Below are 72,089 nucleotides of genomic sequence, written 5' to 3'. Positions count from 1 at the left end.
TAATTCATGAAGCCACTATGAGTCTTTTCATTTTTAATGGACTCAATATACTTCCTTTGGCATAGTAAAACTGTACTAATGGGAACAGCCTGCTGGCCTTTGTAGGCCTGATCATAATGACTGAACTCTGTTTGATGACTTCAGCTTCAAAAGTACCTTAGAGATTGTGACAAGAACTGATTGCTACCTCACATTAATAGGAGTATAATAGATAAGCTAAAACTTTAATAGTTCTATTTTGTGATTCGAGTTTTATTAACTGAGATTTCTGCATGTTCTGGTTTTGCTTTTCTGATTATACTGGTTTTAACATGGAATCATAGAAACATAGAATTTTTAGGGGTTGGAAAGGACCATAAGATCATATAGTTCCACCCTCACTGCCATGGGAAGGGACACCTTCCACTAGACCAACTTGATCAAGGTCCTGTCCAAACTGGTCTTGAATACTTCCAGGGATGGAGCATTCACAACTTCCTTGGGCAACCTGTTCAAGTGCCTCACCACTCTCACAATAAAGGATTTCTTCCTTATATCCAACTTATGTTTCCCCTGTTTAGGTTTGAACCCGTCACCCATTGTCCTATCAATACGTCATTTACTGAAATCCTAACTTTACATTTCTGTGTTTTGTAAATCTTGGCTTCTCTCCCTCATGTTATCCTAAGTACATTTGTGTCTGTTAGACCAAGTATAAAATGCTTTAAGGGAAACTCTGTGGAGAAAATGGGCATGAAGTGATGTGTTTTCCCTGAGCCTAGTCTATGCCCAAAGGCATATAAACACTGTTAATAGTGAGGCAGAAGGTGCATATAAATACAAAATACTTGGGCTTTGGACTGTCCTGTATAGTTTCTTCTAGAAGGAGCACTATTGACTTCTCAGATTTCAGTAAATATAAATAGTAAAGTTCGTGTTTAATCTTATGTATGTGTTGAATTCCTAAAGGCTACATGGAGCCTGGTGAAGCAATGAAATTACTTATCAATCTGCTTCGATTCAGAATGCTTGTTAGTAGCACTTGCTTTCATGTTTATGTGATTATTGATCTCTTGATAAAACAGCAGACTCAGAAAAAAGGTGCTATTTATATAAACTTCATACAGAAAATAGCTGTGTGTAGTTTAATATATCCTTTTTAAAACACCTATTTTAGAAAAAAAGTAACATTTTGAATATGGAGAGGCAGAACTGAACAGAAACTTTCAGTAAACTTGGACATCAGGGTAGCTCAGGGGACTGTTAAGGAATTCAAGATGAATAAACTCACAAAAAGTGATGAAAAATGAAAAAAAAAACCCTGATTAAAATCTTTTATTTGGATTTCAATTTATTGTTATTAAAAAGTTACATGACTGTTTTTGAAAGTATCATCTTAACATTCAAACAACGATTAAAACGGAGGAAAGGTTTGTACAATAAGCTAAACAAAAATGTTAATCCTTTTTAAAGAATAAATATTTTTCAACAGGGAAGGTCATGTTGAACTTTGTTCTTGTTACATAAAAGCACATTGAAAACTCCCCTGTTTGTGGAGTTCTGGCAAGCAGCACAACAGAGAAAGAAAAGGGGGTGGAACACAGACAAAAATTGTTGGGATTTAAGCACTTAAGAATTTTATTTTCTGGCCATCAGGCAGAAGGTGGATGCCTGATGTTGAGTTCTTTGGCTTTAAGTCAAAAGAATCAAATTATTTACTCTAAAAGAGCTGCTCCTCCGTTCTTACTATTCTTTTTCTGGCATTATTTTCCATGAACTTCTTTTGGCCAAAACTACACTGAAAGGCAAGGTTCAGATATCATAGGTAAGGCTAGAAGAGTTATTCATGCCATTTAGCTAATCTGATTGATGATGAAATCTGTGAAATTCAGAGCTGAAATCCGTGTGCAGAAGACCTCACAGAAGCTTTATGTGTTACTTCCATCTCAGTTAAAACACCTTTTGAGGACTCCTGTGGGACTAGCATGATGAATAAACCACGTTCTGGCCTGCTGCGCAGGGGTGAGTTTTATCCTTTCTGACCAGCTAAAATGATATGAACCTTAAATAAAGCACATATTGACATTGTAAGACACTGTTAAGGTCCACGGTGTACCATGGTGATGAACCATGACCAAAGTACTCCCAGGGTTGTAATAATCCATTACTGAAATAGCTTCCTTCAAATGACTAAGGCTGACTGTCAAAGAGCTTGGACTCCTAACCCCAAGGCTTGTTATATAGCATTAAATAAATCTTACTTCCTGTTAATTTACCTGCTGTATCTAAGGTCATGAATCATAGGTGACATCAACATGGGATATGTATCTTAAGGTTCTCCATCTAATTATTGGATGAAGTTACTGTTAGGCAAGCCTGGGCTTGCGCTCCCAAAGGGTTATAGGTATATGTGGGTAGCACTGAGAAAAACCTTCTCATCTGCATGAGCTATTGAGCCAGTTGTCCTAATACTGTTCTTTTTAAATTTATGATTATTCTTTTTATTTTTATTTTGGAATTAGATGAACTTTGTTATTTTTTTCAGGAGAACATCCCAGCTATCAGGTAATGCAGTCACATTTCTTCAATGTATTTCAGGTCCACTGGTCTTGCACTTTTTCAAGCTCTGCTAAGAAGCAACATGATAGGAAATTGAGGGTTTATCCTCCCTCAGGCACCACCACTGGATATTCCTTGGAGCTACGGTGGGAGTTAGTCCCATTTAACAAAGTAGGAAGTGGAAGGTGGATATCTCCTAGTCTGAGTCAATGCTCTAACCACTGCATTACAAGAGAAGAGCAATTCATAGAGCACTCAAACTGTTATTCTAAATGGAAAGCGACAGCTAGTATCTTATGAATATCTCAGGTTTTTCAGTGTATGTTTGATACACTGAAATACTTTATTTTGGAAGCACTCTGAGGTTTCCCTGGACAGCTGTCTTGAAAGAATCAGAACCACCCTCATCAGCTTCAGTCCTGGTCCCATAACATCTATTTCTTGTCTTCAAGTAACCCTTCTGACCGCATTACAGTCATTGGCAGTAGTGAACTGCATGTAAAGCACTGTGCATATAGCAAGTGTAAACCTCTCTGACTAAAGTACCTCCATTTACCTTTGAAACAAACAAGGAAATAACTATCAAAGTTCTTAAAAGTTTACTTGCATTTCTCAGAGTAGAATAATCTTCATTCAGAGAATCAAATGGCCTATGGAAACCAATGCACAAAAATAAATCTCCAACGGTATATAGCAATCATAAGGCCCAGTGACCACTGACTCTTGCCAATTTTCTTGAAATAGATCTTAGACTTGATTGGCCAAAGGTTTTCAGTCTTTAATGAACTTCATTTCATGTGTCATAAAATTGTTTTTAGTTAATTAGCAAGTAAAGAGAAATAATAAATTCAAATTTACAGAATTTGCAGTTGTGGTCAATGGCTCAATGTCCGGCTGGAGACCAGTAATGAGTGGTGTCCCTCAGGGATCAGTGTTGGGACTGGTCTTGTTCAACATCTTTGTCGCTGACATGGACAGTGGGATTGAGTGCACCCTCAGCAAGTTTGCCGATGACACCAAGCTGTGTGGTTTGGTTGATACCCTGGAGGGAAGGAATGGCATCCAGAGGGACCTTGACACGCTTGTGAGGTGAGCTGATGCCAACCTCATGAAGCTTAACCATGCCAAGTGCAAGGTCCTACACCTGGGTGGGAGCAATCCCAGGTACAACTACAGGTTGGGCAGAGAAGAGTAGCCCTGCGGAGAAGGACTTGGGGGTGTTGGTTGATGAGAAACTTAACATAAGCTGGCTTCAGTGTGCGCTTACAGATCAGAAAGCCAATGGTATCCTGGGCTGCAGCAAAAGGAGCATGACCAGCAGGTCAAAGGAGGTGATCCTGCCCCTCTACTCTGCTCTCCTGATACCTCACTTGGAGTATTGTGTGCATTTCTGTTGTCCTCAACATAAAAGGGACATGGAACTGTTGGAACAAGTCCAGAGAAGGACCACAAGGATGATCAGAGGACTGGAGCACCTCCCGTATGAAGACAGGCTGAGGAAGCTGGGGCTGTTCAGCCTGGGAAAGAGAAGGCTGCGTGGAGACCTCATAGCAGCCTTCCAGCATCTGAAGGGGGCGTACAGGGATGCTGGGGAGGGACTCTTCACAAGGGACGCTAGTTATAGTACAAGGGGTAATGGGTTCAGACTGAAACAGGGGAAGTTTAGATTGGATATAAGGAAGAAGTTCTTTAACTTTAAGGGTGGTGAGGCACTGGAATGGGTTGCCCAGGGAAGTTGTGAATGCTCCATCCCTGGCGGTGTTCAAGGCCAGGTTGGACAGAGCCTTGGGTGGCATGGTTTAGTGTGAGGTGTCCCTGCCCGTGGCAAGGGGGGGCTGGAACTAGATGATGTTAAGGTCCTTTCCAACCCTAACTATTCTATTATTCTATGACTACTTTTGACAAAGTTGGTTACATTGCATTTTAAAAGATATAAGAACATGCAACACCAGGGTACAGCAAAGAACTGGATAAAAGAGTGGGGAAAACAGGATTGAACAGTCTTTTTTTCAATACAGTAAGCAGTTAACAATGAACTTCTCTGGGTTTGCAGAGCTTAATCTGTTATCTATACATATATTATCATTTCAGGTGATGAGTGATCAGCCAGGAAAAGGTGAAGGTGGTAGGAAGGTAGAAGAAGAAAAAGGGTACAGGGGAATATCTGACAAGAACACTCATTTTGCCAAAACTATTTCTGATTTTTATTTCACAATTGCAGTGTCAAATGTAGACTAGATAGCTGTGGAAAAAAATGACTGAATAACTAGACTGTCAAACAGTTGGCAACTTTTCTTTCCAATATACTGGTAGTTAGAAGATGCCATAAGGAGATGAAATAGTTCTATTTCCCTTACACAGAGTGCAATAATGTGAATATTCTAGCTATCAGGCTTAAAGTATATCTCAGCAAAAGATGGACTGTTGGATGCTGAAGGGTTACACTCCACTGACACCATCCTACCTTGTGTCAGGAAGCAAGCCATCATGACTGCATTTCAGATACTGGAGTACAATCCAGTGTTTCAGATACTGGATACTATTGCAGTAGTTGTACTAGTGCAACGTATTTGAATTCTCATCCTAGGGGTTTGGAGAGAAAAGCAGAACAACTGCCACAGGAAAATCCAAACCTTTGCACAAGATTTTCTTAGTCTGCCTTACAACCAGCTGTTTAGAGCCATCTCAATCTGTAGGCACAATGGCCCCTTCTTTGCATTTTAGACGGGTACTCGATCTACCTGGCTATTGAAGAAGGATGAGAATGTCACCTCTCCCAGCAGTTTTGAGTAATTTCATTAATTAGACTCCTCAAACTATGTGAGCACCACAGTGTTTAATTTAAAGTTTAGTGAGAGTATTGTCAAGTACAGTACCCTGCTCATTCTAGGTTTTCATTTTGGGTAAAACCAATGAAACATTTATATACTTTTTTAAATGCTAATCAGCTTTTGTTTGGCAGCCAGACCAAAATATTAATTATTCTTACAGCCTTAGTCAAGGACAAAGAGCCTGTTGATGAGCTTCAGAGGGACTTCATCTTACATAAACGGGTTATTTAATGGCAAATGTATTCTGTGCTGGAAAAAGGCACGAGGAGCTCTTAAATCACTTGTCAAACCTTGCGGCATTCAAAACTAACAGCATTAGATGAAGAAAGGGACAAAGACATCTCTGAAGATATGTACTTAATGTTCAGCTGTAGTAAAAATACAAGCATAACACTAGAATGCTCAAAGAACAAGTTTGAGATATTGCAGATCATGTTGTAATGCCTGTCTGTATTTTGCATAGTACCTAATTCTGTAAGTTCTCATCTAATGTACTGTGTGGCATTGGTGGAATATTTCTCCAGAAGGGAATTTTAAAACAAGAAGGGATTAAAAAATCAACAGAATGGGTTCAAACCAAAACAGGGGAAGTTCAGGAACTGAAACAGAAAGAAGTTCTTTACTGTGAGGGTGATGAGGCACTGGAACAGGTTGCTCCATCCCTGGCAGTGTTCGAGGACAACAGAGTCTTGGCCAACATGCTCTAGTGTGAGGCATAACATTACTGTAAGGGTGGTGAGGCACTGGAATGAGTTGTCCAAGGAAGTTGTGAATGCCCCATCCCTCATCCCTGGCCTTAGTTTGGACAGAGCCCTGAGAGACATGGTTTAGTGTGAGGTGTCCCTGCCCATGGCAGGGGGGTTGGAACTGGATGATGTTAAGGTCCTTTCCAACCCTAACTATTCCATGATTCTATGACAAAGAATCTCCCCCCACAGTGACAAACAATAAAAACCTTGTCAGAGTGTCAAGAAAACAAGAGTCAAACCCTTAAAATTAAAAAGTAGAAAGAATTTGGGTTAGGAGCATCTGTTTTCCCTGACCCATGTTACAAAGAATGAAGGACATTACATGAGCCTGCAGTGCACCTTTATGCATTTTGTCATAGCTAGTAAAATGAAATTATTTTTTTCACTAAATGGTCAATTAAATGTGGGATTTTATTTTCTTTTTCCCACAGAAAATTTCTTTAAGATACAAAATTTAACAATAATCTCAAAGAAATGCGGACATTTAAATAGCTGCTCAGACTACAAAGAGAATGACATCTATAACAAATGAATGATAAAGAGTATTTGAAAGGACATATTTGTTCATAATTGCCTACTGCAATTTTTCAGAATTTTCTTATATTTAAGTCCCAATGCTGGATGTCAGGCTGAAATAAAATAATCCTCTATCTCATTTTCCTGGTCTTGTTCAGACACTCTTCTCTTGTATTTGTTTCTGAACTGTGGTGACTTTCACTTCTTTGAGAGTATAATTTAATTATACCTCTCGCAGAATATCTCAGTGATGTTTTGTGAATGTCAGAACCTAAAGTCTCAACTTTTCCATATTCAGTTTATAAGAAAACCAGCTATGGCTCATTATGTGCCTTTTCCTCCCTTTTATCTGGAAATCTGAGGGAACTATTCTTTTCACTGATACACATCTAATTGTTGGTCACATTGCAAATGAGCAGAAGATAGCCGCCGTCTATTAAGTGAATAGCTATTTTTCATAAAGACCTTGGTATACATAATATTCAGTGGAGCATGCATAAATTGCACATTTAACCATCCAGAAGAGAAGAACTTTAATAACAAAACAGTTAACAGATCTGAAATATAAATAATGAAATGGAATGTGAACATCTGGAAACATTTAATAGCCAGTGAGCTATCTTTTCCTCCTTTCATCAGAGGTATAAGAATATTATAGCATCACCTTGCTCAACCTCCACCATAAAATTAATTACGTTTGGACAGACCCCATTTAATTGCTCATAAAATTGATCTGACTTTCCAGCATTTATAGCAACCTGTGTGTCATCAACAAAAGTGCTTAGAATAAATAAGACTTTTTCCCACCTCTCTAATATAAGCACAAAATTAAAACTAAATGGATATTCTGATGCATTTTGGCACAAGGAGCAGATATCTCAAGAACAGTGTGCATACATAGGCTTTTGAAGATTTTTCTCATAGAGAGGACATTTGACACAGTAGATATTTAATATTCTGGCACATTATGGTATCACACCACAAAAGGTAGTGTGCTGAAATAAAGGGTGTGGAAGGACTTGGTAGAATTTTGTGGATTAAATGGTATAGAAAAATGGACATTCTTAGCAATTTCAAAAAATCATTCATAATGGAGAATGGGAGAATAAAACAGAATAGAACAGAATAGTCTTTTCAGGTGGAAGGGACCTACAATGCTCATCTCGCCCAACTGCCCAACTGGACCAAAAGTTACAGCATATTGTTAAGGGCATTGTCCAAATGCCTCTTAAACACTGACAAGCCTGGGGCATCAACCACATGTCTAGAAAGCCTGTTCCAGTGTTTGGTCTCTTCTCTGTAAATAAATGTTTCCTAAGGCCAAGTCTGAACCTTGCCTTATGCAGCTTTGTACCATTCCCACACATCCTACCACTGGACACCAAGGAGAAGAGATCAGCACCTCCCTCTCCATTTCACCTCCTCAGTAGCTGTAGACAGCAATGAGGTTGCCCCTCAGCCTCCTTTTTCTCCAAACCAGACAAGGCCGAATCCTCAGCCACTCCTCACAGGACATTCCTTCCAGCCCTTTCACCAGCCATATAGAAGAATATATTCACTGTTCACCAGAATATATTGTTATACAAATAAATATTCACTTTGAGCAGACTCCCAATAACATCTGTATAGAATTGTTCTGGATAAATTTTGTTACTCAGAATTTTGAAAAATCAAAACATTTAAGAAATTTCATCTGGGATGAGCGAAATTGCTTTGCTTAATCCCAGTGTAAAACATTAGATCTTATTTTAGCTTTCTAAAAGTTTTACGTATTTTAAAATGTCAAAATTGCTTGAAACTGTTTTATTTAAAAGCAGGTAAAATTGCCAAATAACTTTTTTAGAAATTTTTGGAGATTGATTTGTCTAAACAAACTAATGGAAAATAGTTTGACTCTTAAACCTGTACTCTGACTTCCTAATTATCTCATTATTTTCTTTCTCAAGATGATATAAGTAGGATTAGCCTTTCACCTATATATTTACATAGCCCATATCTCTGATTTTAAACCCTGTGTTTTATGCATTTGAGCCCAAAACATAGGAGCCTATTTTAATCCAAACTACCTCCTTGTTAGGAAATGTAGTACAGGCATTTTGGCTAAAATCACCTATGTTTAAATGCACGTTGATGCTTTTGATTCAGTTGCCTTTGTGTTCTAAATTGTCATATCAGTGCGGGGTTGTATGACTGCATGCTGCCAAGTGTATTTTTTCAGGTAGTACCTGTGATGGCTTTACTGCAGGATCATCTAGTTCCAACCCCCCTGCCATGACTCACTCTAGACCATGTTGCCCAAGACTCTGTTAGAATACAACCAAATTCTTCAGTTTCATCCTGCTGTCTTGGTTTCTGAAAACTCAGGCACAAGCAGAACATCCATCTGTTCATTTACAGGGATAGTCCTGTTACCACAAATTTAGAGCAATCCTCTGCACAACTTTACTTTTTGTAAGGCATGCAGTCTCAGCCAACCCTGCTCCCATCCACAGACACAATGGAACACCTCTGACACCCTCATTGCTTTGACTTGCTGGAGCAGATGCTGGTATTAACTACAATCCACAGATGAAAGAAAAATAGAAGCATTCTTTTTATTTCCATTTAGGGTGTAAGAACCCCACTAATGTATCCTGTCCATCTCACTCCTGGACTGCTTATTCCAATTTGCCATCCTGGTTGTATCTGCTGGCATTTTGCAGGCATAGGACCGGAAGGTAACCCACAAAGGATTTAGCACAAGTCAAAGACCCAGTCTGAGAAGTGTGGGTTAACTGGGATGGCTCAGTCTGACCCATAAGGGACAAAAACAACAGAGTTTCTTACTCCCTCTCATCTACCTGATCAGGCAAACTTGTTCCTGTCATGCCCTATCCACTGCTAAGTGGTAGGATATTACTTGCCCAGGCCTTGTCATATTTCCTTAAAAACCAGACTGACTTTTGTCTGACTCAGTTTATTTAAAGTCTTCCCAAGGAACAAAATTGGCATTTGGTAAAGTGCTTGGGACATCTTGGAGAAAACATATCATTGCGCTAACAGAAGTGTCAGGATGAATCATCTCCTACAGAAGGCTTTGTTCAACCCACACCACTGCTCGGGTGATGAGCCACGATCCTTCCTCACTCAGAGTTAGCACCTCAGCACATGCAGTAATTGCAGGGGTGGGAAGCAGAGAAAACAGAGCTCTGGGAATATTGATTAGCTGTGATGCAGCTTTGTCTGGTCCAGACAACCACCCCACTGAGGTCCCACTTCATCTTTGCTTTTCATCTTAGGGAGGCAGCTAAGTCATCCCTGGGATCAGTGCTTCAACTTGTCCTTGGACTCGTCATTCTTTGCACTGCTGTGCCTTTGCCTCAGTGATTTTGACTTCAGATAAAAAGCTTCAACAGGAGAGTCAGCTTTGAGAAACTGAAGTTAGGTCCCTTCTTTGCAGCATCACAGCTTCTAAAGAGACCATTTTATTCAGCAGAGGTGTTGGTGACTTTTACTGAGTGTTCATCACAAGGCGGAGATGGAATATTCAGTATTAAGGAACCCACGTGAGTTTCATCATGCCTGTCAAGATTTTGCTGTGATTTAGTTTCACTAAGTAAAAAATATATAAGTTCTGGAAGACGAGAAGCTCAACATGACTCAGCAGTGTGCACTCGCAGCCCAGAAAGACGACTGTATCCTGGGATGCATCAAAAGAAGTGTGACCAGCGAGTTGAGGGAAATGATTCTGCCCCTCTACTCTGCTCTGGTGGGACCTCTCCTGCAGTATTGCGTTCATCTCTGGGCCACGTTCAGGACATGGAGCTGCTGGAGTGAGTCCAGAGGAGGCCACAAAGATGATCAGAGGGCTGGAGCACCTCTCCTATGAAGACAGTCTGAGAGATGAGAGAGCTTGGCTTGTTCAGCCTAGAGAAGAGAAGGTTTTGAGAGACCTTATAAGTCTTCCAATACCTAAAGGGGGCTACAAGAAATCTGGAGAGTGCCTTTTTACAGGAGCCTGCAGGGACAGAACATAGAGGGGATGGCTTTAAGATGAAAGAGGGTGGATTTAGCTTAGATATTAGAAAGAAATTCTCTACTGTGAGAGTGGTAAAACACTGGCAGAGGTTGCCCAGAGAAGCTGTGGCTGCCCCATAGAATCATAGAATAGTTAGGGTTGGAAAGGACCTTAAGATCATTCAATTCCAACCCCTCTGCCATGGGCAGGGACACCTCACACTAAACCATGTCACCCAAGGCTCTGTGCAACCTGGCCTTGAACACTGCCAGGGATGGAGCATTCACAACTTCCTTGGGCAACCCATTCCAGTGCCTCACCACCCTCACAGTAAAGAACTTTTTCCTTATACCCAATCTAAACTTCCCCTGTTTAAGTTTTAACCCATTACTGCTTGTCCTATCACTACAGTCCTTAATGAAGAGTCCCTCCCCAGCATCGCTATAGGTTGGACAAGGCTTGGAGCAACCTAGTCTAGTGAAAGGTGCTCCTCCCCATGCAAGAGGGTTGGAACTGAATGATCATTAAGGTCCCTTCCAACCCAAACCATTCCATGTTTCTTCACACTCAAATTACTTCCTTCTCTTTAATCATATGGGGAAAAAACATGTTCCAAGTAATTTATTTTATTCAATTTATATCGATAATATTTTTTGCAGTTTCTTTACACATAGTGAAGGGAAAAAACCGGAAGTGTTGCTTTGCTGCACCTTTATGTATCAGCTTTGTGTTCTCTTTGCTATTTTTAATTTCTCCTAGGGTTTTTTTTTAGTACCTTTTGGTACACCTCTCTTCCCATCTTTTGTTTGGAAGGTAAGACGGCTACACAGCATTCAAGGTGAGGCTGTCTCGTTGACTTCTGTTGTGACCAGACAATGTTTATATCTATCCATTACTGTAATCTAACTCTAGGACGGAGGAGGGGAAAGGAAAAAAATAAAAGGGAAGAAAAATAGAAAAAGGAGGCTTGCTTTATTTTCAGAAGGTTAAATATTAGCTGTTGCCAATGGACAAGCCAGGAGCCATGGCGCAGACTTTGAGAAATAGCCATTTACACTGCTGAGAATCTGGCTTCCTCTTTGTGACCTTTAATTATTTCAGAGCACCTCTGAAACTTCACAATATGATTTGGAATTGGAGTTATACTTGGCATACTAGCACTATCACTGCATTTTGCTTCCTTTTTCCCCCAGTGGATTTTCATCTCACAGACAGACAGGAAAGCAGGGGAAGGGAGGGGAGGAAAAGGAAAAAAAAGATGTTTTTAATTCTACTTCTGTATGTGGCCACAGAAATCTCTCAAGCTAAACACAGCACAGACTGAAAAAGAGGTGGGAAGAGATTATCAGGAGCTTGGCAAGAGGGGAGTGCAGTTGGTGGTCAGGTGAAGGCTGCTTTGGAGGATAAACAATTTATGTGTTATCAGCACAGGAGACAGAACAGTAGCTCCCTACACTGTGAGGAGATTAAAAAGCAACAATAGCCTTTTCTGTACACCACAGGCCAATCTGCTACCAGTATGGAAAGCTGAGAAGCTGCTTAGAGCTGATGTTTGCTTAATTCTTACCTGCACTCACTTGGACCGTGTAAATAACATGGTGCTTTTCAGAACACATGCGTATGCTTTCCATGTGGCATCGTTTTGTGAAAGACCTTGTACCTAGTTAATCTAGCAGTGCTATATGATTTGCTGTGAGTATAAAAGACATCCCCCACCCCCCCGAGAATATTGTGGCTCAGAAAAGAATGAGGGAAAATGGTTGTATTTTGTTTGTTTGTGTGTTTGTTTTTGTTGTTGTTGTTTTATTTGGGTTGGGGGGGGGTGTTTTGTTAGGGGTGTTTTGTGGGTTTTTTTTTTCCTTTTAGAATTATTTGTAATGGGGTACTGATCATAATCATGACTGTATAACACAAAATAAAGGCCAAAGCAAAACTGGCCTCTTTTGCCAGCACTGTATTTCAGTTAGGAAGCATTGGCTCAGTTTAGACCCAAGATAATTAACACTTTTGATGAATCAGTGCAGCACACCTCCTATTTTGGAAGAAAGAGAGGGATGAAGGAGCAGTCCAGGCAGGTTGTCAAGACACTCAAACAAGAGTTAGGAGACAGGGTGTTGATTTTTTTTTTTGCTGCTACTGATTTTTAATGTGTCCTTGAGCCAACCATTTATCCTTTTCTCTTTCCCTTTTGCCTCTAGGCAACATTTTATCTGCTACCAATTCTTTGCAGGTAGAGACTGGTTTCCAGCAATGCCCCTGACTGCTCCAAAAGAAACATGAAAAGACATTTTCTTGAAGTCCTTAGCACACTGAGAATTGGAAACCCGGGCTCTGTAAGCAAGACTAGAATATACTCTGATACAAGGACAGCATCTTTCTGTGTGCTCCTTTACAGCATCTTAGCAAGACTGTGACTCAATTGCCTCTGTATACATACGGTCAATACCATAATAATAATGAGATGGGTTATTTTGCAAACTCTGCTTACCTGACACAATATATCCTGATGTTACTCAGACTGTTGTAAGCCATCCATAGTAAATTCACTCTTTTTTTTTGATATTATTAGTTGGTAGGTAATCTGGATCAGTATCTGGTTTACAGTCCCAAACTGAGTCACTTACTACAATTGCAATACTACACTAATAAGATTATTTAGGGATGCAGGGACATTGATACAATGACTCTATTATGGTGTCAGATACCACACTCCTCCTGAAGTTTCTGATCTTCAATGCAAAATATATTTCAATTTCATATATTGGAAGGCTGATCCAGACCTTCACTACACTGCTGGTTAGAAAGAAACACAAAGTATATTCTTACTCACAGTAGAATCATAGAATCATAGACTAGTTAGGGTTGGAAAGGACCTTGAGATCATCTAGTTCCATCCCCCCTGCCACGGGCAGGGGTACATCTCTATGTATTTGCTTTTGTTACAGGTTTACCCTTTTGCTGAAACAGCATTTCCCTTTCCTCATGTATATATTCCCCTGATGCACATGCAGAGGACGATCATAATTGTCTTTCTTTTTTTTTTGTATAATGTTTTACTACCAGAGTAAAGGCTTCATAGCATATCTGGGTTCAGAAAATCCATACTAACATCTGCCCCATCGGTATAATATCAAATTGAGATGGAGTTGTAGCTCAAGACAGATACAGATGGAAGCAAACCAGTTTTATTAACTTTCTTTTTAACATGGTTGGAGATATGGGGATTTACACCTCGTGTCTCCTGCTGAATCCAGTCATGGTAAACCCATTGGGCAGAAGGCAAGGACAGGACTCGTTATCATGGTCTCAATTCTTCTCTGAAATTTTTTGACACATTTTTGACCCTTCTTGGGTCTGTTATCTTCTTTTAGGTAGAGTTAGGAATAATTTAGAGCCTCAGAGCATACATTTATAAAAATCAGGAGTTACATCATAACCTTTTCATATATAAGTTTTAATTTGCTGGCTTCATTTAAAGTCTGGGATGTTAGAAAAAAATACTATCTTTGAATCAGTGTCTCCTCTCTTACTGGAAGAGTTTTCAATTTATACTGTACAGAAGAAAAAATACTAATTCTTGCATTTGATCAAGATCTGTCAATATGGAAACAGAAGGGCTTATCCAGATTTTAACATGTTACTCCTGCTTTAGACTGGTGTAAGGTCAGACTCATTCCTGCCATGATTTTATATAAAGCATGTTAATTCCTCTGGATTGAAACATACTAAATACATATTCGTTGTATTATTGCGTTGAGATGATGGAATTTTGCTGTTCCATTTGCAAGTCAGCTTTAAAAGTGTGGCTGGATAGGCTCCTTAGCTGTGCAGGCAGAAAGCTCTGAGCTCTCAGAGGGTCTTTTGTTTGATAAACAATGGTACAGGGAAGACCAGGAAATCTTGCTGCTGCTTTCTTTTCAGTCACAGCATTTCTCAGACTGCAGGCTTGTAAAATGCAAGATATTATATATTAATTATTGCACATTGTTTTTTCTAGCTGAATAATTGATTTCTCTTTCCAGGTGTTCTGCTGCCTGTAGTTTATAGTTACAGTACAATTCACAGGCTGTTCACTGTTGCTTTCCAATGCGCATTGCACAACAGCTTGAATTCTGTTCATTTCTTTCTGGTTTATTGTGGTTTTGTTTCCACAAGCACTTATGAATCAAAAGAATTTTTAAGGATTGCATAGTGAAATAATTGCATGAATCAGGGTTTGGCCTCTGATAACCTTATCATACATGGGATTCAGTCACTGCTGACATTCATAATGTCCCCCTTCTGTCACTGAAACCTGGTGCAGAAGAGGAAATGTTCCCTGTCACACACATACATGCAAACGTGTTCTCCCTGGTTTTCAAAAGTCATTTAATTTTTCTTTACAATCAGCTTAATACACAAGTTCTTTCTAACTGAAGTAACTGAACATGTAATGTTACAAGTATTTTCAAGTGTTTTGGTAAGAAAAATCTGTGGTTTGTTGGTTAGTTGTTTTCTTTCTTATTACATTTAATAACGCTTCCTCTGTGCTTTATGGAAACTAAAGCATCTGATACCTTATATATCCTCTTCCTTTCAGTGGGCCAAACTCCATGAGAAATGCCCATAATATTCTGATGCTTTGTTTCATCTAAGCTGTCATCACCTATTACGTTATCATCTCTGTTTTATGGGTACTTTACTGAAACAAGTAATCCCTTCCATTAGCGTAAAGAGCTGAAGTCTAATGACCCGATTGTCTCAAGAGTTGACTTGGAGCATTTCTACATGGAAAACTACTGATTTTCTGGCAAAATATTTCCTTTTTCTATTTTTATTTGTTTTGTTTCTTCTGGAAAAAAATAAGAAATTTTACTCATAAGCATATACTTTTACACACTCTAAAAATGTTATTTATGTTAAATAAGATGGGAAAATGTTAATTTAAAATGCATTATTAAAATTATTGCTTACTTAATTCAGTGGCAAATATGCAGATACTTGAGGTGCTAAGGAACTGCTCACTCAATCATATAGTTGCTATACTTTCTTATTAAGGAATAACCTAGAATGTGAACTTCATCGTATTGACTTATCACTACATCCATTCTCAGAAGTACTCACATACAAGCATCTCTGCAGGAATTGCTCAGTTCTTGTCTCTAAAAAGTAAGCAGTGCATCTTAAAGAACTCATCAGAGAAGTCTGAATTAAAACAGAAACACTATGATGCCCTCCCACCTTCTCTCAGGTGCTCTGAATGCTATGGGTGATTTTATAGCAGTCTACTACAACAAGCTACTGAAGTGGATCTCTTTTTAAAACTAAGAAATCTTAGAGGAAGCTTGTGCTATGGGGCACTGCTGCTGAAACAGAGCAAAACAGGGTTAATAAAATTAAGGCACCAAACACAAAATGAGGCTGCAAAGCAAATACACTTGTCATGGTTTACTTGCAGTCTCTCTGAGGTGCTGAAGCTGAGTTAGGAGTTGCCACATTACCCATTCCACCAAGGTCAAGAATCCTGAATGAGTTGCTATGGGAAACAAATTACTGAGGTGTCAGCTAGAGCTGAAGGTTCAGATATGAAGGAACTTCATCCATTATATGCTTGAAAGATTTCCGGAACAACATAGGCTGGAAAAGAGCACACTGGTAATAACAAGACCAGGAAAGCAGATGTTTCATTGACCTTTGCTCTATGCATTTGGACTACCCATTTGCCAGCATGCCTGAATGGACCAGAAAGGAATTGCAAATAAGGTTTGCCCTCCTGATGCAATAGTAAATAAACAAATACTTAAAATTTCAGATATTATGTGATTTTTACAGGAAAATATGCAAAAGAAACTCAAAAGCTTATGAAAGTACCTGGGATGCCCTGTTATTAGAGATGAGGGTAGACAGTTGTCAACAGCATTGGTTTCAGTTGGAGGAATTGTATGCCAGTGAAGGGACAAACTAACCTTTTAGGTAGCCCTCCCCCCCCAAAAAAAAACAAAAGCAAAACAACAAACAACCCAGTTTCATTCACTCTGTTCACTTAGTAAATGGTCACTGTGAATGTTAACTTAGCTCAAATTATCTGTGGGAAGAGAATTAGGAGGGCTAAACCTTCTTTCCAACACTGACATTCCTCTTTCCAAGGCAATCTGATACTATTGACCCCATGAAGCTTACCTTCAGATTTGTAGAAGCTGGAACAGTTTCAATTTCCACCAAGAAATAACTTTGACAAATGACAGAATTTATGCTTAATTACGCACAGGCTTGTTCAGAAAAGTTTAGGGTAAATCCCTCTGTCCTAGTTTGATACTGCTGATATAGCTGCTCACTCAGCTTGCAGAAAGCATTGCTATCACTGAAAGAAGAATGAAACAGCTTGTCTTTATAACATCATTTGTCTAAATTTTCTTATCCATTACAGTGTTTTCCATTGCAGAACATTACACTGTTTATCCAGGAACAGAAAAGGGACTTGACTTTCTCAACTGAGGTAGAAGAGAAAACACCTGCTCTTGAGACATTTTATGTTGAATACTGGGTAAAAGAAATAAGTATAATTAATTTTCATTAATGAAGAGATTTTGCTGCACAGCAGATAAAATTCTGGCCATTTCCTTAACTTCAGGCTGTTTTTCCCAGGGGCAATCTTTTCTTCTCCCAGTTGTTCCTACTATTGTTTTTGTTTTGGGGTTCCTGGTTAAATCAGAGAATCACAGAGTTGTTTGGATTGGAAGGGACCTTAGGGAATAAATAGTTCCACCCCCCTGCCATGGGCAGGGACACCTTCCACTAGACCAGGTTGCTCTGAACTCCATCCAACCTGGCCTTAAACACTGCAAGGGATGGGGCAGCCACAACTGCCTTGGGTAACCCATGCCAGCCTCACCACCCTCGCAGTCTGCTTTACAGCTGGGACTGGGAGAAAGAATAAGGCATGAACATCTATTGGTAAGCACTTTGCATCATTTCCACACCCTGTGTAATATTAAAAATCTTGAAAAGGGATGTTATTGGGTAATTTTCATAGAAATAAGGTAAACAAAAACAAACAACCAAAGAGGAGGTCTAAGAATAACAGTAGTTTTTGTGCTACTACAGTACTTCATGGGACTTTATGGGATATAAGGAAGAAATTCTTTAATGTAAAGGTAGTGAGGCACTGGAATGGGTTGCCCAGGGAAGTTGTGAATGCTCCATCCCTGGCGGTATTCAAGGCCAGGTTGGACAGAGCCTTGGGGGACATGGTTTAGTATGAAGTGTCTCTGCCCACTGCAGTGGGTTGGAACTAGATGATGTTAAGGTCCTTTCCAACCCTAACTATTCTATGATTCTATGACTTCGCTGGGAATGCTTCAAGTGTTCCCATACTTGTGTCTGTATCTGTATGTAATAGCCAGGACCTCAGTGTTCAGATGGCTCTCTCAATATAAACATATAATGTCAGGATCAGGAGATATATTTCTAGAAGGGACAAAGGGACAGGCATTATTCTGTAATAAGGCATTAATCCTCTCCAAATATGTCTCTCTTGCTTTTCCCTTGTGCTACTTGCTGGACTGTAATGATCTAGAGTGAGTAAAAGCTGGACGTTACATTTATCATGGCAGTGAAAAAGCTTTGAAGCTTTGGAAGTTCTTTTTTTCCTTTAGATTAGGTTTTAATGCAATTAAGTATTATGCAGGAATAACTGAAGCTAACGTCACGGACAGAACTGTGCCAGAAGATCTGTAAATCAAATCAGGATTTACACACCATTTGACAGCTCTATTGAAAACATCTGCTGTGACCCCTAATTTCAACCACTCTTTCAATAGTAGGGAATATTTTGTGCAGTTGAGCTCAAATGTGAGTTGCCTCCACATTCTCAAGCAGCCTGAGTTGAAGCTATGCTAATGAGAAGAAGAAGATTTTTAAATGGAGAGATGCAGCCTCTGCCTGCTGTAGTTGTTGCTGGCATGATTTCTTTTAAGCCTTTGCTAGTTAGCATCATGGAGCAAGTACAGGCATTTCTGGGAAAGCTCTATAGGAGAACTTGAAAATAATCTCTATTTCAACTTCTGCCTTAAAGAGCAAATGCTTCTGCATTAAGGATCTCTGTGCAGCTGGAGATTGCTTTGACAGTCGCTGAAATAGAAACAGGGGAAGTGGGACAGATGTTCAGCTCTGCACGGCAGCCAGAGCAAAAGTAGGAAAACACCTGAATTGGAGGACTCAAAGAAATAACAGGAAAGGAGAGAAGCTAAATAGAGCAAACTTTCATTGTTGCTTAGGTGAAGGTGGATTAGAAATCACTGGTCAACTAAGAGAAGATGCTTTTGACAGCTGTGATGCTAAGTGAAAATACCCTAAATGTAGGCAACCTGACTAGCTTTAATATGAACTTATAAACTGTGCTGATAACAGTTTCAAGTCTTCTTGCAATGACATCAAAGTTACTTTTTCTATATGATCGAATCTGCTGTAAGAAAAGCTATTGCTACTTCACAGCTTTTCTCCTATGAAAAGTCCTATGGAAAGTCCTTGATTTATTAAGATATGTTCAGTATTGATTTAGCACTGGACTTACCAAAATACATGCTCATCCCATAGACTATACCTATGTTAGAGGGCACAAACTGAGGCAATGTGGGTTTTATACTGATGACTTTCAGCTACAAGTAACTAGGGAAAGTCTGCTCTTGTCTGTGCTGCCTTAAGAAGAGACTATAGTGGTGGTTTGCAGTCTAGGAGGCTAGGATCAATAACCTGGGTGCCCTGCCTAGGTTTTTCTTATTATCTTTTCCACATTTTTCTTGGAAAAAAAGGAAAAAAGGGAAAACATTTATTTAGCAGGCCTGAAGTTAGGCAGCAGGTGTCAAATGAGAAGAAACAGTAATGGACAGAACAAAGGCCAAAGAATCAACACTGATGAACTTGTGTAGTGGGTGGGCAAGAAAAAGAGGAAAGGTAGGGAGGCAAAGCAGATCCAGTCACACCATATGGCTGGATTGGGGCTAGAAGAAGAATATTTGTGCTCTGGACAGTCTGTAGTTAGAATAAAGGCAGTAAGTTGCCTGTCCAAAGTCAGATCAGCATCATCTTTCAGGAAAATGGTCTTAATCTCAGCAGTTTGGGGATTATTCAAGTTAACGATAAATCTTGATTGCTTTCAGTGTTCATGTTGCCTTTGAATCTATTCTATAATATGTATGTTACATTCTGCTTCCCTATTTACCCATCAAAAGAACACTCTTTAGTCAGGACAGTACTGAATCCTACATGGGTCATTCACTAGTCTTGTTACTTTATATATAAAGAACACAAATGATCATGTAAACGTGATATTTTCTGCTCTACAGCAGCCTGAAAAGGGTCCATTAAGATCATATCTAACCTCTGTCACTGTTGAATACCAATATCCGTGTACACAAAGCACAAGAAACATCAAGAAAGATGAGGTAACTCAACCATAGAAGAACCTTTGCCTTAACTCCATTAGTCTGTGATTGCCTTTGCAGGATGTAAGAGTAATGGTTATACATAGCAAAAGGTGGGCTTGGGTTTTTTATCTGGTTGTTTTTCGGGTTTGACTTTTTTGGACCCATGGAAATTTAATATGTGATGATCACTGTGAATATGAAAACTATGAAGTGTGTTTTACTCTGAGGAATACTATCTTAGACCTCCTGTGGCAAACATTCTCCAAGATGCATATTTTTAATAGGGAGAGCTTCTGTCTATAGCAATCTTTACATATACAAGATTTTACATTCTGTTTCTCATTTTTGTTTGTTGATCATGAGAGATTAAATAATAAATCACTTTATTGGCAGCCAGAATTTTCTTTCTGCCATCATATCTTATCATCTTCATGCTTCCTTAAGCACTGTATACCTCTTCCATGTTACTAGCTTTTCTCTTTATTTCTAGCTGGCTGATTCTTTCAAAATCTGTTTTACAGCAACACACTTATATGGGTTAAGGGTATATTTTTCAAAGCTGTTTATGCTCCTGATTATGTAGATAGATACCTGCCAGGCTTTTCAGAGACACCTTGAACACAGGAGATTTGCAATTGATCTTAATAAACCTTCAGTACCCACCTAATTTGTAAATTTAATTGAGTGCCAAATGTCTTTGACAGGCTGGCCCAAAGCAATCAGTCATACACACAAGACCAGATGTGACATAACTTTTAGACTAGAATATTATATCTCTCACTATGTCAATGCTTCTTTTTATGCAGCCCAGGGTATGATTGGCTTTCTGGCCTGCAAGTGTACGCTGGTGTCTTCTGTCCAAATTTTATTTACCAGCATCTGAAGTCCTTCTTTGATACATTCATCACCCAGCCTGAATTGATGCTGATGATTGCTGCAGGACAGGTATAAGACCTTGCCTTTGAGTCATTTGGACTTCATGAAATTTACATGGGGTCAGTCCTTAAGCCTATTAAAGTGCTTTCAAATGATATCCCTTCTCTCAAGCAGATCATCTGCACTACTCATCTTGGTGTTAGCAAAATTGCTGAGGGTGCACTCAATCCTACTGTCTGCATTATTGATGAAGATATTAGGTAGTACTGGTCTGAATACAGGCCCTTCAGTGGTAACATCACTCATTACTGGTTTCCACTTGGGCATTGAGTCACATCTTTGGATGCAGCCACCTAGCCAATTCCTTATCCATCTAACAGTCCATTCATAAAATCCACATCTCTCCATTTTAGCAGCACAAATATTTGGGGGGACCATACCAAAGGCCTTACCCAAGTCCAGGCAGATGACATACATAAAAACTCTTTCCTTGTCCACTGATGCAGTCATTCACTGTAGAATGCCACTAGATCAGTGATACACAATTTGCCCTTGGTGAAGCCATGCTGGCTGTCTCTAATCCACCTCCCTGTCTTCCATATGTTTTGACATACCTTCCAGTAGGATCTGTTTCATGAACTGCTTTCTCCAGGGCTGACTCCCAGTACCTCCACCTGAGTTTGTTTTCTTTGAATTTCCTCAGTAGACAAAAAATAAATAAGACATTTTAATCCAGACATGAAAAAATGCAATGAAGCCCTTCAGAGTTCTTTCAGGCAGTGCAGTTACATCTGCTCTGTTGCTTTGTATCTTTGCCGAGACAAATATCCAGTACTGAATTTAATTAGCTTGTGGTTTTTATATTGCTTGCCAGAAATACGGGCAGAATTTAGTATCATACATCACTGTAAAACAGGCTGGTTTTCTTCCTCCAAATACTTTAGGTACAGGGAATTAAGTAAAATGACATCTTGCAAGATGACAGAAGGATTTGCACCAGGGCCATATTTACTTATTGGAAGTTTATGAGGAGATTTGGAAAGCACCAGCAGGTTAACTTCATCCTAATAAGAAGTACAAGAAATTGAAAGTAAAAGGGTTTTGGTTTGGTTTTGTCCCTATTCCCCCACCCTTTAAGGAGTCCTTGGATCATTGTGGAAGAGCTGTTTATATAGGTATACTTATGGTGCCTGTTTGTTTGTCTTTGTTTTGTACACATATCATTTATTTGTTGGAAGAGTAGCAGGGAGCATTGCTCCTGATGCAACAAAACAACCTCAAGTTATAAATGACATAGCCTTGCCACATACTTGGCACAGAAAACCATCATGACCATTTCCAAGCCTGTTACTATCAAAAAATACTGTGCTGAGCCCCTGTTCAGAATTGTGGCTAAAGGAGGAACCTTCACTAGAATGACTTGTAGCAAGTTGTACATTCTTTATTTGAGTTCAGATTCAATGCTGGGGGAAGAGGAATTAGAGGACTGGCATGCAGAAAGGAAAATTGATGAGGTCAATTATCCACATTTTCAGTTGTTGTTAGTGGGAGACATTTAAGATGTGGGATAATTTAAGAAGTTATACAAATTAGTTGTGGAATTTATACTTCCCTGTTCTGGAAGATTCAAATAATGTTGCTGATTCAGTTTAAAATGACATGTAAGGTACTTTAATGCATTGTTGGCCAAACATTTTATTGTTCAGCAAGGTCAAAGAAGATTTTGTTATGTATAACGTACAGAAATATATTATACAAAGGAAAAGTCTATCATGAATCCAATCTCAATATCTCAATATACCTCCAATCTCAATAAATGACAATGGATAAGAGACATGAGGAATATAGGTATATATGCAATAAGCCATGCTATTTCTCTCTTCCTGAATGTGGGAACTACCTTCACAATGAATTAAGATTTTTCAAGTCTGGGAGAAACTTCTTTCTTTTTCTCTGTGTTTTTGCAATGCCGTATTAGTTTTATTAAAAAAGTTCATAAAATATTTGGAGGGAAAAACTTTTAAAATAGGTATTTTTCCAACTGAAAGCAGTAAATGTTTTCTGGTGATCAGTGCTAATGATGCAACTGGTTTCACTCAAAGGACCAGGAAGGGCTGATGTCATCAGTCTTAAATTAGAGAAAAAAATAAATAAAAAAGAAAATGAGATCCTAAATAAAAGGGCATTCCTATTGTCTTAATAAAGCAAAGCAAGTGCATTAGGCAGGTGTAAGTGGGAAGATTAAATGTAACATTATTTAGCTGTTAAGGCAAAAGACCCTGGAAATTCAGAATGACTAAAGAGGCAGGGAAAAGTTTGAGGAGGAAATTGTGGCAACTTTGGCTCTTCCAAATGTACCTCACAGTTATGAGAGTATTTATGGAAAGTTGTCTCCCCTACTAGGAAGAGTGACTGTAAAGTACTTCAGTAAGGGCAAGTGGTTTCATCCCTCTGTTCTGTGTCTAACATCAGGAATATCTGATGAGTTCATTGAATTGCATAATAATGTCATTAGATTTAAACACTTTAAACTTTTAAATATAAGACTGTCATATTGCCACCAATATTTTAGGTTTTTTTAGTTGAGTATAACAACTGGAAAAAGTGTTTCCATATCTATACAGGTTGCAGTTTGGTCTTTGAATCAGTGGCAGGAGTTGTTTGCTTTGAAGTGTTTGATTTTTGTACTCTGCAAAATTAAACTGGAATTGATGAAGGCCAACAAAGTATTTAAATATCTTGTAATATTAACAGCTCCATTGGAAGCAGCCATTGAGGATGATTTGGAAAGTATGATTATTATTTCATATGGGATCATCTGTCCTTTGATTGCAGAAAATTTGGTGAGATCCGTGTAAAAACATGTGACGGCTGAAAAAAAACCTGTATTTGGTCATGCATGAAGTCTCCCATTTTCTGGGAGGGCTGAAGTTAAACTTTTATTTCTTTTATGCCACCAGATACTCTGGGTAAGTAAAACTTCAGGATATTTAGCTGGAAGGAAAAAGAAAAAAATACTTCAATCTGATTATCCATTTACAGCTTAACCAATAAAGGATTTTTCAAAAAAAACACAGGCAATACCATTTTCCCCCTTATTTATAAGTATAGCAAAAAAACTACTTACAAGAGACTCAGAACAAAGATGATATGTGTAATTTTTTTCAAGCTTAATTAGTACTGCTATGTAGAGAATAAACCTGCCTTCTTTCAAGAGCTGGCATAAATAACCTTCTCCTCTAAACCCTGCCTTCTTCTCACAACATGCTAAACAATTATTTTTTCTTTTTACCTGATAAAAGGACAATAGATCTAACTAAGTAAACAGATTCATTTTAGGGGAAAATAAAAGGTAATTTCGTCCTTGCATTCTGGCTAGTCAGTATTGAAATCATACTCCTTAACATTGCTTTTAATGCTCTGACTAAAGTCCTTGATTACAGTACCCCCTTCTATCAGGAAATTATTTTGTTTTTCACATCTCCATTTCCTTGCAGTCAAGCAGGATTCTTCATATCTACCTCTGTGAATTAAGTATCTTGAAGGTCCCAGGTTAAGGTCTTATTATATGAACATCATTAGAGTTTCTGCGTTGTAATGAGCTGATTCAGATCACTCCGGTATTTTCCTTCTTGCATTCTGCCTTTTCTGAGGTGTGCCTAAAAATACAAGTTCGCAAGAGAAGTTATGTAATTTGGTTGTCTGGAAAACAATGGTGGCCATAACTCCTGTGGAAAGTCAAGGGATTTCTTTCCCAGCTATAAATTCCTGCAGAAAATTATATTTTTCTTTTTTTGCTAATAAACACAGCTGTTTCAAGTGTAGGCAAATTCAATCTTAAAATCATGGGCTTCAGTTCAGTGTATGGAGAAGAGGTAAAATGGGATATGGTAAGATGACTTAAAAGCAATTCCAGTTTTAATTACTTCCATTTAATACTCCTTGAAGTTCAAATACATTTAAAAAGCAAAAAGAAGACACATTAATCAGAAAAGTGGTCACCTTCTTTTAAAAGAAAGGGCATGTACTCACCACTTATGGTTTGTAAATTCAATTACCATGAAACAGTTGAATACTATGCCCTACTAATAGAATCATAGAATAGTTAGGGTTGGAAAGGACCTTAACATCATCTAGTTCCAACCCCCTTGCCGTGGGCAGGGACACCTTACGCTAAATCATAACACCCAAGACCTTGTCCAATCGGGCTTTGAACACTGCCAGGGATGGAGCATTCACAACCTACCTGGGCAACCTATTCCAGTGCCTCACCACCCTCACAGGAAAGAATTTCCTCCTTAGATCCAATCTAAACTTCCCCTGTTTAAGTTTTAACCTGTTACCCCTTGTCCTATAACTACAGTCTCTAATGAAGAGTCCCTCCCCAGCATCCCTATAGGCCCCCTTCAGATACTGGAAGGCTGCTAGGAGGTCTCCACGCAGCCTTCTCTTCTCCAGGCTGAACAGCACCAACTTCCTCAGCCTGTCTTCATACGGGAGGTGCTCCAGTCCCCTGATCATCCTCGTGGCCCTCCTCTGGACTTGTTCCAACAGTTCCATGTCCTTTTTATGTTGAGGACACCAGAACTGCACACAATACTCCAAGGGAGGTCTTCACAGGAGCAGAGTAGAGGGGCAGGATCACCTTCTTTGACCTGCCGGTCACGCTCCTTTTGATGCAGCCCAGGATACCGTTGGCTTTCTGGGCTGCAAGCACACACTGAAGTCAGCTCGTGTACATTTTCTCATCAACCAACACCCCCAAGTCCTTCTCTGCAGGGCTGCTCTGAATCTCTTCTCTGCCCAACCTGTAGCTGTGCCTGGGATTGCCCCGACCCAGGTGTAGGACCTTGCACTTGTCATGGTTAAACCTCATGAGCTTAGCATCAGCCCACTTCACAAGTGTGTCAAGGTCCCTCTGGAGGGCATTCCTTCCCTCCAGCATATCAACCGAATTGAAGATCTTTTCTTAATCTTAAATGTGTTTCTCACTAATTGAAGTAAAAAATTAGCCTGACCAGAAATGTAATGCAATAAACATATTGTTGGAATGAAAGGACTGCTTTTGGTTTTCATTAAAGGATTCTTGTTTTATTGTATTATTGAAACAACGCAGTCGATTTGTGGAACAGTCATTGCAGATACAGTAAGTGTTGGGCTTCCTTGCACTGAATCGTCAGAGTAAAGAGAAGACAAATGCACTTTCTTCCCTCCAGGCAACAGTTTTTAAGTAGCAGATTAGCGAGGACCAGCAGCCTCACTGCTTTATATGCACACACGAATGGCTCTTAAGTATGAATATGATTCTAAGTATGGCTCTTAAATTTACTTTGAAATCAGATTATAATTCATATTTCTCTTCTGTAGTTGATGTCTTGAGCTGACATTATTTCTGACCTATAGATATGGAAAAAAATACTACTACTTTCTTTTTTTTTTAATCTTTTTTATTATTATTGCTTTCATGGACTCTGTGCTCTTATTTCTGAATACAAAAACCTGGGGAGAAGATAGGAGAATGCAATGAGATGGTGCCAAAAATGGATGTTTTAGCAGTTTGGATGACCCTTGATACTGACATGGGGAAAAGCCTGTCCTTTGGCTTTGTGTGCGCTTTGCACCATTCAGAGCTGAAGAGATGCATAGAAATTACCAAAATGGATTATATCACTATCTGGATTCTTACAGTGGTTAGTAAGACTAACAAGGATACATCTACAGATAACTGGAGCAGTCATTTTCTATATGCTTTGATTTTCAGCACTATATATTTAGTGACTATAATTAACAGAAAAATTGTTTTTTCACATGAGCCTTTGATGGTTTCTTTAAAGGCCCTGAGGAGTTTGTACATCCTTACTGAGCTGGAAAATAACCAGCCCACAGGGGGAACAGTTCCATCATGGAAGTTACAGAAATGAAGAATTCCTTCTTGATTTTTATTTCTTTTTTCTCTCTTATCCTTTCTCCAGCGTACATTGGCAACTCCAAGCACTCCCTCTCCCAAAGTTTAATGCCAGTTGTCTTCTCTCCTCTTCATCTTGTGTGGTATTATTCCATCAATCTGGGATTGCCTCAGCTTTGGTTTAGAGCTTTCTAGTTATTAAAAAAATGTAATGTTACAGCTTTTGCGTATGCCCATAGAGGAAGAGCAGTCTTTTAAGGGAAATTTGCTTCCACGTCTTAACTTTTTTCCTTTAAAATGTCTTTCCCTTTCTCTTCCTTAGTTATTTTCAAATATGAATGAAACAGATGAAAAAATCCCTCCTCTATAACATATAGCAGAGGTTTTGTCAATGTTTCATTAGATCTTCAAACAAGCAATTCATGTGTCTGCCCTCTGGATGGCCATGTTTGTAGCTGTCAGTATTTCGAGTTACCCATTTCTCAATGATACAAAATCTTCATTTATTTATTTATTTAAGCAATTTATATGTTATCTCCTATGATGTTCCATCCTTGTGTGTGAACTTATTCCCTCTTCTGTGGGAAAAATCCACCTCTGGGTTGCTAGGCCCTTTGATCTTACATTGATTGTTTGTCAACAAATGGAGCACTGAGGCAGCACTGCTGTAGTAGGACAGCTCTCCAGAGCTCCTATATACCTTTAAGTGCTACCATTAAATGTAACCCAACCTCCCTCTAACCCACAGGTCAACTTTGCCTCTCTGACTGGGAGCAGCAGGAACAGGCTGCTCTGCAGGGAAGGTGATTTGGGAGCTGACCATGGCATGGCAGGTACTGCTATGGTAGCAGTAATTACTTATCCTTATCAAGTTAGATTTCTTATGGCCACATGGAATTCTCATGCAAGAGAACAAAAGAAAAGCTGTATTTTTACACTGACAACCAGACCCTTCTTAGCTCCTGTGCAGCTTTTTGGGTGACCTCTGTTAATGCAGGAGCAGATTCTGATAGCATGAGGTTTGTTTGAAACACAGCATATCTAATATGCCCCTGTTTCCTTAAAAGCTTAGATAAAACCCAATGTTTTTCCATTTACTTCTATCTATCTAAAGTACTTAAGAAGATGGATGTTACTGAAAGTTTCCAGCTGCAAGATTTATACTGGACATTTTGGGTTAAAACTGATTTCCTGCATGCATACTGCTGCAAGCTTCAGGGGCATACCTGTCCAATTCTGCTTACCCCTTTTTTCTCCAATGGATCATTGTCCTGTACTAGATTGTATGACTCATGATGTACTGCTGTTAAGCCCTGATGTAGTACTGGAAGCTTCTAATGTAAACTCAGGATTTTATTTTGTTAGTTTTATTTAACTACTTTAAAGATTATTTATCTGCTGCAGAAGTGAAAGTGCTTTGTTCAAATTTGAGGTCAACAAGAGTGTTTTAAAATAATGAGAATTAGAGAAAGCAAATGTTACTGAGCTTTGAAGGAAGCTTATCATGGCTTAGTTTTTTCTACTTGCAGCCTTCATATAAACCTTTTTCTTTAAGCTTCATATAGAAAAAATGTCTTCTCTTAGGACATATTTTAAGTTATATTAAGAGTAAACAGAAACCTCTGGTGAAATCTACTACACTTTTTATTGAAGTAAAGAGAAGTATTTCATTAAATGGGGCTATCTATCTGCAACGTTGATAGCAAGTGATATGTTACTGGTTTGGGATGGCAAGTTGGCTGTCTCATTTCCTCCCCACCTAGGTAGGTGGAGATGTCACAGGCTGTGAAGCAAAGTAGACAATTACTACTCTGAGTAAGTGTTCATTCTGTCCCTGTGCTTCTCCTATTCCCCCACTACAAGAGACACGGAGATGCTGCATCATGTCTAGAGAAGGGCAGTCTTATGAGGAGCAGCTGAGGGACCTGGGGGTTTTCAGTATGGAGAAGAGAAGGCTCAGGGGGGACCATATCGCTCTCTATAACTACCTGAAAGGAGGATGGAGAAAGGTGGGTTTGGTCTCTTCTCCCAGGAAACAAGTGATAGGATGAGAAGAAACAGCCTCAAACTGCACCAGGGGAGGCTTAGATTGGATATTAGGAAACATTACTTCACCGAAAGGGTTGCAAAGCACTGGAACAGGCTACCCAGGGAAGTGGTGGAATCACCATCCCTAGAGGTATTTAAAAGATGTGTAGATACAGCACTAAGACACGGCTTAGTGATGGACTTTGCAGTGCTGGGTTAATGACTGGACTTGGTGATCTTAAATCTGTTTTCCAACCTAACCAATTAGAATCATAGAGCCATAGAAGAGTTAGGGTTGGAAAGAACCTTAAGATAATCTAGTTCCAACCCCCCTGCCATGGGCAGGCACACCTCACACTAAACCATACCACCCAAGGCCTCGTCAAACCTGGTCTTGAACACTGCCAGGGATGGAGCATTCACAACCTCCCTGGGCAACCTATTCCACTGCCTCACCACCCTCACAGGAAAGAATTTCCTCCTTAGATCCAATCTAAACTTCCCCTGTTTAAGTTTTAACCCATTACCCCTTGTTCTATCGCTAAAGTCCCTAATGAAGAGTCCCTCCCCAGCATCCCTACAGGCGCCCTTCAGGTACAGGAAGGCTGCTATGAGGTCTCCACGCAGCCTTCTCTTCTCCAGGCTGAACAGCACCAACTTTCTCAGCCTATCTTCATACGGGAGGTGCTCCAGGCCTCTGATCATCCTTGTGGCAATTCTTTGTTCCAACAGTTCCATGTCCTTTTTATGTTGAGGACACCAGAACTGCACACAATACTCCAAGGGAGGTCTCACGAGAGCAGAGTAGAGGGGCACGATCACCTCCTTCAACCTGCTGGTCACGCTCCTTTTGATGCAGCCCAGGATACGGGTGGCTTTCTGGGCTGCAAGCGCACACTGAAGCCTGCTCATGTTCATTTTCTCATCAACCAGCACCCCCAAGTCATTCTCTGCAGGTTTGCTCTGAATCTCTTCTTTGCCTAACCTGTAGCTGTGCCTGGGATTGCTCCGACCCAGGCGTAGGACCTTGCACATGGCACGGTTAAACTTCATAAGGTTGGCATCAGCCCACCTCACAAGCGTGTCAAGGTCCCTCTGGATGCCATTCCTTCCCTCCAGGGTATCAACCAAACCACACAGCTTGGTGTCATCAGCAAACTTGCTGAGGGTGCACTCAATCCCACTGTGCATGTCAGCAACAAAGATGTTGAACAAGACCGGTCCCAACACCAATCCCTGAGGGACACCACTCGTTACTGGTCTCCAGCTGGACATTGAGCCATTGACCACAACTCTTTGTGTGCGGCCATCCATCCAGTTCTTTATCCACCGAGTGGTCCTTCCATCAAATTGATGTCGCTCTAATTTAGAGACAAGGATGTCGTGTGGGACAGTTTGAACGCTTTGCACAAGTCCAGGTAGCTGACATCAACTGCTCTACCCCTGTCCATCAGTTCTGTAGCCCCGTCATAGAAGGCCACCAAATTGGTCAGGCAGGATTTCCCCTTAGTGAAGCCATTCTGGCTGTCCCCAAGCACCTTGTTGATTTTCATGTGCCTTAGCATGCCTTCCAGGAGAATCTGCTCCAAAGTTTTGCAAGGCACAAATCAGTTCTGCATGGGGACAACAGATTTTAGAGGAAGCCCCTTGATTTTAATTGTCCTTTTCCTTCTCTTTTTGTTGTTTTTTTTTTTTTTTTTTTTTTTGGCACTAATTCCCAGCTTCCTGGGTTAACAGCTTCCTTCTTTCCTTCATGAGCTGGAGGGGAAGCTTGAGGCCCCTGCACAGTTTGGGCCGGGAGCAAGCATTCCTGCTTCCTCTCAGCTTCCCTGACATCTCGCAGTCTATTGACAGCATCCCGCAGTTCAGCCACCTGCTGCAGGAGCACCTCCACCAGGGAGCACAGAGTGCAGCCCTGCCCATTGTGCACCCTCCCCTCACCAGACCAGTGCAGGCACTCTCTACACCCCGAGCTCTGCACTGCACCCTCCTCTGTCATCTGCTCTGTCTGGGTGCCTACACTGGCCACCGATGGGGCAGCCAGAGCAATGCTCCCAGACTGGGCCCTGGTCATACGCCGAGTGCTCACCATCCCGCTCGCCTGCCCATGCAAACTGCCTCCACCCACCCTGGTCCCTCGCGCTCCCTGGGGCAGGTTTTTACCCAGTCAGGGCTGGTGCCGCTGCTCCTGGCTCCGCCCCCTGTGAGTCAGCTGCTGGCCTTAGCTGAGCTGCCAACTCCTGGGCAGATCCTGTCGAGGACCTATTTTAATTTAGTCTATTATATTTTTCTAATATTCTTCTAATGTCTTCCTGTGCCAGAGGCTAGTGGAGGCTTGACGTGTTAGGAGGATATCAACACCACGTGCGAGTAGAATTATTCTGAGGCTAGAATATAGGCTATAACTAAGAGTAATGGGATGAGGATGGGAGCATTTAGACTGACACCTAAGGAGCCTTGTCAGTAAGATCCATTGAACTGTGAAGGTATTTCCTACAGAATATGGTGAAAGTCTCATAAATTTGAAGTTGCAATGACACATATTAGAAGAATTACTATATGTGGAGCAATCAGACTTACTTATAATTGGAAATTACCTCTCTTTGATCTAAATTTTGGCTATTTCTCCTCTTTTACTCTATCCAGCCTCTTCAGTGGGACTGGACAGAATTTATGGAGAAAAAAGGTATGCTGTATTTATATATAGGATTACCCGAGTAAGCTGTACTGCAAGAGGTATCTGTACCATTTCCCAATGCAGGCAAAAAAACACCACAGCTCTGCTTTTTCTCCATTGCTAACTGCTGCGGAGAGGAATGATGTGACTGTTCCCTGCCTTGCTACCCCGTGAATTAATAAAACTATGTGTTTTCATTGCTAATAGAATTTTTGAGACAAAACCTGCAGAATAAGAGATCTCTTCCTTGAATGGCTAAGATGGCATCAATAATATGATAAAAGCCAATTTTGATAGCCAATTTGAGAAATGTGCCTTTCTGAAGTGCTGAGTTTGATTCTCTGTGGGAACTAGTGTTATGATGATGAAAGTGAGGTGTGGCAGCACCTAGATGTGGTGGGATCTGAGCAGCCGTGACTGCCAACAGTACATAGAATCACAGAATCAACTAGAATCACTAGAATCAGCTAGACCTTTAAGATTATCAAGTCCAACCTTTACCCTAGGACTGCCAAGTCCACCACTGATGCTCCCCCTTGAGAAAGGCAGAGGAGGAGGAAGCCAACCAAGGAGCCTGGAATCTCCCAGTCCAGAGATGAAGGGCCACCTTTATTGTGCCAACGGAGGGGGATCACAGTGGTCGCTCAGAGATGAAACACTGTTGGTCTCACTGAGGTGTCCAGGCCATGCATTGGGAGTTTGGGCCCAATGTTGCAAGTGGGACTTGTCTCACACCCACGTGGTGCTAGTGGGGATGGAGCTGCTGCTGTTTTCCCGTGCTGCAGAGTCAGAGGATGCTGCCGATGGCCGATGCCTGATGGTTCTGGGGCTCCTGGTCTCAGGTATTGGAGAGCACTGGGACAGCCCCTCCCTGCCTGGCTGTGGGTGCTCCTTTCACCACGTGGTGCTGGCGCTTGGCTTCTCTTCTGCTGTCTTCTGGGCTGCGTGCAGGCAGTTTGGGTGTGACAGTTCAAATGGGAGCACACTGGGGAGCCATGGCATGGTCCTGTTGTTGCAGTGCCAGTGTCTGGTGCCAGGCAACTGTGTCATGGCTATAAAGCCTCCTGGCTGTCAGTGCTGGAGCTGCTGCTCCCTGATGACTCCTGGCTGTCACTGCTGCAGCAGCTGCTAGCACGTGCTGGGGAGCACTGGGATAGCTGCGACAAAGCCTGTCTGCGTGTGCTCCTCTTTGCACGTGGTGCTGGCGTGTGGGTGCTCTAACGGCATTTTCTGCGCCGTGTGTTGGGAGTTTGGGCCCGGCATTGCGAGCAGGAGCGGTCTCGTGCCCCCACGGGCCTGGTGGATCTTGAGGCGCTGCCTCTTTGTCGTGCTCTGGAGCCACGGGATGGTGCTGACGGCCGCCGTCTTGCGGTGCTGCGGCTGTGGCTCGCATGTGCTGGTGAGCGCTGGGACAGCCTGGACACAGCCTGTCTGCCTCCTGGCTCGTGCTGCTGGTGTGTGGCTGCCCTGGGAGCATCTTCTGGGCCGTGCATAAGGAGCTTGGGCCCGATGCTGCACACGGGAGCAGTCTCACACTCGCATGGGCTCACCGGGTCCGTTGCTCCTGCTTCTTTGCAGTGGTGCAGAGCCACGGGATGCCACCGATGGCTGCTGCCTGGTGGTGCTGCACCTGCGGGTCTGCTCTGATGCTGCCTGGCTGCTGGTGCTGGGGCTGCTGAACTCCAGTTCCAGAGCTCTAGGAGACTGCCCCGATGCTGCTGGGCCGGTAGTGCTGGGACCAGCAAGCTCTGACCTGGCACTAGAGACTACAAGGGAAAGCAGGAACAATAATGGCTTGGCTCCCAAGCCTGGGGCAGTGTAGGCCAGAATGGTGCCCCAGCCCTCCTGGAGCAGACAGGCTCTGCCAAGCCCACACCAGACACCCGCTGCCCGGCCTTGCCTGGCCCCTGGCCCCAGCCCAGGAGCACCCAGGTGCTTTGACACAGCTGCCCAGGCCAGCATGGCTGTCACACTCCCATCTGGCCTCATGGCTGCTCCCCAGTTTGGAGCAGCATCTGTGAGTGCCCACAGCAGCGCAGGAGCTGCACAGAAAGAGCTGCCAGGGCCTGGGGAAAGAAATGGGTTCATGTCTCTAAGGATAAAGTGCCCACAGAACGGGACTGTCCAGCAGAGCTCTTGTTATCAGCCCTTCTGCTTTGAGCCCTTGCTGAGACAGAGATCCCATGCCGAGCCCCGGGGTGCATCTTTGGCAACTTACCCGTCTGGCTCTGCCACCCCTCTCTCTCCTGGACAAAGGCACTCCCTGGCATCGCAGCTCCTGTGCCTCTGGTACAGTTCTGCGTATGCATTGTTGTCTCTCCTTGACGCTTGTCTGATGGAGAAAGGAAACTTGATGAGCCCCTGCTGCCACAGCATAAGGCATATGCAGGGCCTCCCCGCTCTTCCACCCACACCCCGTTTCAAACTCCTGCATGGAGCTAAAGCCTAGACTTGGGTGTCAGCGGAGGGCCGTAACTGCAGGGGCAGGTCCAGGCGTGGCGCAGTGCTGGCCAGGAGGACACCAACCTCACTGGGATTCAGATCCCCATGAAGAACATTTCTGTTAGAAACAGTCTCGTATTTTGACACAGAGGGCACTGCAAGGAAAAAGCACCAGCACACATAGCCAGTCCCTGCAGGAGAAACAGAAAGAGCGTGAGCGAGGCTCTGGTGCTGCTGAGAGCCTGCTGTGCTCAGGGCAAGAGAACGGCTCCTACCTGGATGCAGGCCCTGTGGAACCAGGCATGTTTGCATGCTGGGCACACCTTGGTCCCATAGGTCGTTCTGCCTTCAACAGGGTCCATGCAGATGATGCAGTTGATGCCCTCTGGAGCCGCCAGCTCTTGCTGCTGTGGGCGGTGCTCCCAGCAGAAGGAACTAGGGAAAGAGGGGAGGGATGGGTGAGATGAGAAGCGCTGGGTCCTTCCCTCGAGATGGGGAGAAGGGTAGAGGGGGTACCTGTACGGCACGAGGTAATGGATAACGCATCCACCTTCCACGGCACAGGGGAGATGGAACCTGCGGTCGCAGCCCACCTCCTGGCAGGTGATGGTGGCCCCCCTCTCGCCACACACAAAGCAGACCTGGAAAGAGCAGAGCAGCCCCATCAGCGGCAGGCTCAGGGTCTCCACAGCCAGACCCACACCTCGGGCAGGGCGCAGGATGCGGCCCCAGCTGGATCACAGGCCACAGATCCACCTGGCAGAGCAGGCTCCCGTGCTGCAGGAGGACCCCCACCAGGGAGCACCGAGAGCAGCCCTGCCCATTGTGCACCCTCCCCTCACCAGACCAGCGCAGGCACTCTCTGCACTCCGAGCTCTGCCGGGCTCATTAGCCCCCTGCAGGACAGCAAAGCGGTTCTGCGTGGGGACAGGGGATTTAGGGGGAAGCCCCTTGCTTTTAATTGTCCTTTTCCTTCTCTTTTTGTTGGTTTTATTTGTCACTAATTCCCAGCTTCCCAGGTTAACGGCCTCCTTCTTTCCTCCATGAGCTGGAGGTGAAGGTCGAGGCCCCTGCACAGTTTGGGCCGGGATCAAGCATTCCTGCTTCCTCTCAGCTTCCCTGACATCTCGCAGTCTATTGACAGCATCCCGCAGCTCAGCCCCTGCTGCAGGAGCACCTCCACCAGGGAGCACCGAGTGCAGCCCTGCCCATTGTGCACCCTCCCCTCACCAGACCAGTGCAGGCACTCTCTGCACCCCGAGCTCTGCACTGCAGCCTCCCCTCTCATCGGCTCTGTCTGGGTGCCTACGCTGCCACCGCCGGGGCAGCCAGGGGCCGGGCCCTGCTCACACGCCGAGGGCTCACCATCACACGCCGAGGGCTCACCATCACACGCCGAGGGCTCACCATCACACGCCGAGGGCTCACCATCACACGCCGAGGGCTCACCATCACACGCCGAGGGCTCACCATCACACGCCGAGGGCTCACCATCACACGCCGAGGGCTCACCATCACACGCCGAGGGCTCACCATCACACGCCGAGCGCTCACCATCCCGCTCTCCTGCCCACACAAACCGCCTCGACCCGCTCTGCTCTCCGGGCTCCCTGGGCAGGTTTTTACCCAGTCAGCGCTGGTGCCGCTGCTCCTGGCTCCGTCCCCTGTGAGTCAGCTGCTCGCTCTCGTCAGCTGAGCTGCCGGCTCCTGGGCAGGTCCCGTCGAGGACTTGAGGCTCCCTCAGTGGCTCTTGTCGCTCTGAGTTGAGGCTCCTGGACCCTGATCTCCCCCCGCTCCGGTGTTGAAGGCGTCCTCTCTCGAGCTACTCACCTCAGCAATTCAATGACACAATTATATTCTATGTTACAGTACATAAAAAAGCCTGCAGAGTAAGATTAAAATGTTGGTAAGCGCTCTGATTGTCACATTATTTGACTAATTTTTCTTATTTTTTTCCCATGGATTCATTTAACTCAAAGCAGCCATTTTTATTAAAAGGAAAATACAGTATCTCCTTTACTGCTATGCAGAACAAGATTCAGAGACTGTAACATCAGAAAATGATTAATAACAAAATACTGATTATTACACTTCCGGTAACTTGAGGAAAGATTAATTTACAGTGGGTGGAGTTAAATGATCTTGGCTTCATTTTTGCTTCATGGATTTTTCTAGCTTTTGCCCTTTCCACCTAACTCTTTCACTCTATATATCTAATACCAGGGCACACCTCATTTACGGGATCACCAAAAAGAATTACAGCAAAATATCATGTTTTCTTCCATTACTTGTGAGTTTTTCCCCTCCCTTCGTTTCCTTCAACATATATATCTATCATCTGTTTGGGAAAGTGTCAATAAATCACAGACAATTATTATTTTTCCAACACCACAAATGAAATACCTTTCTGTTCAGAAAGGCTTACATAGAAAAATATGTGTTGCTGTTGAAACTATTTATAGCTTTCAGTGTAGTGCATCATTTTCAATCCCTGGTGGCTTTTGTACCAAATGATTCTTTAGAAACCCCAGAATTTTGCAATTTATAGCAAAGTATTAGTTTGTTGTGTGCCTTTGTCACTTTTAATGTGCTACATCCTTGCAGTCACTGCCATTCAAACCAATCTTCGTATGTATAGGAACTCCTTTCGTGTCTTTGACAATGTTTTCTTCATACTTAATAGTGTCAGTCAGCCATAAGCGCGCTACAAGTGCTTGTGTCACACCTGAAGTGCCTGTGACTGCTGTTGTAGAGTTAGGGTTTTGTTTGATGATTTTAAAGTTCATATTTTGCAGTAATTTGGTAAAAATCTCCCAGCTCATGATTAAAGGTTCCAAATTAATCTGTTCACAGAATATTTCATTTCTCAGAAACTTCTGGCCATGAGGAACAAATAATTATGGAATTTTTTTAGTGCTTTGTATTAAAATTTATCATCAGATTTCCTTTCCATTATTTCTCTGTAGTCTGAGTGTGCTACAAAAGCAGCTTTTCCCACAGGACTTTGGAGCTGATTTTTCAATTCCCAGTGTCCTGGTTTCAGCTGGAATAGAGTAAATTTTCTTCCTAGTAGCTGGTGCAGTGCAGTGGTTTGGATTTAGTCTGAGAACAATGCTGAAAACACACCGATGATTTTAGTTGTTGCTATGTAATACTGACCCCATCAAGGACTTTTCATTCTTATCCTCTGCCAGTAAGGAGGGGCACGGGAAGATGTGAGGAAGCAGAGACAGGACACCTGACCCAAACTAGCCAAAGAGGTATTCCATACCACAGCACATCATGCCCAGTATAGAAACTGGTGGGGGTTGGCTGGGAATATCCGGGCATCAGTCAGCAGCTGAAGAGTCACTTGGGTCATTCTTTGTTTTATTCCTATCTTTCTCTTTATTTCTTATACTTAGTAGTAGTATTGTTATTGTTGTTGTTTTGTTATAATTATTGTAATATTTCACTTATTTTAATTATGAATCTATTCTTATCTCACACCACAGGTTTACCTTTTTTTCTGATTCTCCTCCCCATCCCACCAAGGAGCAGGGAGTGAGCATGTGGCTGCGGGTACTCCGTTGGTAGCTGTATTGAAACCATGACACTCAGCTGGCATCAGAAAAAGCAGAAAAAATAGAATAGATTTTAAAAGACAAAGCTCTGTACCTGAAATCCTTTCTTTCCAGTTCTAAGTGGAAAGTGAAGAACTAGAACAGCTTATATCTGTTTAATTCCTTAAGCTTTAAACATCACACTGCCTGTTGATAAAGTCTTCCTCTTTTCTCACACTTGAAGAAAATTGACGCTGCTCTGGTTTGCTGAGCGTTAAGGTGAGGTTTTTGTGGTGAAACTGTAACTCCCATAGCTCAGTGAGGAGTCAAACAGAATATTCTTTATGACCCAACACAGCATCCAGGATAAAGTTGTTGTCAGTGACGTTTTGCACTTCCTCATAAGTTTTCATGGTCTTTCACAGTATGTTTTCAAAGTTTCTAAAACCAGGACCTAAAACTGCTGCTAACATCTCCAGTCAATTCACTCTGATCTTGTAATCAAACAAGACTGCAGAGAATCTGCCAGGCAATTTTTCTCTAAAGTGTTTGAACCTTACAGGCATATTTCTAGTGCCAAAAATCATTACAAAATTGAAAACCTCTTAGTCAGGTACAATCAAGTGTGAATCTTGGTCTCTGGGTATATAATTTTTTAGATTTAGGGCACGTTAGTGTTAAAAACTTGACAGCTTGTCTGAAACTATTAATTTTTTAAGCTAAAGGATCTCTCCTGTCATGACTTTTTAGTGTTATCATATAACTATTTGAATCTGACCTGGCAGCAAGCCATACATTTCTGCTTTAAATTATATGATTAGTATTAGTAGTAACAATTACTAATATTGATATTAATAATTATTAATAATAATCAACTATGCAGACAACATTGTCAAAGACATACCAAAGGAATTCCTGTACATACCAAGACAGGTTTAAATGGCAGTGACAGTAGGAGTGCAGAGCATTAGAAGTAACAAAGGCACCCAATAAACCAATAATGCTTTGCCATAAATTGCAGAATTCTGGTGTTTTGTAAAGGTTTATTCATTATTAAATATTAGCCTTATTATTATTATTTAATAATATTATTAAACAGGCACTAAAAATTTTACCAACTTCTGTCTGGTTTACATTTAATTTTAGCAGTAATCTGTTTAAAAATTGTTCTACACTTCAGTTCTTTCCTGTTGGAAAAATTCCTTCTGATACTTTTTATTTGTACAATCAATGTACACTTGCTTGTTCCAAAATTTTAAACAGATAATCAACGCTTTTCTAGCATGAAATCATGCCATCTTACTAAAAGCTTTTCCCATCACTCCCTACTTAAACATCCGTGATAATAAATAAATCTAAGAGCTACTGGCAGGTCGCCATTTTCAACCTATTTTCTTGAAGAAATAGGAGTGACACTTTGAGGCAGTATCAGCTAACTGAACAGCTGTTTGGATCTTAAAGAGACTTGATGAAAATTAATATATATAAAATCAATTTTCATTTATTAAGGTATATGAGGGTTTGTTTCATTTTAGTTTTTTTCTGTAGGGATATTTAAATAATATGATCTGAAGTCAGCAGATTTCATTGTTCAAATTTACTTCAGATACTCATCTGGTAAATTCACAGATACTCAGGCTTTTAAACTGTGAGATATTAATTTATCTGGTATTTTGCAGGTTTGCCATGACACTGCTGCCTCTTTTAGCCTGGGATGTTGACATCTTTGAATTTTGATATGGTGCATCTTTTGCATGAATAGTTTATTAAGAAATGAGCTTGGGCCCATCACATCACTTCTGATGAAAACCTTGCTCAGCTAAAACCAATCTTAACCTCAACATACACTGAATAATTTCTCAGTTTCAGCTTTTGAAGAGGTTTTTATTTCCAAATGCTAAACTGTGAATTGTTTAAGAAAGACTAAATACCTAAAACATAGTTAAATTAACTAAACCTGAACACTGTTTTCTTCAGCATTCTGAGAAAGCTGTTTCTCATTTTCTCTTATTCATGTCAACTTATTTGTAATGTAGATTTACCAGACAAGGATGTAGATAGCCTAACTTTAGAGATCATTGGACATTGTATAGACCTACACACTACTAAAACTGGACAATGATGTCACTGACATAATAGAACTAAAGTGGAGGAGAACAGACACATTAATGCTGTCCATTCCTGTACCACTGCCCCAATCTATAGCTGTTTTCGGTAAATGTGTTTGTACCCATTACTGTAAAGTCCATTCCGTTCCTTTATCCCTGTGTCAGTACATTCCTTATTGCAGTGCCTATGACCCTTTTCTGACTGTTCCCATTCTTCAGACTTCCTTTCTTATGTATGCTGACAGTCTTTTGGGCCCTTCTTGCCTCCTTCAAAGTCTGGTTTAAAAAGAGGCAGCAGCTTGACTTGCAGAAGTGCTCACATTTGTGTTTTTGACTGGACAGACTTTCAGTCATATTACTTCATTGAGGACTGTGAACTCCCAGCACTTCTAACACAAAATACTCTTGTTAGGGTGCCCAATATACAAAGCTGGGATCTCAGCTGTAAGCATCATGGTCAGTATTTTATTTCATGACTGACTTGATTTTACTAAAAGTCATTGAGAGCTTTGGTGGCAAATGCAAGCTAAGAACTGCTCTCTTTGTGTTGTCTCCTCTTATTGCTCTATCGTGCTGACAGCTGTAACTATCGGTTCAGGATGATTTCAGTGGCCTTGAGATCAGCAATATTTATCTCTGACAGCACTGAGATGTGAATTATTATTGATGCTGGGGCAGACTGTGTGCATTTGGGGAGGGAGGCTGCTTCAGAGTTACACCACCGTTACAGTTGTCAGACAGTATGATTTCTGCTGCATCCTAAGTTCTCTAATTGTTTATCATATTAACCTTGGGTGATCTTGCAATCTCCTGTCTGCAACATTAATCAACTGACATCATCCCATGCTCTGAAAGGACATTGTCAAATCCAAAGACCAGAATACATTACCAGGGAGAAGGGCAGTGGGGCTTGGTGACCTGAGAAAGGGGATTGAAAAACCTTTACTTTTAATCTTGGCCATGTAACCTCAGCTGAATCACTTCCATCTTTGCATCTCCCTGTCCTCTGTCTGTCTGATAATTGTCTGAGCTAGACTCCAAGCTGTTAGGCACAGAAGCTGTGGCTGCTGCTATACTTAATACGGGTAAAACAAGGACCTCACTCAGGTTTGGTCCACTCCAGATTCAAGTTATCATCAAAAGGTCTCCTGCTATTCTGCAGATAGGCTAAGCCTGGACCAGTGCTCAAATCACAGTTTAGACACAGATTACATCCTAGTTATGTCAGTGTATTTTAAAATTATTATTAATAAAAAGCTATTCCTAAATGATCTTCAGGGGGAAGCATTTGCAAATAAAGGGTTGCTCAAGGGTTTGGGGTTTCTTTATTTGTTTGTGTTTGGGATTGTTCTTATTGTTTGGGGGTGTTGTGGGTTAGTTTGTTTGTGTTTTGTGGGGGTTTTTGTTTGCTTAGTTGGTTGGTTTGGTTTGACTTGGGTTTGGATTTTTTTTCCATAAGAAGAAAACAGTTGTATTTGTAATGTGAGCTCATACATGATGCGAAGAATTGAAGCTCAGTAAAGTCTGGCTAATAAAATATTTTTTGCCAGGCAACTCGACAGCAGCATAACAAGTAACATTGCACTAGAAAGACAAAAGCATTACAGTTATGAAATGTGAATTATTTATTTAATATTTAAAGGAATATTTCAATTATCATAACTTTGTTAATGAACTTGTTTTATTGTTGAGCTTCATGAAAAGTGAAGCAGACGTAACCTACACAGAGATCAATTACTTGATTTCAGCTGCAAATACATCTTTCATAAATGTTTTAAGTTTACTGGATCCCTGGGATAAGCTGATGGATGTTTACCTTGTGTAACAGTAACACAATCCTTTCCAGACAATGATGGATAAGGTTAAATCTTAAATCCAATTAAAACCTGGGGCTCTATTGGAACCAGGGACAAAATAATCCTCCATTTTCTTATTATGGAACATAGCAGTGGGGCTCAAAATACTTGACATGACCACTAACTGTTATTCTGCACTCTATCAGGTCAACATGAGTATTTCTCCTCCCAAAACCAAGCCTGACCTTTCAGGTGCACCAGGAATGCTCAGACTTGTGCCAGAAATCACTGCCACGAGCCATGTTTGGGAGCTTTCTGGAGAGGGTCAGTCCAGGTAAATTGCATAAATGCACATGGCTCAGGCTTTGTTTAGGGGTTTGAATCTGACCTGAGTTGTGGGGTGTTTGGGACCATCTTTCTGCAGGATGTTTGAACCACCTCAGAGCTAGGACCTCATCTATGCTTGAGCTCCTCTGCAACCAGCAACATAGACAGAAAGAACTGCTTCTTAGAACATGTAATTAAAACAAAAATATCTAAGAAAATCCTAGAATCATGGCACAGATCAAAGAGCAAATAGGAAAACCTCCTTGTGTTGACTTAGAAATTGGCAATTGATCTGACACTTGTTTTAATTTGGGGTGCCTTGCCTATGTGACAGATGCTAATTTATTCTCTAGGCCTGAGATCAGCAGTATGCACAGCAAGGAGGCTTACAGTTCAGATTTTGTGCAGTGCTAAGCTACTCTGTGCATGGAGTAGAACGGGACTCATGCTGTCAGCACCTACTAAGCAGGCTGCCTTTTAAACGGAGCTGTTTGCTAGGAAGGACCTTCAGTCCTTCAAAAGCACAGACACATGCCCCTTGCCCAGAGGGGAAAAAAGAAGGAAAAAAGAAGTTGAGAAGGAAGGTAAACAAAGGAATTGCAGATCTTGATGGGAATTTTTCCCTTTGTTTTTCAATGAATAAATCCTTAACTACTGATACTAGTCTGTAGTGCTATTCAGGCAGAATGAATCTGGCAAGATATTCGTAACATAACAGTGAGAAAATACTTGTTAGAAAACTATTCAGCTATGTTGAAGCGGTGAATGGAACAGCTTCATTCATTAGCATGCATTTGACAAAGAGAGGCTAATTAGTTTTAAGAACTCCTGGTATTTCAGTAAAACTTTGGACTCATTTTAAGTCGGATTCTTGACTTCTGGGGATCCTGTCAGGATTTTCAATTAACAATTTCCCTGCACAAATTCTTCCAAGAAATGGTGCTAAAAATAAAGGAGGGCAAGAACTGCATTTTTCATTTAATGGGAAATACACAATTCCCTTCTTCTTATAAAAAGCAGAAAAAAAAAACCAAAAAAAAAACCCAGTAAAGTTTTATGTAGAAATTAAGTTTAATAATTCTGAATCAAGTCAGGCCAATAAATTCACAGTAATATTTTAATGCAGTAGAACTGAAATGAAAAATTACTGCAACTGCCCTGTTCTATCCCATTTAAAGTCATCTATCTCACTTGTTCCCCCATCAAGCAAGATTTTCCTTGTAACTCTTAAAGTACTACAAGATTTATCAGTGTTTCTGGAGAAACCCTGCATCCATTATTGATTTTTAACTACTTAAAGGTGCATGCTACCTTCAGGCTTTGCTCTAGTATTAAACAGATCTTTCTGAAAGCATGAAGGCTTTACAGTAGTATGTGTAAGAACTACCTACACAAAAAGTATGTGTAAGTCCACACAAAAAGGAAGTTAGTTTGTCTTTGCAGGAAAAGTTTTATACTCTTTTTTAGAATGATATGTAAGTAATAAATGCTTATGTTCCATTTTAGCATTATACGTTTACTCCCAGTAAACATGTAGAGATTAGTCTGTTGTATTGAATGATAATACAGAAACGCATCAAAGAAATGGATCTTTTGTCACCCAAGTAATACTAGTGACAAGTAGTGTGTAAGGAAATGCTGAATGATCCCTGGATCTGATACATAGGACTTTGTGTAGACAAGAAGTATGTCTTCAGGTTGCATTTCTTCATGTTTACAGCTGGCCAACAAGACTCAAAGGCTGCAGCTTTTCTGGCCTATTTCTGTACTGGTTTAACTGACCTGCAACCTTGTATCAAGTCTTGAGAACAACCTGCTATTCTTCAAATTTGGTTTTCATTGAGTTCTGATCATTCCACCATAAAAATCCTGATTTGTTCAACAGAAACACATTCTTTGTTATTGTTTTCTCCCCCTCAATGACCATGATCTTTCCTCAGCTCTAGGAACTGCGAATCCCGTCTTCTTTTTCTTCCATCTTTTTCTCTTCTCTGGACAGTTTTCTCATCCATCTTCTTATCTTCATGGCTTAAATTCACTAGAAACTTCTTCCCTTTCAACTGAGTGCTTTTAGCAATGACCAAACCAATCAAAACTCCCATCTTTCTGTACTCTAAAATTAGTGCGCGGGCATTTACAGAGATTTATTTCCTTGGTGTTTCCAAACAGTCAAAAAATGCTCCTCTCAAAATCCTGGCCAGTTCTTCTATATTTCCTCATTCATTCACACTCTAAATTGCAAGTACACCACTCTTACAGCACTCTTACATGCTCATTTCTTCCCTGATTATGCTTTTGATTGAGAGGTTCTAAAATGTGCATTTGTAAGGATTTTTACCTAAGATGTTGTCTAATTTCAGGTTATGCAAAGTAAAGAACAGAAAAGGAATCATAGAATCATAGAATAGTTAGGGTTGGAAAGGACCTTAAGATCATCAAGTTCCAAACCCCCTGCCATGTGCAGGGACACCTCACACTAAATCATATCACCCAAGGCCTCGTCCAACCTGGTCTTCCTGTAAACCAGGAAGGTTTACAGCTTGCATGTAAGATCACAGTATCACAGTATCACAGTATGTTAGAGATTGGAAGGGACCTCGAAAGATCATCTAGTCCAATCCCCCTGCCGGAGCAGGAACACCTAGATAATGTTACACAGGAATGCGTCCAGGCGGGTTTTGAATGTCTCCAGGGAAGGAGACTCCACAACCTCCCTGGGCAGCCTGTTCCAGTGTTCCGTCACCCTCACTGAGAAGAAGTTTCTTCTCAAGTTTAAGTGGAACCTCTTGTGTTCCAGTTTGTACCCATTACCCCTTGTCCTATCATTGTTTGCCACTGAGTAGAGCCTGGCTCCGTCCTCGTGACACTCCCCCTTTATATATTTATAGACACTTATAAGGTCACCCCTCAGTCTCCTCTTCTCCAAACTATAGAGACCCAGCTCCCTCAGTCTTTCCTCATAAGGGAGATGCTCCACTCCCCTAATCATCTTCGTTGCCCTGCGCTGGACTCTCTCCAGCAGCTCCCTGTCCTTCTTGAACTGAGGGGCCCAGAACTGGACACAATACTCCAGATGCGGTCTCACCAGGGCAGAGTAGAGGGGAAGGAGGACCTCTCTCGACCTACTAACCACCGCCCTTCTAATACACCCCAGGATGCCATTGGCCTTCTTAGCCACAAGGGCACAGTGTTGGCTCATGGTCATCCTGTCGTCCACTAGTACCCCCAGGTCCCTCTCCCCTACACTGCTCTCTAACAGGTCGTTCCCCAACCTATACTGGAACCTGGGGTTGTTCCTGCCCAGATGCAGGACTCTACACTTTCCCTTGTGATATTTCATCAAGTTACTCCCTGCCCAACTCTCCAGCCTGTCCAGGTCTCGCTGGATGGCAGCACAGCCTTCTGGCGTGTCAGCCACTCCTCCCAGCTTAGTGTCATCAGCAAACTTGCTGATAGTACACTCAATTCCCTCATCTAAATCATTGATGAATATATTAAATAATACCGGTCCCAGTACTGACCCTTGAGGCACTCCACTAGTTACAGGCCTCCAACTAGACTCCACCCCATAGACTACAACTCTCTGGCTTCTCTCCTTCAGCCAGTTCGCAGTCCACCTCACTACCTGATCATCCAGTCCACACTTCCTCATTTTAGCCGTGAGGATGCTGTGGGAGACTGTGTCAAATGCTTTGCTGAGGTCAAGGTAGACCACATCCACCGCTCTGCCATCATCCATCCACCGTGTTATTTCCTCATGAAAGGCTAAGAGATTGGTCAAACATGATTTCCCAAGATCTGAGCCTCCTGGCTTTCAATAAGATAACTAATTACTGGGTATCTGGAAGAGCCTTTGAGTGCTTTTGGGCACTTCTCAACTGTCTATTTCAACCTCCTTCTATAGGTGTTGTCGGTTCTTGGTTCTGATGCAGCCAAGCAATGAAGCAGCAAAGTTTTAAGAGAATATGTACGTTTTCTTCAGATGAAGGCACAATCAGCTTTTAGCATGAATTCAAGATTTCAGAAGAATTAAACTTTTTGCAGGGGGGTTGGAACCGGGTGATCTGAAGGTCCTTTCCAACCCTAACTATTCTGTGTTTTAGAATACTTTATGAACAGCACATGCTAATACCATCTTTATTGGTGGAAGTAGTAGGGCTTATGTATTTCATGTGTACTAAAGTTTTGGAGTTCTAGTGGGATTTTTGCCAGGTCTTTTAATAATTAATATAAAATTCTTAATTGAATGATATGGTAAACAGCTGTAGATGAAAACAATTTGTTTATATTTCATATTCTCTCTTATCATTTTAAAGAAAAATGCTGCTGTTGACAGCAACAGCGATAAAAGAAGAATCATATTGTATAATATGGAATGTTTTTCCTTTGATCTGTAGGTTTCTGCTGTGTGTGGTGAAAGACAGCTATGAGAAGAGAGAGTCAGGCTAACAATACAAGTATTCATAGGAGTGTTAACAGAAGAAGAAATTAATTCCAATATCAGATCAAGTAAAATAATGCAAAATCTGTTTCAGGGATTATTATGTGAAATGTCAGATCTGGGGTTTCAATAATAGAAATTCTTATTTTAAAGCAGATCAAAAAGTCTTAAATAAACCTTGTCCCACAGACCTTCAAACAGACCTTTAATGGAAGTTGCTTCGTATGGAACATTTTCATTTTCTAAGACAAATCCCACATATGTATTCTTAGAGAAATTTTACTTCATTTATCTCATCTTTACACTGGTCTGACTTCCTAAAAACAGAGTTTTACCATGAAGCATTTAGAAGGTGAAACATTCATGATACAGTATCTCCCTTCACCCAGAGCAGAGACTTTAGCACATTATATGAGACAAATTCTTGCTGAAAAAATGAGGAAGTGCAAAGCACCCACAACAGTAAACATGATATACCTTGAATTCAATTTCAAACCAAATAATAGATTATAATTTAAAAAGTTTACCTCTATTTTCTAAAAATTATCTTGTTCTATTATTGTTATAAAATTATATTATTATTGTAAAATTATTATAAAAAATAGAGAAATTATCTCTATTTTCTAAAAAATATTTCCAATTAGATATATTAAAAAAAAAAAAACTTTTATATTCTATACTAGATCTCATTATTGAACAAACGGACAAACAAACAAGTTTTTGCATTAATTATGAATGATTTTTAATTGATCCCATCAAGAATATGATTTAGAAGGGAGAGTAATTTCTATATTTTTATTCCTGTTAGGTGATTGGTAAAAAATAGAGGCTTGTTTTTAAACAGAAAAAGTATTTTTTACAACTGGCCACTGCTAGAAATGAACTTAAGTAAATATCTAATCTAATTACATTTGCAATACAATGGTAGTGTGTATTTCTGTTGATAACATAATCTGTATATCTGCCTAACTAGAGGACAGGTTTGGAATTTTGAGTCAACATATCTGTCTTTGAGTTTATTTTGTTTCTTGAATTTTTACCCATCTTTAACAATGAGAAATGCTTATTTTTCTGTATTTTATTACTATTTTAAAGCTTACAATTCTAAAGTTAGAAACTTATATTCATATACAAACACTTAAGATTTAGTCTTCCAAGTCTGAAACTTTCTGCATGAGTGTTTCCCAATCACAACTGAAGACAGTGACAGTGTTAAAAACTGAGAGGCTTGCTTCTCCCACAAAGGTTTACCACCTGAAATATAAGAAGAGAAAGTCAGATTTTATAATCTGGCTCATTCACACACATTCATCAAACAGTAACAAATATGCCTGTCTGCACCAAAGGTATGAGCATACTGGGACTGTAGTAAGAGACAGGTAAAACAAACTTTTTTCTGGCTTTGCTTCAGACTTTGTCTTAAGCATGGTCTGATATCATGATAATTTAAGCATTACAAGCAAACAGGATGTCTCACTGCTACTGGATTTTATTTCCACAGAAATACCTTAATAGAATTAAAAAAAAATTATGGGCTGATTGTATCTTTACAATGAAACAGAACACTCTGGATATAAAGAAAAACAGAGTAAAGGTTAAAATAACCCACTGTATAAATATAGGTAGGAGATGGAGCACACAAAAATGTTTTTTGTTTTTTTTTAAGGAGGGGGATAAAGTATTGCATGGTTCAATTTTGACTTGTTTTCCCATGAAAAGTCTCTCGGTCACTGTAGATGATCTTTGCATCCACCAGTATGGGGAAAATCAAGGTCGTTGAATATGAACAAGTCCAGATCCAGAAGAGTTATTACCATAATTGGGTGGTGTTAGGCTCACTCTATTGCCGTAGAAGAAGGCTGGCATGTGAGCTGGTACTGACACACTGCAGTGAGTTGTGCTCTGTGATCATAGTTGATATCTATTCCTACAGGCAACTCAGTGTGCCTTCTTACTGAATGTTGTAGTCTTGGTCCTTTATCCTCTGATAATTGGGAACTGTGTGAAATCAGACCAATCTCTGCTTTCTCAGTGTGTGTAATGGAGAGATAGAAAGTAAAATTGGGTTAGTCCTAAAATGTCAAGTCTTTTTATTCAGGATTCTCACATACCTCTACTAGTAATATTTCAGAGGGTTCTTATGGTGTGATTTTGACCCAGCGCAGCTACACTGTCCCAAAGGACAAGATTTAACAATTAGACCATTCCAGAGATCCCAGTAAGCAGTTTCCAAGCCGTTGAGCTCTTCTGTTGACTGACAGTTCATTAACATAGATGCAGGTCTCCTTGCCAACTTATCTCAGTGTCTGGCAATGCTTCTGGGTACACGTAGTTTATTGGTGTAGAGGTAGCTACAGTGTGAAGAGATTTCTCTCTGGATTTCATATACATTCAATAATTTCAATGAAATATCTGTGTTTCTGTGGAAAATAGCAATAACTATTAAAAAAAAAAAAAAAAAGCAAAAACAGGGAGAAAAAAAAGCCAGTGCTTTAGTTATAGTATCACAGAATCATAGAAAAGTTTGGGTTGGAAAGGACCTTAAAATCATCTAGTTCCAGCCCCCAAATTAAATATTCTTCAACACTGGTCAAATCATTAAATAATTAACTAGACCCATTTGGAATATTAAAAAAGAACCACCAGTAAAATAGGAAAAATTACAGTTTTGTGTCTTGCAGACTTGTGATTAGGATAAGATTATGAGGCTCTCAGACACTGCAGGGACTGCAGCCAGTTAAATATTTCAGTAAACTGGAAAAAAACAGTGAAATTTCTACTGGTTTTGTGAAAAGAGATAATTCTCCTGTGATACTCAAACTTCTTCACGGTTTGGTTTTTCTTACTCTAATACTTCAGTTAGATGCAGTAATGAGACCTTTTTGTTGTGGTGGTGAAGGAAAGACTACTTTAATATGACCTGGCTGCAATATGGTGGCCCGGAAGTGTCAAAGTGATTTTGGATTATGGCAATCACTGTTAATGAAGGATTTTCCAGATTTTCAACAATTTGCTCTGCAGTATTACCAACATAGTCACCGTAGTGAGTATTGGTCCAGAACAGTAAGTATCTGTTTTCTCTGACAACTTTCCAGGAAATCTGAGACCTTCTCTCTAGCTCCCATCAAGAGGCTTCCATTTAGTAGCTATCATTTCGCTTATTCTTGTCTGCTTTCTGTTCCTGCTGCTCAAGCTTCCTGGAACCCCTCTGGGTTGATTTAAGTCACCAGCGTCATGCTGATAAATAAAGATCTCAATGTATGGAAACAGAAGAGGTATAATTTATTTCAGTTTTTGCTTCCCAGCCTAGAATAAATACATGTGAAGAGTACATTGGAACATGAGTTTATGGCTGAAGATAACCCTAAATTGGCAACTGTTGTTATTTTACTTTATCTTTGTTTATGTCTCTTTAATGAGGAATAGACTATATGAACAATGCTATGAGAGAAGTAGATAATAACTCTAAAACAAAGCACAGAATAATTGCAATGGAAGTTATTATTTCTCATGTGACAAAATTTGGAACTTATGGATACGGATGCATTGTTCATTATATTTGGTGCTGTACAAACACAGACCTAAGTGCTGGTCACTATTTGAATATTTTCCAGCGCTTAGAAATGCATTCATCCTTGTTTTCATGCATGTAAATGGAAAGCTAACATGACAAGAGGCTTTGTCAATACAGAGGCAAGTTAAACTAGGAACAAACAACTCATGTTGAACTGGTGGAGACAAAAGCCATGCAGTAAGTCTTTATGATCCAAGTTTTCTCTCTTGCCTTCCAGATCCTCATTACAGTCAGTGGGTGGTAGGGCATCATGCTTTAGGGATACACCAATCTGCCCAGAAGTAGTAGAGGGATCCTTATATTACACTTTATTGTGTTCTTCAGATATCTTTATGGCACTGTAGACTTCACTAATGTCTTTAGCATTAGGGTAATGGGCCCCTGCAGTGGTTAGTAAAGGCACTATATATTCTTGTAGCATATTAAGAAGTTTCTCAATTGGCACCTGTTCTGATAAAGCAGATAACATGTATAATATATCCCATATCACTCCTGAATAGGAGAAAGCCAATAATTTAGATGTATTATACAGTGGCTCAGGAAATGTAGGATGTTCGTTTTGTGGTCTATGAGGCAGTAGTTAATTTTCAGCAGTGTGCTGGTTGCTAGGTAGTTTTTATTGTCTCCTTAAATATTTCTTCCCCAGCCCTTCCTGTATCTATATGCGTTCAGCATAGCAGATGCTTCATTACAGTCCCTTGCCACCAAAGGGTCCTTCTGTGTTCAGAAGTTTTGTCCCATATTTGCCAGGGGTTCATTTTGATGGTGTGATGAACTGCATTAAGGCAAAGCTGGATTTCTTGTTACTGAATCTCCAATTTGTCCTGCTGCCAAGGGCTTTGTCTGTCTTTCTTCCTTTGCTTTTCTTGTTTGGGGGGGTTTAATCACTTACACGCTTACAAACCTTGCTGCACAACACACCCATCCACAGGATAAGGAGACTGAAATAAGGGTGATACCAGAAAGCAAAGACTTAAAGAAGCACATTCTCAAGCACAGATGTATTTGTGTGTTTGGAGCACAGTAACAAAGAGTGATTGAGATTGGAAAGCACCTCTGGAGCTCATCTTGCCTAACCACACTGCTCAAACAAGTCCAAAGTAACCATGTCTTTTACTTTATATAAACTTTTCCAAGTAGTCTGTATTCAAATGCAAAAATTACAGGTATGTAAAACTTACAGAAGACCTGGCAGAAAAAAGTACAGTGCTGCACATAAGTATGGTCAAGCCATCAACTGCTAAAGTAATGCTTCTGGGGAAATAAAGATGAAAATAGTTACTTACATTTCAAAGATAAGAAATCTTCCAGCCAGCATTACTGAATGTCTTTTTCAAAGACATAAATAAACATTGGTCTTCTGATGTTGCAGGTAGGACTCTAAATTTATGGACATTTATGACAAACATATTATGCATGCCTTAAGCCAGAGGTGCCTAAGGACACAGTGCCTAGGGGCATGTCTGAGCTTAAAGTACAGAGAAGGAAATGAAAAATAGTATGGAAAAAATGCCATAGATTAGCCATCAGCCTTTCTTTGCCTATTCCGCTTTAAAAGGTATGTATATGTCTTTTCCTCTAAAGCAAGCTGCCTTACAGATTTCTGTGTAGCTGAACCTCACTTGAGGCTCCTCACAATGTTTCTCACCCCGTGGGTTTGCTTTCTTACTCGTTTTTCTATTGCCCTGGCTCTGTACTGTGGCTGATATTTCATTAACATTTTAATAACTGAGCCTAAATTAATAACATGAGCTTCTTGTCTCAGAGTGCTCTCAGATCTTCCCACTATAGTTCCACCAAATGATTTGGGCTGGCTGCCCTCGAGTGCCAGGAGCTGAGTATAGGAGCTCAATGAGAACTGAAAGTTTGAAAAATCATGGCAGTCAGGTGAAGTTCCCGACTACTGGAAAAAAGGAAATATAACCCCCATTTCCAAGAAGGGAAATTTGGATGACCCAGGGAATTACAGACCAGTCAATTTCACCTCTGTGCCTGGCAAAATCTTGGAGCAGATTCTCCTGGAAGGCATGCTAAGGCACATGAAAATCAACAAGGTGCTTGGGGACAGCCAGCATGGCTTCACTAAGGGGAAATCCTGCCTGACCAATTTGGTGGCCTTCTATGACGGGGCTACAGAACTGATGGACAGGGGTAGAGCAGTTGATGTCAGCTACCTGGACTTGTGCAAAATGTTCAACACTGTCCCACACGACATCCTTGTCTCTAAATTGGAGCGACATCAATTTGATGGAAGGACCACTCGGTGGATAAAGAACTGGCTGGATGGCCGCACGCAAAGAGTTGTGGTCAATGGCTCAATGTCCAGCTGGAGACCAGTAACGAGTGGTGTCCCTCAGGGATCGGTGTTGGGACCGGTCTTGTTCAACATCTTTGTCTCTGACATGGACAGTGGGATTGAGTGTGCCCTCAGCAAGTTTGCTGATGACACCAAGCTGTGCCGTTCGGTTGATACGCTGGAGGGAAGGAATGCCATCCATAGGGACCTTGACATGCTTGTGAGGTGGGCTGATGCCAACCTCGTGAAGTTTAACCACGCCAATTGCAAGGTCCTACACCTGGGTGGGAGCAATCCCAGGCATAGCTACAGGTTGGGGAAAGAAGAGATTCAGAGCAGCCCTGCAGAGAATGACTTGGGGGTGTTGGTTGATGAGAAAATGAACATGAGCTGGCTTCAGTGTGCACTCGCAGCCCAGAAAGCCAACCGTATCCTGGGCTGCATCAAAAGGAACGTGACCAGCAGGTTGAAGGAGGTGATCCTGCCCCTCTACTCTGCTCTCGTGAGACCTCACCTGGAGTATTGTGTGCAGTTCTGGTGTCCTCAACATAAAAAGGACATGGAACTGTTGGAACAAGTCCAGAGGAGGGCCACGAGGATGATCGGGGGACTGGAGCACCTCCCGTATGAAGACAGGCTGAGAAAGTTGGTGCTGTTCAGCCTGGAGAAGAGAAGGATGCATGGAGACCTCATAGCAGCCTTCCAGTATCTGAAGGGGGCTATAGGAATACTGGGGAAGGACTCTTCATTAGGGACCGTAATGGCAGGACAAGGGGTAATGGGTTAAAACTTAAACAGGGGAAGTTTAGATTGGTTCTAAAGAAGAAATTCTTTACTGTGAGGGTGGTGAGGCACTGTTGCCCAGGGAGGCTGTGAATGCTCCATCCCTGGCAGTGTTCAAGGCCAAGTTGGACAGAGCCTTGGGTGAGATGGTTTAGTGTGAGGTGTCCCTGCCCATGACAGGAGGGTTAGAACTGGATGATCTTAAGGTCCTTTGCAGACCTCAGCTTAGATTTTCTGTATATATCAGACACTGACCAATCCTTGTTGTTTTTAAATGGCTTCTTATTACAGATTTTTTGGTTAGCTTTTGCATATCTAGACGATGTCAAGAGTAGGAAGTTGAACAGCATCAGGAAATGTTCAATCATTGAATTGTTAGAGTGGTTCTTCAGATGGTTTTAGCTTTGGACAACTGGCACTGTCTGAGTAAGCTTTTAAACACACTTTATTAGCTTTTATTCCTAAACTTGCTTGGATTTAGCTGTGTAGTTTCGGAGTTTAATCATGTGGATACATATGATGTTGTGACAGATGGTTGCAGTATCAGGGAATCATCCTGGAAATGTTTAAGTTGCTAATACTAGTATTACATTATAGATTTCTTGATGTGCTGTCATCCAATTCCCTCTCCAGAAGTGAATGGTTGTAGTTTTATAATTTTTATTTTATTATGCAAACTATTTTATGTGTTTTAACATGCAAAATTTTACTAATTATTGTATTAGGCTTCATAGAAAAAATAATCAAATTAAAGTAAACTATTATCATGAAAAGCTTTCAGTCCTGAAAACTAACACAAGTGAATGAAAAAAATAATAAGAAGGAATTGAAGGAGTAGGATGATTTGGGAGAATGAGGGGCAGGAATATGAAAATAATACAGTCTAATTTCTTAATCCTGAGTCACACAGACATTTAAATGTGTACTTAATACAAGACATATGATTAGTTTCTTTAAAATCACAATGAAGTTTATGTTTCCGGAATGAGCCTTATTTGGTGCTATTGGAATAAATGAGTCCCAGAAAATTGATGGCAAAATAATCCTCTCTTTGGTTCTAAAAAGGAGGTACTAAATCCTCACAGTACAGTGGTTGGGGGCTTGTTCTGTTTTTTGTTTTGTTTGTTTGTTTGTTTGTTTTCTAGAGGAATAATACATTATTAAGTTATAAATTGGGGTTTGAAGTACACAGATTCTACTTCTTGCTTCACTGTAGATTTTCTTTGTGACCATGAGTATTTGCTACTGGCCAGCACAGCAGGAAATGTAGACGGGTATTTGGCCCAAACAGATAAAGCAGTCTAAATGAGGCATTAAGGTGTATTAGCTTCTCCAAATAGCCAATGAAGAAGCATCCAGAAGGCCATCACTGGCATAGAATACATTTAGGCTAGTGCATAAAAAAAGATGAGAGAGAGAAGGATACTTAGTTTTGTGCAGCTTAGGTATCCAAACTTATTTTGCATAATGGAGGCTTCTGCCTATTTGGGATTCAGGCAGATCATGTCCTGAAAATAGATGGCTGATTGGATAGAAGTTTTTCTGTTTGAAACATGACCAGAGGAAATAGCAGCAGAAATATCTGCTCAGCTCCATTTTCAAACTTAGGAGCTAAGATGATTCTGAGTTCCAAAGGAAAAAATGTTCCAAGGAGAAAAGTTCTTCATTATCTGACCAGAGAGTATGTTGAGGAACACACATAAGGCATCACCAGGATGATCAGGGGAAGCATCTGGAGAACAGAAAACCATAATGTGTGTAAAATGGGAATACAGCCTTTTTAGGCAGATTGTGTGATATCCACCTCTCACGAGATTTTCTATAGACATGCAAGCCACATGAAAACCTGAGTTGAATGTAATTCTGAGTGATAATGCTAAGAACAAGTTTGTCATCTGTCAGCCGTACTACTTTTTATATCTGACAATTGTTTCCATCTTGCTTTCAGGATTCAGTTTTACTGCTCCATTGTGTCAATCCCTGATGTGTTACATATGCTTTTCCAGACCTTTTGTTCAGCTTTCTGGTTGATTTCTACTATATTGCTTTCACAGTAACCCAACTTGCATATGATAGAGATCTGGTTCTCAGTCATTCAGGCAAGGAAGCAGCAATAAGCAAGACACCAGAACCTATCCTGGGTATTCAACTTCTCCAAGGGAGCATGTCTTCTGCTTTGGTCAGACTTCCCATTGTCTTCATCCTTGAACTCCATTTTGGGATTGGTCTTTGTGTCCTGATGCATTACATAGAAATTAAAAAGTGCGACAATCTATTGCAGATTGCTGCAGTGCCAGAAACATTTGTGACTCCCACAGACACTGGTTTGAGCCCCTACTATAGGTCAATAATGAAATGATGAAAATAAACAAATTGTGCACATAAGAAGTGCCTGACAATCACCTCTTTAGAAGCACGTCTCAGCCAATCAAATCTTGAGAAGATTTCATTTTGAATAGTTTGTGTTTTTTTTTCCTTCAGGTAAATAATTCATAATACTCCTGCATCACACTGTGTCAGAATTTGGCTAGAAAACCTGCTCTGTTGGACTGGAGACATTATCTGCTGAAATGCCATATTTTGCAAGACACACAAAGCCAAACCAAGATCCAAGTCTGGAGTTTTCACTACAGAACTTTACACTCTCAGCAAAAAAATACAGCCAGGACTTAAACATTATGGCCAAAATCCAAGTTTTGCTATTACATCGTGGCAGTGCAGATTATTCTTCAGGTTCCATTGCTTATGAGACTTCTATGTAACGTTACTGACAGTTACTAGGTGGATATGGGTGAAGCAACTTTCATGTTTTGGTACCCTCATATGGATTTTAAGGATATAATATGCACAAAATATTATATTAATTATCATATGAACTTAACCATGAGGGTTTTGTACAGAATAAAGATTAAAAAAAAACAATCAGAGAAGGAAAATAGAGCTTTTCTCATTGTATCACAAAGATGTGTTATTTAAGGTCTGCTGAAGACCAAAAGAACCCCTATAAAGCAGCAAAGCTGTTGCAAAGAACCCCGTTTGTTTGGTGTATGCCTTTACAGCCTTTATTTGAATTTGGTGAGGATGGTATTGGTTCTTTGATAATTTGTGCTTCAGATTTGACTCTGGCTTGGCTGTGAAGCCCAGGAGTACCACTGATTAAAGAAAGAAGGTGATGGGGAATAAAAAGTAGTGGAGGGGGTCTTGTTTCCACTGTGCTGTATTTTCTGTCAGAAAGCACGAGGATGAATATTTCAGGTAGCAAATGAAGAGGTAGGAAAAAAAAATAAAAATAACTAAAGTTTTGTAACTGATCCTGGTGAAATACAAGAAATAACATCAGGGTGCAACTCCTGTTGCAATAGAAGAAATTGCCTCCCACCTTTTCCCTCTTTCTCCAGCTTTTCCATCAGTGATCAAAGGCACCATTAAATCCTTAAGACTTAATGGAGAAGAAGATGAAAAATAGGTAATTTATTACCCTTGTAACTACCAGCTGAGATTTTGATTCCAGTGGGAGCACAAGGAATTGGTTACACAGTCTTCTTATCACTGTCAGCATTGCTGCTATGGGAAAGCAGCTTGGTCTACTCTTTTTTATTTTTTTCTAATTTAAATGTGAAATCTTTTTGTATGGTACAACCTATTACTGATTCATGTCCATAAGAAATAAATATCTTAGTTTCATATCTAACAGGAAATTCCCCTAAAATGTCATCAACTCCCTGAGTGTTCACTTGATGACATTTGGTCATAAAGACCATTCTATTTTCATTGAAACCTCAAGTTAAGCACAAAGGCAAATGCCTTTGTTAGAAAGCTGTATAAACTTTGGCATAAACACAAGAATAAACCCAAACCATTTCATCCAACGTTGCAATGCAGAGGGGAGAAAAAAAGTAAAAGAAGAAAAGCAATTACCAGAAATGATTGTGTGTTCAGGACCGCTTACTTCATTGGAAAGTAAAATGGGCCATATCCAGCTCACCAAGCATGTGGAATATATATCAAACATTACAGCCTGACATCTTCTATTGTCCTGGTTGATGAGAGCATGTGTTTGAACAGAAAGGTCATGCCCAGTCATGTGTGCTAAGTGTTTAGTGAGTAATGCAAAGTCAACACTTTTTTTCTCTTCCTTCTCTCTTTGTTTAGGTAGTAGAACACGGTCACAATACTGAGGATCAGGATATTGCCTTGACTTAAAATCCTCAGCTTCAGAATCTTAAATTTTATTTAGTTTCTGCTTCATAACAGAACTTTTCCGAGCAATGTGTAATCTTGCAATATTCCTTTATCAGGAGGATCAATTTGTCAGTAACTGCTTTGCTGATGTAATTCCAGAACCAACAAAAATCTGTGATAAAGGACAGTAGGTATTTTTGTACTTCATCCGTATCTACATGTCTGTTTTTAAACCATTCATATCTACATTCGTTTATATTATTTGCAAATAGAAAAGTTAAAATGCAAGGATGGTGGAGGTGAATAATACTTCCTTCAAATTATGGTAGGTAAGTAAACAAAAGAACAGTCTTTTTTTGCCCTCCACACTAAATATTTATGTTCCTTTTCAAAATATATGAATACAACCACTAGTAATAAAATCCTTCTGGCATTACAACTTTCTTTCCCAGAAGTAGGGAAAATGGTGAGATTTGACATTTGAGATACTGTGATCTAATTGAGAGACCGTTTGATTTCTGATGGAGCATAAATTCTATTTTCGCTAATAACAAGTGCTAGGTCCAGTGAATTATTATGACCTTAAGCAATTCCTGTTCTGTCACTGATGCCTGAATAATTCTGTGTCCTTATATCCCCTCCTATGTTTTGATAATCACATATACTCAAAAGGTGTATCTGAACTTTCCTGAATTATGTATTTCTACAATGCTTAATATAATTAAGTTCTTATGACGCCAAGAATTAGAATTCCACCTAAAATTTGAATAACAACTCTGACTTTTTCTAGGGGTTGGAGTTCAAGGTATAGTAATGCAAAATGGAAGAGGAGCTTTGGCCTTGGGGATTGTAATCAGAGTTTCAATTAGAATTCAAATCTTCATGGAAAATGTTCATTTCATCCATTAATTAAGATGCTTTTCCATGGGAAAGTCATGAGGAAACTTAGATCACTCTCAGACACTGTCAGATAACAAAGTCTTCTCTTTACCTACCTTCTGTCACCTGCATATTTTCCCTAGAAAAACAGGAAAATGAAATTTATTACTTACATATCAGATGGCAGAGTATTATGTTGTGTTCTACGCATTCAGTTACTACAGTTTTCTAAATACTTGAAAGAATCAGCTCTCATGGAAGAAGTATAATCCTGTCTAAGGTTTTAGTAAAAAGAAAATGAAAAGCTCCATAGTGTTGAACACTGCTGGTTGATTGTTCTTTCCTCAAGTTTGTTTTTAGTTTTCAGAAGCAAGATCTGTAATGCAGATATGCTCTGTGGGAGGAAAATTATAATACAATTACTTAGGCATGAATCGGACACATAAAACATTGATTATTAGTCATTTCAAGTATAAGACACCCCAAAGAAAGGATTAGATATTTTGTTAAGGTATTTGAATAATATGCCTGGTTATTTGAGTTACATATTGCAAGGCTTGACCATTGTTAGCTATTATAGAATAGTGAGTTGTGGTCAACAACCCCTTTTATCCTTTCCTTTTTCTGTAGGAAGCACTCTTGTAATCATATATTGCTAATGGAAGCCAAATGTTGGAGAAGAAATGGCAATTAAATGAAGCCTGGTAGCTCAGATCTAATCCTTACGCAGCTATGTGTGTTTCTTTGGTTTTGCTGTAGACCACAGCTCTTTCCACTAAGTGAATGATTTCTCAGAATCCTCTCAGTCTACTTCTATAGATGTGACTTGCTGTGATCTCAGAGCCTTTGGCAGAAACTGTAGAGCTGGTCATGCTCTTTCACTTGCCCATTTATGCAACATAATTTAGTAAAACTTTCCTGCCATGAACCAGCACATTACTTCCCTTGTTTCCCACTTCTACACCACTCGTGGTCCTGTTTGCAGTTTCTTTCTCAATGATGTGATGCAGCTGGGCAGTGTACAGAATGCTGTAACAGAAAGAGCCTCATTTGGAAGCTTCTGACAGGTGCTGAGCCACAGGTAGTCTCGTGAAGGATACAAAACCTTTCTTTACAGACAAAAAGTTGGAAGATGTTCTTGGCACAATTTACATCAACACTGAATCTCTCATAATCCCAAGCAATTGTACAGTAGTGTGTGCTCAGATCAAAATATCTGCATGTTAGCTTAAAGTCTGTATACCTTGCAAATAGATAAGAGCTATAGTAATAATAGTGATAATAGTAATAATAGTGGTGATAAAATAATAGTGCTGCTGCTGCTGCTGCTGATGATGATGATGATATTCACTCCGACATTCAGTGTCTTTAAAAATTCTTTTACTATAAGTTCATTTCTGAAGCAAAAATGAATATCTGCTCAGGAGGAAATCTCTACAAGATGGATTTAGTAGGCATAAGTTGATCCAAAGTGGTTTCTCCAATTGAGATAAAAAAAACCTTCATGAAGTTTTCATCCGTAAATGCCACTGAGGCCCTGCCAGCTCTCATGCAAGAGATCTATTTTCAGAGGAAGTATTTAATCTCAGAGATTTGTTTATAAGGTAAAAAATAATAATTAGAAATGAGCACATTTTCATTATGATAAAAGCAGGGAAAGAAAGGGTGAAGATGCCTGAAGAAGCTAACTGGCTCTGATATATTTTCTGTGGTTACTTCAGTATGCTCATGCTCTTGTTGGCAAAGCTAAATATTAAAGCAGATCCAATTAGCAGTATAATATTCATGTATCAGGAAAGGCCATCTAACAAGCCCACACTTGTCAACAGAAAGGTGAATGTTTGTTCGATTTTGTAGAAAATGGATTTTTCAAAGAAAAATATTAACTTCAGTCTGCAGTAACTAAATTTATACTGACTTGATCAAGTGAAAGGCTAAGAAAGGGGACTCATCAATAACAGAATGTGGTGGGTTTCCAAATTCATCACTGGAAATCACAGCCCTCATTAAAAAGAAAAAATCTCTGCCAGGCAAATATAAGACTTTCTGAGATTTTAATTAAGTTATGCAAACATCTCATTTAAAATAAAAGAAGCAAAAGGAAGAATTTAAAACCTTAGTTTCTATCTGTGCCAATTATGGCCCATATTCTGTTACTCGTTTTACTTGTATCAATATTTTCTTATTCAGCTTAGTCATTAATTTCAATGGCACTACATAGCGAGGCACTTCTCTGAGTAAGGGCGATGTATTTTGTCAGGTGGACAGATTTCCAGAAGAGCATACTGATCTCCTAAAAGGGTAGCAGAATTTACAAGGCAGATTAATGAAGGACTGAGGTCAAAAAGCTCCGTACAAGGAGAGCTATCAGCTAAACAGTGATACATTGACACGTACACAACTCAGGAGCAGCTTTGGAAACAGTATCATGCAAAAAAGGGGAACAGCTTTGCGTGTACCTTGAGCCTAGAGCCCGAGACAGTAACTGAATCAGATCACATACTAAATTCACTTGGTTAATTGTTCTCATCTAGAGTCCTTAAAGAGTTTCTGGCGATGAGCAAATCTCAGCATGAACATAGTCCGTAGCAAGTTTCTTGTATTAAATTCTTGACATGAGCTTTAGAACCAAAATGATTCACAAATTAGGCAAGGAATTCAAATAGGAATTTGAGCTTTGTGGGAACACTTCTCCACGACTGTGAGTTAAATTGTTCTTCATATGAGTGCTGTGTGCTGATAGAGGTTGTATGTGTCATGCATAGTGATGCATGCTTTCTCTATTGAGGAGAATTGTGGTTTTAGCATGTGTTTAATATCTTTTTCTTCAGACATAACTAAATGCTTCAGATTGTAGATTTTATAATTACAGAATTGTTTGCTTATTGATGTTAAGTGCGAAAGGAGATATTCTTTCGGCATAGTGGCCTGGTTCAGTGGAAATTCTTCCACAGTTTTTGGTCAATGCTGAGTAAATGCAATGCCTAGAACTACTGGTGGTCTCAGATACAGAGGGTTCAAGCTGTCATTCTTCACACAATGACATAAGACCATAGAAACAAATGGGGAAAAAAAAAAAGTTTGTTTTATGAATATTCAGATTATGTGAAGTTACAGATAAATGGATGTCAGCTGGTGCTATAGTCAATGGATAAACATTCCTTCAAATGACTGTCATCCTATCTAACATACATAAATATTATTTGCCAGAAGTGTCTGTTTCTTTTTAATGACTAAGTAGGGAGACAGTTTACAACTTTCAAGTTCACTGAGGTAAATCTTACATTAGTGCTGAAAATGCCATTAACAATCCAGGGTTAGCTAAGGAGTCTCAAAGGTAGGAGGTGTGCTAAAAATTCAACTATATAAATTGACTTTAACATGCATTAAAACCACAAAACATTTAATGAAAATGTATAGAGAACACATCTCAAAAGCAGCAATGTCGAAAAAGTGCGTCAGCTTTTGGTATTTCTGGTAAATGCAACTTTCCCAATAATTCATTATCTTTTGGAATGATTGCAGGAACAAATTCAATCAAATTATATCAAATTATATCAAGTTCAAAGGGAATGACCAAGGTCAGATGGTCTGATTCCTCAAACTTTAGAAAAAAAAAAAAAAAATGGGAAGATATCGGGTTCAGATTTCTGTGTGCTTGAGAAGTAAAATCTTATTTCCCTGATAACTGGTAGGACCATTATTGATTCATTTACTGGGTAATATATAGTACTTTCATGCAGCATAACTTGTTCTTTGTTGGCCCAAACCCCTATTTTTGAAGAAAATAAAACACAAACCTGATAGTATAAATAGAGGAAGGGAACTACCATCTGTTTCCCTGCTTTAAATAGCCCCTCATACGGGTGGCAGTGTTTCATAATAAAGTCAAAGGTTCCTGTAAGAAAAAAGGAACTGGGGGGAAAGAGGAGAGAAAGAAAGAAGTGTTCAAGCTACCAACCTCTCTTGAAAAAGAAAGAACAGTCTGACGGAGAGAAAAAAATGGTAAAGTTAAAAAGAAAGACCTGACATAATTTTCTTATTCAGTCTCCTTACAACTGGTTTTAAAAAGATTATTTTAATTACCTACCTCAGTTAATCTAAGATATAGTAAAGAAAGATACAGAAAGATTCATTCATCCCCCATATTATCCATTCCTATAGTCTGAATTTTCTCCTCCCTATAATATCCTCCAAAGGATGCAGAATAAGTGGGTTCTTAGTGATAGGATCTAATAAAATAGCGTATATGAGAATACTGTGAACAGATTATTTTTCAATTAAATTATCTTTCCATTAGAAATATATCTGTTGAATATTTTTCACCTTGGCTTTCGTGTCCTCCATTTATTTATTTAATCAATATATGGATGGCAGTGCATTCCTCCTAAATTTTAGTTTTCATAATGGAGTGGCCTTTTCAGACCTCAGCAGAACTCATAATTTCCTGTGCTGAGGGCTGTACAAACACACAAAAAGGAGATTGCTCTTGCTGTGATTAATTTATTATCTAACAGATAAGCCAGACGTAGGATACACCTACATGGGCTCTTGCCCTCTGAGCAGACATGAGCTCATTCTATTTGCATCCAAAACAGATGGAAATTTTCTCTGCCTGCCTAACTAGAAGCCTTGTGAATAGAAATAACATGTTGTTTAGTCAAAGCTACAGAGTGCTGATAAAGGATGTTATATGTTAACTTGTGCTTAGGGTTTCCTACGGCGTCTGCTCAGGACTATAGATAAAATGAACTCTAGTCTTTCTGAAAAAAATATTATATAGGTATCTCCAAAGAATAGGAAGAGACAATATGGAAGAGGGCAATTTGGAGATGTCTGGATGTGCAAGATAAAAGAGAGGAGTAGCAATTTGTGGATGAAGAACTGAATAGTACAATGCTCAGTTTAAGGCAGAGTCAGTGTGCCTGAGCCTACTAGAGTTAATCATAACTTAGAGTTATTTAACTATTGGAGAGAGTGCTTAACTGTCTAAGAATTAGCTTTATTAGCTCTGCTACTCAACTGTATTCACTCTAGAGTGAATGGAGAAAAGCAGATTATCCCAGACAAGTTACCCATGCAATCGCATCAGACGCTTAAATTATGATGGACAGAATCATCTGTGGGCAATGCTTTTCTCTCCCCACTAATTACTGAACAAAAGACTGCACTTCTTATTTCTAGGTTACAGAACTGTTTCCCCTTGATTTTGAAATGTTTGATGTTTCCGTCAAACTCTCTGTTCTGACCTGCAACTCATCACTCATCTACTGCAGGATATTATTTTTATTCTCCTTCAATAACCTTATTTTCTGGCTTTTTCTTGCCTATTTTTTTCTGATCCGCTCTGTAGATTTCCAGTCACCAATCCCATCCTTAAGGAAAAAAAAAAAAAAGAAAAAAGCAAAAAGCAAAAAGAAAAATCAAATAAGAATAGTGAGAAAGTAAAAGTGATTACAAATCCATTTTACACTCATCCTCACTCTAAGCTGAAAATTATCCTGTTCACTGAAGCACAGGTGGTATTTTCCTAACCTGATTTGGTCATTAAAAATCCTCTAGCTGCTTCAATACTTTCTCCCTGAGGCCCCTATCAGCACTCTCTTCTCCAGTGATTAGAATAGAACGGATTGGCCTTCTGAACTTATTACAACCATTTTTCTAATGATCTTGTAATGACTGCAAACCTGAGCCCAGCAACCTGACAGATAATGATGTCAATTATGCAAAACAGAAATGAAGGCTTTGAATCTAATACACTGTACTGTATTTGCAACTGGGGGGGAGTTATTGATAGTTTCATTAACTAACTCTGTCATATTTCAAAATGTCAGTAAAAGTTAATAAAGGTGAGGTTGAGGAACACACAAAAAGATGCTGGTTATAAGGCATTTGATAAATTTTAAGAAGTCCTTCTTCCTTCCTTTCTTCCTTAAAAAGCACCTGGTGGGTTTTGACTCTTGTGCTGCTCCAGTGAGATTTTACAACTTTGGTTTCTTTTTTTACTTTTCCAATGGAATCCCTATGGGAAATTCTAAGGCTTTTAGGCATGCCGATAGTCAGTGTCAGTAAATTGATTTTAATGACCACTTATTAATAAATCACTGTGTGATAGTTTAACTATGAAGATTTTTTTTGTTTTAATAATTTTTATTATTATTGTTTTATTATGGCTTAATGACAGAGGAAAGTTCTAAAATCCTCTTTGTTGTGAACAACCATCTCAAGTCTGTGGCAAGTTGCTTTATCATGTCACCATGTATAAATTTAAATGCAAGAAAGTATTTAAGGCAAAATTAAGAGAGATTAAACTTTCAGCCTTGAATAAATCAAAATTTATTCCAATTTCTTGGAAAGCTCCTGTAACTTTGCATGAGAGTGGTGCTTATATCAGTTGTGCCATAAGGAAGCTAAGCTTAAGTTAGACCATCACATCACAAAGCCAGTGACAGAAGTGGAATCCTTGTCCCAGCCCAGTTTTCTCTTTACTAATCTACATTGTCCTAGACCCAGGCTTCCCACCTTCCCATGATCCCCAGGAAACAGTAACCCCCTAGCTCTTTATTCTTGTCGGATTTTGACAACCTCCAATGTGCTGTTCTTTTTAGACCGCAAAGGTTATGCTCCACAGTTCTAAAATGTGATAAATTTTAAACAGAATAGGATTTTTTCCCAGAGTAGCTAAAGAAGTTGCAGGTTCAGGACATTTGGTGTGATTGCTCAGTGTGAGGAAGTGAAGCCTGAGCCCTGCAGAAAGGAGACTGCAATCTTAGAGATGCAGTCAAGACATAGAGAGGGACAATTGGGTGATGGGAATAATGGCTTTAAAGAAGCGGGAATGTGCTTTGGAGTAGTGTCTCACTATGAGGCTGGACCTGGGAAATATGAAATTACAACTGTTTATTCCTGAGTATGACCAGAAGGCACCAATCTTTCAAACTGACATGCTACATTGCCCTTTCTAAAAAGCAGTGATAATACTGCAGCCAGTTTTGGGAGTGGGAATAAAAAGTGCCTGTAATCAATGCAAATAGATGCATAATTTTCTGCAGGTCTGATCCAGTACATAATGCAATTGACAGAAGAGCTTCTATTGATTTCGATAACGCTAGACCAAACCTCAGGTGGCACAGATGTATCCCAACAGATGACTCAAACTTTGTTATTTTTCTCACATTATTAAAAAAATAAAAATTAATGCATAGATTTTTCCAAATCAAAAACGTTTCACAGAGCTTTCAGATTCAATAACTTGTAGTAAATCATAGTACTCTTGATATAATTTATTAGAATGCATGTTTGCAGATGAATGTTTAAAAGGTGTTATTTATAGTAGTATAGGAAATGTAATGATGTCAGTATTTTCCGGTAGACAGAGATGGTGAGAAATCCTCCACAGGGGTAAACTCAGGAATCAGAACAGAACAAAAAAAGTTATTGAACCATCCAACTGTCATATCATTTCATTGTAAATATCAGATTTTTCTTAACAGTGGTGATACTGTGCCATCTGGGTTTTAGCACAAAGAGTGACAGTTTCCATCACTGGTATACACTGCTCTCATAAGGTACTACCTGTCCAGGAAAGAAGTCTCTCTCTGTACTGTGGCTGATCACATTTCTCCTCCATGCCAGCCCCTGTGACATTGAGAAAGTCCACGTTGGGTGACTTTTTTAGGGAGATTAGAACAATATTAAAAAAAAAGAAAAACAAAAAAAACCACAAACAAACAAAAAAAAAATCGGAGAAGAAAAAAGACAAAAGAGTGGAAGGACACTAAAGATGTGAAAACTGAGCTTTTGAGTGGTATTTCCATGCTTGCTTTGCTGGATGTCAGAAGCCAGACCACTAGTCATGGCTATATCTCTATTACAGTGTCAGTGAAATGGAACCTCAACATTCCTCTCTCTCTGTATTTTTCCTAGGGAATAATGAAAGTTGTAAATCTTCAGATAATTTCACTGAACTCATGGATCTTTACATATGTTGCTCATAAGTCACCCATTAATAAAACAAAGAAAGAAGCAGAATGTAATCTTCTGCTGCGCAGGTTGTACATAGGTGAATGCAATAACAAGGTATGTTTATCTTAAAGTATTTTCCTTACCATTAGATCTCTTTAGACTAAGATTGTACTTATTCCTTACTGAATCTCTGTATTTACTCCATGCTCCATATAGTGATGCCTCCACAAAGAACTGGATATTTGCAGAATGTATTGGAATCAAGAAAGAGAATTACCCACTTACTGGTGGCAGAAGAGGAACAGATGAAAATTAATGAAGAACATATTTTCAAGGAGGAATAGTTCTAAGGAAATAACAGAATAGGTGTTTGTAGATTTTGTGCATAGCTTCTTTTGATAGTCCCTTTTCCCAAATCCAAATTAATTTGATTTTTTTTTTAATTTGAATTTTTTAAACTTGGAATTGGAAATAAGATTCCAGCCATATTCTGAGTGAGAAACAACCAATTTACTACTCACATTTTTGTGTGTGTAGGCTAACAGAGTGCTACTGAATGCTTTGTGGTCTTGTAACACATGTTCATGTCTTATTTGCTCTTTATTATCAGTTTTCAGTGTTTCACTACAATAAGTACACTGACTCAGAAGGTGCTTTCAGGTATGGCACATGCAGTAAGTGTTGTACCTCTACAAAAGCAAAGATATTCAATTTCCAAGTTACATTTAATTGTTTAATTTCAGCACTTGTTGCTGAGGGGCATGTTGAAAGTAGAATTGACATTGAAGGAAATAAGTGCAACAAAAGATACATCTGTAACACCAATGCTTTTATTTTCTCTACATGCAGTTACATCTTGTGTGATGGACAGGAGAATTACTCTTTCTTCCTAGAGAAAAAGCTATATAGCAGTAGTTATTAAAGAGCAACAGGGGAAATAGATATCACATACTGAATGTGTCCAGCACATTCATATTGCTGGGACAGAAAAGCAGGTGTAACTAATGCTCCAGTTCAGCTCCTGTGGCCACTTCGCTTAATATTTTATTTCCAGGTGTAATAGCTTTCTTCTTTTGAAAATTACAAAAGTTATTAGTTTTCCTATAAGTCATAAATTCTATCAGGTTTAGGAACAGGCTTATACATCTCTGAGAATATGACTAACCCAGACACTGGTTTTCTAACTACTTAAGAAAATAGTGAATTATTATTTATTATTGTCTGTATGTCAGATAGGAAAAGTCAAGGACTTTTGAAGTAGAAGCTTATTGTGTTTGGCACTTCAGAAATACATGTCAAAAGAAAGCCAAAGACTTTACAATACAAAGATAAAACATAAAACAGCAGGCAAATATGACAGACAGATGGTGGAAACACAAGGTATCAAGAGGGCAATCATTACCAGTGTCGTAAGCCACAATCATGACCCACCAGCTGCCTACCTGCTGTCAAGAGTTTCATACATGTCTTGACAGATCAGAAGAGGAAAAGGAGTGAGGTGGTAGCTGGCTAGAAGTACGACAAAAGACTTCAGTGGGAGTTTTAGGTTATTATTGTATCTTATGGTTTGGCAATCCCCTGGGGATGGGAGCAAGTAGGATTGTGCATTCATCTGTTCTAAGACCATCCTTGGACTAACTTTTTATGGTTTTGATTTTCTTGCCTGCCAGTAACAAGAGAGCATTATTTATAAGAGACATGGACAATGCAAATCGATCTCAGTCACGTTTCTTATTTGGTACAAAAAGACATAAAAGAACCTTCTGGGGCCTGCCCCAATGTCTCTGGGGCGTGAGAAACTGGAGACCTGTAACCAGCAGTAGACACAATCATACAAACTGAGGGGGCAAAGTATGCTACATTCACTTCTGTCCATTCCTGTCTCTGTTATTTCCCCACCCATGACAAATCCAGACCTGCTCCTGTTAAAAAGAATCATCAGAGAGTTCATAGATGTCAATATACTTTACGGTATCCTTGTTTATTCAGCTGCTTACACAGTCAGTGTAGCCATGTCACTGGGGAATCCCAGCGACACTCCAGCACTCAATTCATCACACAGTCTTCTGTGAGATGAGCAGACCTTTGAGACCTGTAGAATGTGTGTGAGATTTACTTGAAACAATTTGTGACTGAGAGCATCTTCTTCCATTTTTCTGTGATGACAATAAATTTCCTTCCCACCTGTTTGCCAGCAGCTAATTATTTCCTCCCTCCTCCGGTCCACATTGAGCAATGGTCTCTTAAGCTACAAATATCAGCAGTTTATTAATACAAAAAGGAAGCTGGTGACCACAGCAATTTCTTGTGTGGGTCTGTTTAGGGGGATAATAACTTTTTGCACCCTAAGGGCTGATCTTCATGACAGTTGATTACTTATTGTTGCCATTGATGTTCATGACAGTTAATTATCTATTGTGATTGCAATAAGTAATTGCTAATTACTTATTGTTTCTGCTGTCACAATAGAAATGGAAAAATGAATAAGGACACGTACATAAATATACTGGTATCTGGTCATGCAGCTCCCTTACACAGCCTGAGGTTATCAAAGAAACTGGATCTTTCCAGTTTCCCTTTTTTGGGGGGGAAATGTGCTTGCAGGATAGGCCAAATATTTGGGAAACTTATTTTCAGAATCATGACAGAAAGTGAAAAAAAATTCATGGAGAATCCAATCCTGCAAACAGCCTTTTTGAAGTTCAAAGACTAGTTTATCTAGTAGGAAATTCACCATGGAAAACATTTCTTATCTAAAACACTGAGGGGAAAAAAAAGGTCACTCTTTAAAGGTCACTAAATAAAAGCTTTCTTTGTCTCAAGACTTCCTTCTTCCACAATAAGTTAGTGAAGGGAAAGAGAAAATACTGGGGAAAGTATCATTATAATGAATAAAAAAGTGGTTGGGAGGGATCTGAGGATGTGCTCTAATCCAACATCTGATTTTGATTAGCAATGCATTGAATTACTCTTCCCCAATTCTAGTCTTTTTTTTCCCATGATAGCAACTGATCAGTAATCTCCCTTTCCTTATCTCAACCCACAAGCTTTTTGTCATACTTTCTCCCCTTGTCCTGTTGATTGAAGAGGGGTGATAGAGCAGCTTGGTGGATACCTGATGGCCAACCAATGTTAACCCACCATAAAATCTAAGTGCAGATCACTATCCCAAGTGCCATTCAGAAACAGTCGGTAATTGGAACTCTTTGATATTTGTTTTTTTATTACTATATCCTTCCAAGGAAAACCTAATTATTCCAATACTAACAGTTAAAAAAGAAAACAAACAAAGCCATCCCTAGCAATAATAAGTTAATATTTCCAATGCTGTGCAAATTTGGCAGTGGGACCAGGATAAGTGATCCTTCAGTTAAATGAAATAATATGCGGTTTGCTGCATCTGTGAATTAGCTGCATAAAGATAACTGAGGCAGGTAAATGCTGAATAAAACTGGATGATGTATATTTGAGAACCAATTGCATCTGTTAGCAAGTAGTCTTTATATCAGGGTGCCCGCAAAGCACTGGTGCCAAGCTAGCACTTGAAATGAATGGCTGCAGATCCTAATTTGATAACTGGTATAGCTATGCTGGAAGAGATGGAAATGTGTTGATTTGAGCTACTTAGCAAAGAATGACTGATGCCTTTAAACATTATTCCGCAAACACTGAACATCTGTGTTCTCCCTGTGACTGCCACAATTGAGATGAGATTTTCTTAATCTAATTTGCAGGATGTATTTAAATTGGGAAATTAGACCTTACATCTATTCCACATGTACCTAAATCTCAAACTTTGGAATCTACTCCTATGATTCCACCTAAAGCTTTTTAGATAGTTAAGACTATGATGTACTCTCGGTCAAGGTCTGAGACGGATCCCAGAACAAAGCTTTATCCAAACTAAAGGAGTTTTGGGGGAATGCCTTTTCCATTCTAACTCTCATACATTAAGTGAAACTCACCTTAGATGACATCATTGCCCTACACCTCCAAAAAATTGACTTTCCTATTAACAGAGTATTTTCACTCATAGTTCCACTCTGAGTCACAGTGTGGCCCTTCCTGTCACAACGTTGCTGTCACAGATAGCATTACTATTCTTTTTCCTACAGCACATTTCCTACAGCAATATTTGTGCCTAAATTTAACTAAATTGAATTACTAAAGTACAGCAAAAGTCCCCAGAGAATGAACAGCTGGAAATGACTAAATGTTGATTTAAATTAAAAGGTGAACCAACATTTTGGGGTCACAGGAAAGAAGCCCTGATACAAGCATATAGATATTTTTACCTTTAGATTAACCTGCAAGGTTGTGAGGCCTTCTAGTTTCATGAGAGGCAGGTGTTAGGTCTTCTAAAGCTGTCCTTAAGGCTGAACAAGCTCCAGTCTCTCAGCCTCTCCTCAGTGGACAAGTGCTCTGATCCTGATCATCTCAGTGCTCCACACTTGTTCCAGTTTGTAGATGTCTTTCCTGTAGCAGGGGAAACAAAACTGGACACAGTATTCCAGATGCAGTCCAAAATTTGGACTGATTCTATGCATTTTTTCAATCAAAATCATGATCTCGGCCTAAAAAAGTCACTAATAGAGGGTAAGTTTGGGCTGCCTATGTAACTCCCTGGGAGATACAAACTGCCAACTAACCAATCACCTATGCTGGATAACACTGTTAAAGACTTCTCTCTCTACAGACTGTAGGGAGCAGTAGAGACTGAAAAGTCTGGTGGTTTAGTGTAATATGAATGGTAAAATATTCAATGGTTAAAGACAAGGAAGACAAATATTATACTTGTAGACTGCTCTGTATTGTCCAGTCAAAATTGATTCTTCGAGTGCAAAGTTGATGCAGCATCTGAAGGCTCATAATAGCATGTATTTGTGTTTGGTCTTTTGAGAGAATAATCAGAGGCCATTAGTTTGAAGGGTTGTCGTGCCATGAACCTTTCATTAAGGTGAAGTTAACTTGAAAATAAAAATGGCATTTTATCTTTTTTTCTCCAACAAAGGGGCTTTGACTTTCAGTTAATGACTCACAAAGGACTTTGTGTCTCCTGTGATAGGGAGGGACAGGAGGAAACCCCAGATTAACAACATATCATTTATCATTTATGAAGTCTTTTTCACATCTGAGACTACAGATCTCCTTAATAAAATGCAGAAAGAAAATGAGAGAAAGAAAATAAAAGTTAGGATTTCATGAAATAAGAGATTTTTGCATGAAAGTAGACATCATATACAGCTGACCTGCATGTCTGGAGTATCTCAGTCTAGTTCCCTCTCCCTATCTCTTGCCAACACACCTTTTTCTTCCATTCTGTGTTTCTTCACTTTCTTGCTCCTGTCAAGGAATGCATATTCATCCACCTCCTGAACATGGTCACCAGCAGCTCATAAGGCTCAGAGAACACTGTCAGCCCTCAAAACACCATACACTTTTCTGTAACTATGAGGTTTCATTAACCTCCTGGGGACCGCTTACCATGAGCCACTAACAAGTATGTATAAAGCTAAAAGGGACTTAATTCTGTAGTCCACAAAAAACAATTGTCAAAGTTGTGATAAAAATGAAAGAAGAACCTGTATCTTATGAAAGCTATGAAGACCGCAATTAAAAATAGGCAGACTTCTAAATATTTAATGATTTCATGGAACAAAGGACCTGAAACTCTTTTAAAATACAATCCTGCTCATCCATTTCATGTTCAAAACCAGGCCTTCGGCTCTTGTGTCACTTACGTGGGTTTTGGAAAAACACTGTCTCTGGTTTGTCAAAATAATATGGTCTATAAACTCTATTCAGGAGACTTTTCTTCTCACCTACTCTTTCTACAGTCTTTCATATCCCAGTCAACTGCTCTTGAGTCAAATCTCCATTCTTCACTGTCTTGTTTCAGCTTTATTATTCCAAACCAGAAAAAAAACCAACTCACCTAGCAATACCTGGAGTTCTACCTGAATGCATCCAGAAGCTGGATTTATTCACTCTCAAGACAATCAGACTCACTCATCTCTAAAAAACATCAGTCTGAAGTAGCAAGGGTCTAATTACTTCCAGTGTTTGTTGGAGGCTATTAAGGCATTAATAAATTAAACTTGATCATGTTTCCTGGAAATGCTACAGTGCTGATTAACTGCTTGTTAAAATAACAAACATATGAACCATTTCCATATAATTAATCTTTTCCATTCCTTATTTCTTCACTAAGATACACTTTCTGAAAGCAAGAC

The sequence above is a fragment of the Pezoporus wallicus genome, unplaced genomic scaffold (genome assembly GCF_028554395.1).
Source record: "Pezoporus wallicus isolate ANWC-B61680 ecotype Strahan unplaced genomic scaffold, APGP_CSIRO_Pwel_v1 contig_7545, whole genome shotgun sequence".
NCBI lineage: Eukaryota > Metazoa > Chordata > Aves > Psittaciformes > Psittacidae > Pezoporus > Pezoporus wallicus.
This window is presented reverse-complemented; position numbering follows the sequence as displayed.